The sequence below is a fragment of the Bidens hawaiensis genome, unplaced genomic scaffold (genome assembly GCF_021521415.1).
Source record: "Bidens hawaiensis isolate Kalapana, Puna unplaced genomic scaffold, B.hawaiensis_p1.1 tig00025586_1, whole genome shotgun sequence".
Classification (NCBI taxonomy): Eukaryota; Viridiplantae; Streptophyta; class Magnoliopsida; order Asterales; family Asteraceae; genus Bidens; species Bidens hawaiensis.
Genome location: NW_027494092.1, coordinates 178 through 71,701, shown reverse-complemented (window position 1 = coordinate 71,701; position 71,524 = coordinate 178). Strand labels below are relative to the sequence as shown.

At 33.3% G+C, this 71,524-nt stretch overlaps 6 protein-coding genes and 3 pseudogenes across 9 annotated transcripts in view; 5 read left to right on the top strand and 4 right to left on the bottom strand.

Annotated features, from left to right (window-relative positions):
• The window catches only part of LOC143571806 (uncharacterized), a 3,494-nt gene extending 903 nt beyond the window's left edge, over nt 1-2,591 (top strand). Inside the window, exons 3-8 of the mRNA XM_077057132.1 lie at nt 92-159; nt 245-346; nt 551-706; nt 1,261-1,353; nt 1,789-1,909; nt 2,475-2,591. Coding sequence (XP_076913247.1) covers nt 92-159; nt 245-346; nt 551-706; nt 1,261-1,353; nt 1,789-1,909; nt 2,475-2,557 — 623 coding nt within the window. The 3' untranslated portion in view covers nt 2,558-2,591. The remainder of the gene's footprint in view (nt 1-91; nt 160-244; nt 347-550; nt 707-1,260; nt 1,354-1,788; nt 1,910-2,474) is intronic.
• Nucleotides 2,592-6,759: 4,168 nt separating this feature from the next.
• LOC143571811 (villin-1-like) lies at nt 6,760-19,090 on the top strand. 2 transcript variants are annotated; one of them, XM_077057138.1, is made up of 22 exons: nt 6,760-6,876; nt 6,985-7,084; nt 7,157-7,225; nt 8,237-8,473; nt 8,570-8,747; nt 8,855-8,984; nt 9,771-9,936; nt 10,628-10,778; nt 11,495-11,580; nt 11,661-11,816; nt 12,406-12,474; nt 12,659-12,727; nt 12,947-13,081; nt 13,172-13,300; nt 14,143-14,290; nt 14,378-14,406; nt 15,283-15,423; nt 15,894-16,019; nt 16,114-16,176; nt 16,555-16,879; nt 17,947-18,098; nt 18,778-19,090. In XM_077057138.1, the coding sequence occupies exons 1-22, from the start codon at nt 6,824-6,826 to the stop codon at nt 18,889-18,891; spliced, it is 2,826 nt and encodes a 941-aa protein (XP_076913253.1). In that variant the 5' UTR covers nt 6,760-6,823; the 3' UTR covers nt 18,892-19,090. The 2 variants fall into 2 exon arrangements, with proteins under 2 accessions (XP_076913253.1, XP_076913252.1); XM_077057137.1 differs by having other exon boundaries at nt 17,932-18,098.
• A 5,224-nt stretch (nt 19,091-24,314) lies between these two features.
• On the top strand, nt 24,315-26,365 carry LOC143571805 (non-specific phospholipase C1-like). The gene is made up of 3 exons (XM_077057131.1): nt 24,315-25,440; nt 25,568-25,744; nt 26,051-26,365. Exons 1-3 carry the CDS (start codon nt 24,315-24,317, stop codon nt 26,359-26,361), a joined length of 1,614 nt encoding a protein of 537 aa, XP_076913246.1. The 3' UTR covers nt 26,362-26,365.
• Nucleotides 26,366-28,088: 1,723 nt separating this feature from the next.
• On the bottom strand, nt 28,089-30,640 carry LOC143571804 (E3 ubiquitin-protein ligase AIRP2-like). Its single transcript, XM_077057130.1, has 5 exons — nt 30,567-30,640; nt 30,056-30,206; nt 29,490-29,556; nt 29,163-29,397; nt 28,089-28,339 (listed from the first exon to the last, which is right to left on the bottom strand). The coding sequence occupies exons 1-5, from the start codon at nt 30,638-30,640 to the stop codon at nt 28,129-28,131; spliced, it is 738 nt and encodes a 245-aa protein (XP_076913245.1). The 3' UTR covers nt 28,089-28,128.
• A 6,319-nt stretch (nt 30,641-36,959) lies between these two features.
• On the bottom strand, nt 36,960-39,438 carry LOC143571802 (peptidyl-prolyl cis-trans isomerase CYP20-1-like; annotated as a pseudogene). The gene is made up of 7 exons (XR_013142161.1): nt 39,376-39,438; nt 38,577-38,655; nt 38,426-38,473; nt 38,307-38,330; nt 37,891-38,073; nt 37,188-37,263; nt 36,960-37,099 (listed from the first exon to the last, which is right to left on the bottom strand). The product of XR_013142161.1 is annotated as a peptidyl-prolyl cis-trans isomerase CYP20-1-like (transcript).
• Nucleotides 39,439-43,924: 4,486 nt separating this feature from the next.
• On the top strand, nt 43,925-45,374 carry LOC143571803 (uncharacterized). The gene is made up of 4 exons (XM_077057129.1): nt 43,925-44,274; nt 44,346-44,441; nt 45,110-45,169; nt 45,252-45,374. The coding sequence occupies exons 1-2, from the start codon at nt 44,071-44,073 to the stop codon at nt 44,415-44,417; spliced, it is 276 nt and encodes a 91-aa protein (XP_076913244.1). The 5' UTR covers nt 43,925-44,070; the 3' UTR covers nt 44,418-44,441; nt 45,110-45,169; nt 45,252-45,374.
• Nucleotides 45,375-56,746: 11,372 nt separating this feature from the next.
• Nucleotides 56,747-58,714, top strand: LOC143571812 (zinc finger CCCH domain-containing protein 66 pseudogene; annotated as a pseudogene).
• A 2,117-nt stretch (nt 58,715-60,831) lies between these two features.
• On the bottom strand, nt 60,832-61,866 carry LOC143571801 (PHD finger-like domain-containing protein 5A). The gene is made up of 2 exons (XM_077057128.1): nt 61,674-61,866; nt 60,832-60,977 (listed from the first exon to the last, which is right to left on the bottom strand). The coding sequence occupies exons 1-2, from the start codon at nt 61,864-61,866 to the stop codon at nt 60,832-60,834; spliced, it is 339 nt and encodes a 112-aa protein (XP_076913243.1).
• A 1,522-nt stretch (nt 61,867-63,388) lies between these two features.
• Nucleotides 63,389-66,867, bottom strand: LOC143571799 (asparagine synthetase [glutamine-hydrolyzing] 1-like; annotated as a pseudogene). The gene is made up of 9 exons (XR_013142160.1): nt 66,729-66,867; nt 66,422-66,561; nt 65,452-65,553; nt 65,235-65,375; nt 64,940-65,130; nt 64,575-64,816; nt 64,137-64,494; nt 63,958-64,038; nt 63,389-63,873 (listed from the first exon to the last, which is right to left on the bottom strand). The product of XR_013142160.1 is annotated as an asparagine synthetase [glutamine-hydrolyzing] 1-like (transcript).
• Nucleotides 66,868-71,524: the final 4,657 nt, after the last annotated feature.

Genomic DNA, 71,524 nt, shown 5'->3' with positions numbered 1-71,524 from the left:
GTTCATTTACAGGCTTAGTTTACTTTTTGAAAAGATATAATTTTCTTATCTACATAAATATAAAGAACTTATACAATGTTTTCTTGGCTAGATCAGATACATTCTCGAGTCAACCCGAAGTCTCTTGTGTTCGGAAAGAATGCTTATGGGAAACCTGAGGTTAGAACAAATTGGTCTTCAAGGTCAATTTCGACTTTTTCAAGATCAAACACTAGATTATTAATTATAGTTGGTTGTTTTATAGGTAATTTGGGAAGAGAGTGATGATTGGCATCCACCACCGTTGCATTTTAATCTCTCTCACACATCATCTTTGATAGCGTGTGGAGTGGCTGTTGGCTCGCCGGTTTGTTTTCTTATCTTTCTCGTTCTTTTTAAAAAATATTAGGGGTAATTTCGTATTATGCGGATGAAAACTTACGTATGATCATATTTACCCAACCAAAGAAAATTATGTCAAATATACCCACTAAAAATTTATTAATTACAATTTATAATATGGCCATTATACCCTTTGTGTTAAGTTGTTTTTTGTTTTTTAAATATATAGATTGGTATAGATGTAGAAGAAAAGCAAAGGAAAACAAAAAATAATATTTTATCGTTTGCCGAACGATACTTCTCGTGTGAAGAAGTAGTAGCATTAAGTGCAATTTCGGACCCCGAAGTTCAACGCCACAAGTTCATTAAGTTATGGACGCTAAAGGTTTATTTTCACCTTCTACTTTTAGTTTTACTTACCTTTTGAATCATTTTACCTGTCTAAGAAGGGGTGTTATAAACATAGAATGAATGGCAGGCTCTCTAGGGTAGTTACTTTATAGCTGTTATATAATTATATATTTAACAAAAATTATTTTATAACAGGCTCGCAAGCTCGAGCTCGATAAATGAAGCTTGGGCTCATAGGCTCGAGCTCGTTTAAGTCCAGCTCGATTCGAGCTTTCAGCTAGCTGCTCCAGAGTAGTCATGAGCAGCTTGGCTCGTTTACACTCCTACTTTGTTTTTCTTTTTCTTATAATTACTTTTTGCTATTTGTATTTTTATGTTGTAAAGAAAGGTTTCTTTTAGTTTGGAGTCTCATTGGTTATAAGTGGGATATTATTGGGTACGTTTATTTGTTTAGTTAGTTACATGTGTTTTTAATCTTTGTGTATTTTTGAATGTCTAATTTTGGAATATTATTGGTAAATATAAACATATACACTTTCTAAGTCTGTTTTTCTAGTTTATAAATTATAATCTATATTCTAATTTCAGGAAGCGTATGTTAAAGCATTGGGAATCGGTTTCTCAGCCGCTCCTTTCAACACCTTCACCCTTAGATTCCGAGCTGCTAATCCAAATCCCGAGGTACGAATGTATGAATTCTCATTTTTAGTTTTTTATTTTTAAGTAATTTATAAGATTTACTATAACCCAAGTCTCTTAGCCCAAATTTAATCAGTTAATCATTGATTAATAAAAAGATTTAGGCCCAAATTAATTATTCTTGGCCAGTTATTTTTCGACCCAGAAGTTTCAAGCTCAAATGGTAAAACACCAAAAACCGAAACCGAATAGACCAAAATAGATAAAACCAAAACCAAACAGTTTCAGAAACTAAAAAAATCATATTTTTGGTTTTTGGTTCGGTTTGAACTAAAAATTAGCCCAAATCGACTCGTTCAATAACTGAAATTAAGCATTTACTTTTTATGTTTATGAGTTATTTTCCTTTTCACGGTTCGTTAAAATCCCGGTCAAACATAAAGTCAAATGCTTTCATATCTGTTTATGTGTTCACAGGGTTCTACAATAGAAATTGTGCCTCTAGAGAAACCAACCAACTTAACAACCAATTGGCAGTTTGCACATGTGGAACTGGCTAGTTCTCACTATGCAGCCATTTGCAGGCAGAATGATGGAGGTTAGTATTTTAGGTTTTACATTTTATTTAAGTATAATATTATTTTACTATATTTATATTCTTTACTTGTTTTTTGTTATTTTTGTTGTTACATAATGGTTTTACTTCTTTTAACCTTTGAAAGCTAATTTTCATAGTTGCAATGTATTAATTTTGTGATTCGTTTAAAACAATTTTCTGATCTAGTATACACATGTTAAATTGAATTTGGGTCTAAAACAATTTTCTTCCATTTTTTGTGCTTGATGGACCTCGGTTGACCTGAAACTATATTCATACAAAAGTATGAAATTTTCTACAACTTAATTTGTGTCAAATATGAGAAAAGTTATATTATTTCATGAAAAAATCTGACTTTTTAGATAAACGATATTTTGAGGTTTCATTACTTAAACATACACTTAGGATGACTTTTAGGTAAAGTGTTAACTTTATTACAATAACAATCTGTTTTTCTCTGATAACTGATTTATGAGATTTCATGCATTAAAAATTGCAAATTTTATTGAACAAAGGACTTATATACACAATTTATTATTAAAGTTTAAGCTTGGTTTTCATGTAGGGGGTCTCATGAAAGTGATCACACGGAAGACAATTCCTCTGGTTAAAGAACACCTGGTTGAATCAGTTAATGATTTAACTTGATCTCGTTGCAAGCCTGTTGAAATTAATCTTACATTTGTTTTGTACTATTTTTTATTCTTGTTATAAATTGTTACCAGTCTAAAATTTTTTTTAGGGTAATTTATTAAATCTTAGATCTTGCATTATTATATATTAGTTACCTGCATATTAATTGTTTGTTGTCACACTTTTGATGCTTGCTTGATTCATAATTATCATGTGGATGTCCTAGCGCCTAAGTTTGAATTTGTCGACAAGTTCAGTGGTAACGGTGCAAGACGTATTGCATGAATAATCCAACTATCCAAGTTTTGGTAAGTTGTTATTTTAACAAATCCAGGATGGTACATTTTTTATCTGCATTTCTAATCTTTTTCATTTGCTTAAAAGTGAGAGCACAAATGCATGAATTTGTACGGACGTATAAAACCCGAGAACGTTAAGATGGGTCTGTTGTGAGTTTTATACCTTATTTTAATAATCACACGAAAAGAGTGTTGGCCCTAGAAGATAGTCTTTTGCAATTGATTTGACAAGAGCAATCAATAGATGTATAGAGATTGAAGAAGCTGACTTTTATTGAAACTTAATCTAATTGTGCTGTTGAAGATCTGATGTTGCCCCATTTTATACTCATCGAACAGTCATGATGATTAGGGTTGCAACGCTTCAAACATCGTACATTATTGACACGTAACTTTGTCAGTTACAAAATTACCGGTTGATCAATAATAAGTTGGAATCAATCATCAGCTCAAAATGATCATGAGATGGAACTAGTTAGTCATTCATCGATGGCGACTACATGATAAACATAACCGCATCAAGTGTTTGATATGTAGCAATTAGGTGATTAGCAGTAATTAAGTTATTGCTAACATAAGTTAATCATGAATTTATTGACAGGAACCAGTCATGAGCAATAAAGGATTCCTAATGATGGTAATTGAATTAACAGCCAACCATTTTAACCACAACTAGCACACTCTTTCACGAAACGCTATGTTGTTTTAACTAAATGTTGTAATGGTTCCCCACCTATAAAAGCAAAAGTCTTTTGTCCAATACACAACACAAATACATACTCTTTGGTTCTTTTGAACTATCAACATTTAAGAGTACAATTGAAATATTTCAATTTAAATATGATTAATTGCAAGAAATTACAAATTATGGAACCTGTGTATGAGGTACGGTGAAGAAAAGGAGAGGACGCAATAGTGCAACAATAGTGCCCGACATAGTACGAGCAGGGGTTATTAATATTGGTGGCTCCACATTGCTGATGCTTTCGCTAGTCGATAGTGCTTGTGATTTTTGAATTATGGGGTGATATAAAAACACAACATGCAATGGAAAAAAATAAAAAAAAAAGTTTAGAAAACAATCCGCTATTGTGATTGTTTTTACATATTTTTGTCAAAAGACTTCCATTAATTTATTATATTCAAGTTCCCTAAAAAATTTCCGTTACTTATTAAATACTAAATTTTCTAATACTTAAAAATAAAAAAATAAAATTTATTGTCAAATATATTCTATTGTCAACGACAAACCAACAATTTAAACTTGTATTAGGTCCCTCAATTCTAATATATTAATTAACTAATCACTTTTAATTTAGAACTAGGTAACAAAACCAGCAGCGCAATAATGCGAATTCGGTTGGTATCAGTTAAGTTTGTTACGACACCGACACTAAATTTTAAAAATAAACTTCTAAACGCCCGACACAAATTCAGACGGTATTATTTAGAATCGTTATCCGCACTAAACCCGAAAGGTAAATAACGACGACACTCGTATATATAATACTCAAATGAATCAAATAGAGAGATGAAATTGGTTTTACCAAACTCGTAAACTTGACTTGTGATGTTGCTTAGCTTAACAAACAACATAATTCCTGTTTTAATAATAATCTATAATATATATAAACGAAAACCCTAAATCCTATGTGTCGTGATGTGGTCGCTCCCCCTTTTTATGAAAGCCACCAGATTGCTTGATTTTTAAATGGAAACCTCTCATTGATTTAACCCAAATTCATAGGTAGGGGTCTTACCAAAACCAGATAGCTCTTAAACGGGTTATAGCATCTCATTAAATTAAAAATCAATCTTACCAATTATTTGATATGAAAATCCTATAAAATAGGGATATACTAAAATTTAATATCCAATTTAAAAAGAAAAAGATATTATTTATAATTAATAAACAATTTTATAGTAAAAAACATAAGCGGGTCATGAGTCACCTAATCCAGATAGCTTTTAAACGAGTTATAACATGTAATTTATTTATGAAACCTTTTCATCATCAAACCTTAAGTATATTATTAACTTTCTTACAATAAAGAAAATTAAAATCCAAAAAATTAAAATTAAAAAACAAAAAATGTAGAACAACCATTATCTCAAGCCATCAGATTGCTTTATTTGTAAATGAAAGCTTCTCACGTATTTGACCCAAATTCACGGGTAAAGGTCTTACCAAATCCAGATAGCTCTTAAACTGTTATAACATCTCTTTATATTAAAAAATAATCTGATCAAATATTTGATATGAAAATCTTATAAAATAGGAATATACTAAAAATCAGTATCTTATTTTATTTAGAAAAAAAAGATATTATTTATAATTAAAAAACAATTTTATAATAAATAAAATAAACGGGTAATGATATCACCAAACCCAGATAGCTTTTAAACCGAATTATTACATATTATTTATTTGTGAAACCATTTCATCATTAAAGTTCAAGATTAACTTTCTTACAATAAATAAAATTAAAATCCAAATATACATATATAAATATTCAAAACGAATAATGTAAAACAACCCCGGAGGGATAAAATCTAGTAATAACAATAATCTGAAACAACAATCATCCATCCATGTCATGTGTTGTTGTTGTTTACCGACAAAGCTCGAGTCTTGCGCAGGTCTCCATCAAAATCTCAATATTCTCGCCGACCACCGAACCAGTCAAACTCAATTAATATAAACCTTAACAACAACACACCCCTTCCTTAAATAGTCTTCATAATAATCACAAATCACAATTAGGCGCCTCCCCTGTATTTCAAAAAGCTTCAATCCAATCCAATCAATGAATGTGGGTCCCACAAATTAGCTGGTTGATAAAAGGTAAACTCTCGTTTTCTTTACTTATCATTATCATCACTTCCTTTTCTTTTCTTTTAATTTAATTAATAATAATTTGTTGTTGGGCTTTAATTAATTAATTTGGATTTATTAAGTAAGGGTGGTCAAAGTGGCTTGGCTTATTATTCATTCTTGTTTTCTTTCATTTGGGTGCTGATTCAAATTTCATAACTTCAGATCTTCAATTTGGGGGTTTTTCACTTCTTCATCTTCCCACAACAAACCCTATTCAAGGTTAGATTATTATTATTATTATTATTGTTGTTGTTGTTGTTGTTGTTGATGTTCTTGATCAACAATTGGTAGTTTAGAAACTCTGATTCTTGAGAGCTTATTATAATCAGATCAAGATTTGTAAACAAACATCATGATGATAACAAAGTTTACAAAATTTTAGAACCCACATTGATTTATTGCTTGAAATTGTCATAAATGTTTGTAATTTTCGGTTATACTTGAAATGCTCAAAATACAATATTGACCCATGCGATAAAGATCTTGACTTTTTACAGCTTTTGCTGGTCCTTGGGTCAAAATTTACTGTGATTCTAGAATACATTGCTGAGAGCTTATTATAACTAGATCAAATTTACATTGATTTAGTGATTGAATTTATCTTTCAAATGCTTATAATTTTCGGTTACATTTGAAATGGATTTTGACCCATGAAATGCAAGATCTTGCCTTTTCACATCAAGGATATAAATGCGCGCCTCGTGTACTTTTAGGTCAAAGTTAGGGGTTTATATGTAAAACAAGCTAAGGGATGAAGAAATTATGAAAAGTTTACTCGATAAAATAGGTTTATATGTAAAACAGATGAGAGATATGCAGCTTATGGTTGTAAATAAAGCTAACTTAGTTGTACATATGCGCACCTCAAGTATCATGCTTTTCAAAACCAAGCTTGTTACTTTTCAATCATAACGTTATATTTTCTTGGTTAATCAATTTGCCTACATTTTCAAAATTTTTATTCTATATAATAAGTTTCAATAATCCCTTTCAAAAAAATATTAACTTTATTTAATTTTTTCTTCTATTGATGAATATTGTACATGCTGGCATGCTGCAGATCATTATTAGCATGACAAGTTAATGATTTTTGCTGTATGAAATATGGGATCCAACAAAACTATTGATTCAGAATTTCAGGGTGCAGGATCTAAACTGTATCCGTTTATTCTAGTTTAGCTTTTAATTTTTTAAGTACTTTAAATACATATATTTTATACATGAAGTGTTGCAATATTGGATATCCTTAATGCTATAATATTTAGAGGCTTAGAAATATGGTGTGTGGAGAGCCTTCAGTTGGTTTCAGTGCTACAATCTTCACACAAGAAATTCTTCTCGGGGAGTGCATACATAATTTTGCATGTAAGCCACTTTGACCAAGTCAACCACACATCTTTCTTTAAGATAAACTTCTTTTAAACATTATTATTGCAGACGGCTTTGCTTAAAAGCGGTGCTCTTCAACATGACATACATTATTGGCTTGGGAAAGATGCCAATGAGGTTTTTCCTATATCTTTTACAACTTTTATTTGTGACAATACTTGAATGAAAATAGTGGGAAGAAATATATAGGAAATTCACTTGAATTTATATGACACGATGACAACATATTACTATATTAGGATTGACAAGTGGAATCTATATAGACCAAAAAGTTAAGTTTAAAAGGGGTGTTTGGGCTTGCATTTGATCTGATTATTGCGTCTTGTTATTGCAATAATCACCATAATCAGTTTTTAATGTTAAATAAAAGGTTTAGATGTAATTACCCAATTACCTCTTCTTTTAACCTAATTCAGAGACTTCTACCGTGTATCTACTTTTTTCACTAGAATATATTTTTGGTTCATTTTGTGCGTTAATTTCTTAAATAACCAGAATTTGTCCGACACTCAAAATAGCTTATTATTTGATTATTACAACTTCAAAGTTTAAACAACAAAAGTACATTCCACGGTTTTTGGAAAACCAGCCTGAACCAGCAAAACGATTTGGTTTTGGTGGTTTGCCGGTCAGGGACAGGGTTTTTTTTAGCATGGAATCGTAACATTCGATCTTTGAAAATTCCGGTAAAACGGTAGGTTTAAGAAAAGATGAAGGCTTTTACCTTTTTAGAATCAAAGGGTTTAGACTATTATTAAAGAAGTGAAAAAAGTTTAATAGGATGAAACCGGACAAATTGATAATATATCCATATTACAATTAAAAATACTTATACATATTATAATTGTTTGATTCCTTGAAAGAAAATATTTACTTTTTGTCAAAGTTATACAGATTAAAAAAATTACTTTTTTAATATTTTAGTTGGTTCTGTTTTGGTGGCCGGTTCCAAACTGTAAACCATAAACCGAAACGGTTCACTTCAAACCCGGCTGATTTAGCTCACTTCGGGCAGTTTTGGTGGTACCAACGGTTTATGAGCACCTCTAGAAAACAGATCATGCTTTATAAATTATGGTTGGAAGCTTTACTTAAAAGGGGTGTAAGAGTTGCGTGCTGATCTGGCAGGTTGACTCAGCACTTGCATCAGACAAAACACTTGAACTAGATGCAGCTTTAGGGTCTCAATCTGTACAATATAAAGAAGTTCAAGGTCAAGAAACCAGAAAATTTTTATCATACTTTAAACCGTGCATCATCCCAGTTGAAGGTGTATATTCTTCGGGTCAAGTCAAACTAAAAGGCCCAGATTACGAGACCCGACTGCTAACGTGCAAAGGGGATCGCGTGGTGCACGTTAAAGAAGTAAGTTTTCATATTCTTTTGAACAAAAAGATCAAATCTTTAATCTTGAAAGGCGAATTTAATAACTAATATATCATGAGTATGTTATGTGATCAGGTGCCTTTTTCGCGGTCATCTTTGAACCACCGAGATGTATTCATACTTGACACGTCGGCAAAAATATTCCAATTTAGCGGGTGTAATTCGAGCATACAAGAAAGGGCTAAAGCTTTGGAGGTGGTTCAGTATATTAAAGAATATAAGCATAAGGGGGAGTGTGAAGTGGTAACCATAGGTTTGTATTTTTTTTAATATTTAGTTTTGAGTTTTTTCTTTCTTTTCTTTTTTTTTTTCATGTTTTGGATAAGAAAAATGATGTTGACTTTTGACTTTGGGTTATAGAGGATGGTAAGTTTGTTGGTGACGCTGAAGTCGGAGAATTTTGGAACTTTTTTGGTGGATACGCACCCATTCCAAGGGAACCACCCTTGGGTCAACAAGAGCCCCAAACTTTAGCCGTTAAGTTATTTTGGTAAGTTATTTTCATATGTTTATTTGGGTATGCTAAAGAGAACTAAATCTTTAGTAGTTCTATGTAGGGGTGTAAATGAGCCGAGTCCGAGCTCGACTAGGCTCGCTCGGCTCGTGAGTAGTCTTTCAAGCTCGAGCTCAAGCTTGGCTTGTGAAGTAGTTTTCAAGCTTGACCTCAACTCGTTTAACTTACGATAGCTCAAACTCAAGCTCAACTCGTCAAGTAGTTTTTTAAGTTCGAGCCGGCGCCTTTAACTCGTCAAGTAGCGTGTCTCATTAAGTAGTTTTTCAATCTCGAGTTCAGCTCGGTTCGTTTATTTTTTTAATTAATTTATATACATTTATGATGATTTTTTATATGCTTAATTTATAATTTTCATATATGACATAATATATATTATTTAGTTATCTTTATCGCAGTTTTATATTGAATAATTATTAGTGTATAATTATATATTTATATATTAAGCTAAAATATATATAAGTAATAGGCTCATTTAGGTACTTTAAGCATGGTAACTGAAGCTCAACTGCTCAAGCCCGGGCTTGTTTACTAAAAAAGCTTATTTTTAGGCTTGAGCTTGTTTAAGCTCGACTTGATTGAGCTTTTAGCAAGCCCATCTCGAGTGGCTCACTAGCGACTTGGCTCGTTTACACCCCTGGACTTCCAGGTTTTGTCATTTCAAGATGTTTCATAATTGACGACATATATTTCTTAATCTCATGAGTTATTATGTTCATTCTTTTTCCCATTAAAATGGTTTTTAAATCTCATCTCTCCAAATAGGATAACAGTTCAAGGAAAGTTTACTCAAAGTGGAAGTGGTAGGTTGAAAAGGTCAATGCTTGAGTCAAATAAATGCTATATGTTGGATGCTGATATTCAGATATTTGTATGGATGGGAAGAATTACATCTTTAACGGAACGCAAAACGTCAATCTCAGCAGCCGAGGTAGCATAATGGCCTGGTTGGGCGGGTTGAGTTGACTCGCCAACACTTTTTCGTCTGCGTGCTCTAAATTTCATAAATTTCATAAATATGAATTATCAACACTATGACTAAAATTATCATCCAGCTTTATTTAGGGAGAATTACATATGCCCCTACATTTTTGTAAAAATATTATATATGCCCTTACAAATTAGTTAAAGTATCAAATTTATCCATTTAATTTAAAACAGTTCAAGAAATTTCAAAAACTTTAAAATTTTAGATTTACTCATGATAATCTTAAGATTTTATCTAATCTTAAGATTTTATATTCACCCATTAACAATATTTTGGAATTATCCATTTCATAAGACAAGGGTAAAATATGAAACTTTAAAGTTACAAATGGGTAAACTTAAAATTTTAAAGTTTTAGAAAAGTAAGGGTAAAATGTCATTTTTGAATTGCTTTAATAAAATGGGTAAATAAAATACTTTAACCAGTTTGTAAGGGCATATATGATATTTTAAGTTTGGTTTGGATGATATTTCACAAGTTTTGAAAGGCAAATAAATTTTTTGGTTGGTAACACCTCAAGTGTACTTTGGACGACTTCTAACCTGTTTGAGTCGTTTCTTTTTTCGTTATTTTTTTGGCCCATTAATTAGCCATATCTAGCCTGTATCTTGATCTATTATTCATGCATTTACAGGATTTTCTTCGGGCTCAAGAACGGCCCGTAAATACCCATTTAGCCTTTTTAACCGACGGATCAGAAACAACAGTATTCAAGTCATATTTTGACGATTGGCCTCAAATAGTGGAGTCAAAGTTGTATGCAGAAGGTCGAGAGAAAGTAGCAGGTTATTATTCTTACCCCAAATTTATTAAAACACTATATAACAGTTAGGGGTGTGCACAAAACTAACTTAACCGAACCCAAAAAACCAAAGGTTTGGTTTTATTTATCTTCAAAAACTGATTTTTCGGTTTGAACCGAAATAACCACCAGGCGATTTGGTTTTGTGTTTTTTCAGATATGGTCGATTCGGTTTCGGTTTTGCTATCAACCAGAAACTGAAAAGGATCGGACAAACCAGTTTTTCGGTTTGGTTTCAGTTTTGCTATCAACCAAAAACCAAAGTAAAATATCCAACCGAAGTTTTTTCCCAAAAAACTGATTTTTCACTTCGTTTTGCTATCAGCCAAAAACCAAAACTTAATCGAACTGGGAAGAACCAAAAAACAATTTTAAGTAATTTATAAGAAATTAATAAATGGGGTAACCTGAAAATTTTAGGTCCAAATGTGTAATAATCATCAAATAATTATTAATTAGCAAAAAAAGTTTAGGCCAAAGTTTCAGGCTCAAACTCATTGTTTTGGGCCTTAAATGTAACACCGAAGAAACCGGAACGGAACCATACTCTTTGTGGAAAACGAAAACCAAAAGAACTGAAACTAAACGGTTTTCAAAAACTTAAAAACTAAATTTTCCTGTTTTTGGTTCGGATTTAGTAAAAGTTTTTAATATGATGATTATTTATAATCAATATTTCTTTATATTTTACTACCTCAGCAATGTTCAAGCAAACGGGGTATGATGTGGCGGAGCTTCCCGATGAAGAGGAGAAGCAACATATTGATTGCAACGGTACACTAAAGGTTACTCTCTACCAATGCTTACATAATTTCTTGTAAATCAATATTTTTGCATTAAATTTTTGTGATTTTTTTAATTGCAGGTTTGGAGAGTGAATAATGGTAAGTTGTCCCCGGTTCCTGTCGTGGATCAAAGAAAGCTTTATAGCGGAGACTGTTATACAGTGCAGTATATATATTCAGCCAATGGGAGGGAAGAACGATTATTTTATATTTGGCTAGGAAGTAATAGTTCTGAAGTAAGCAATGAATACTTGTTTTTAGCATGAAACATTAATATTACTAGGCTTCTCTATGAATCGAACATGAACAATTAAACGGATGTGGTTTTCTTGTTTTTGTGTTCGTTTGTTAAGAAAATGAGCATGTTCGTGTTCGTTTATGTTCGTTAACAATATAAACAAACGCTTCATAAACGTAAACAAACGAACATAAATGAGCTAAAATTAGTTAAAAGTTGTAATGCTCCGACAAATTATAAATGAATATGTTAACAAACTAACTCAAAACAAACATAAATGAACGAAAATAAACAAATTTAAATGAACGACTGAACGTGACATGTGTTCATGTCCGCTCGCATAACTAAATGAACAAAATTTTTTGTTATGTTCGTTCGTTTGTTAAATAAACGAACTCTCCACTGAATGGTTCATGAACTGTTCACCAAATGCTCAGTTTATTTACAGGCCTGTTTCATTTTACACCTAGTTTTCTTAATTTATAAAAAGTTTCAACAAATTGTTCAATTTAAAGAACATTTTTTACTTGCTGTGTTTTTATTTATATTATAACTTATCCTCAAACTGGTTTTCTTTCACTATGCAGGAAGACAGGGCTGACGCAATTTCTCTTACAAGTGTTACTGTTGATTCGACTAAAGTGGAGCCTGTTTTAGTTAGTTATCTTTCCAATTTTTTCGTTCCCATTTTCTTGAATATTTTATGATTTGTTATTTATTATTATCAATGTATATCGACATAGTATTCATGACTTGATTTCGGGCTCAAATTTTTATCATTGTTGTCATTATTAATTTATTATTAATGTTTATTGACATTAATTCGTGTCTCAATTGCAGGCTCAAATTGTTGAGAGCAAGGAACCAAGTCAATTCTTCATGATATTTCAGACACTAATCATGTTTAAGGTTAGTGTTTCTTGTTAAATATCTAGATTATTATTAGTCATTATTATTTATTGCCTTTAGCCCACGGGCCGTTATAGGTTTGTTTTGGGTTTCTCTTCCATTGTAATAGCAGTTATCATATGCTATTATTCCAGTCTCTTTTACATGGTATCAGAACTAAGGCTCATACATGTTTCTAAATAGGTTTTAGTTATTTATTTATTTTCTATAATTCTTAAGGGTGGTATGGGTTCAAGATACAAATCAATGATTGCTGAAAAAGGCATTGATGAAACTTATGACGATAAAAAGACGGCCCTTTTCCGAATTCAAGGAACGAACCGCGATAATATGCAAGCTATCCAAGTTGATCAAGTACGTTTGTGTATCTATTAACATTATCTTCCAATAATATATCACTTTAACTTAGCGAATAATATATACATTATTATCATATTATTTCAGGTTACTCGGTCATTAAACTCTTCATACTGCTACATTTTAAAGGCTGACGGGTCTATCTTCACTTGGCTAGGAAATCTCTCCACGGCCCGTGATCATGATCTGTTATATGGAATGTTAGATTTGATAAATGTAGGTACAAATCTTGGCTTCTTGTTTATTTAAATGATTAAATCATTCCCTTCTTTCTAAACAAGATTTTGACTTAGACTTCTATATATCCAACTAAATTTTTACTTCTAAGTTAATGTGGGGGGTGAGAGGCAGGGCTGCTAAAATGGTCGTGTTCGCAGCTTGCCAGGTCAAGCATTATAGTTTTACACGAACCCAAACACAACACATCTATTCGTAGGTTGACATGAACACGACCCGTTCAATTTGGAACAAAATTATTTATTTATTTTTTCAAGTATTATTTTAAAATTCCAGTATTATGTATTGTTTTTATATTTTTGAAGCAGTCATGTTTAAACTACGGCAATTTATTTTTATAAAGTTACAATTTTTGGCATAAAGAGAATGGTTTACATTATTAAACTAAACACATTTTTTAGAAGTAAATAACTGGGTTAAATGGGTCAACTCGTGAACCCGTTGGTTTGACAAGACCATGACTCATTTAACAAATAGCGTTCACTGGTTCGACCATAACCCACTGAGACTGAATTCCTCCCACAAATTTTGTGCCGTGTACTCGTGTCCGAAATCGATGCCACTAGTGAGAGGGAGGGAGGTGTATTTGTTAATTTTTATCATTTTTAATAAAAAAAATTACAATCTCTACCCTTCGCTTCATCTACAAGAAACCGAAAAATATTGATGTTAACTAAGCAAAGAAATCTATTCAAAAGTTTAATTTAGTAAAGTCTACATTTGACCAAAAAGTCAAATTTAATCTCCATGTGATTAGAGGGAGTCAATTTATCAAGATTGTTTGTACCAAATAATAATATATTTTGTCTTGATGATTGTAGCCAACATGGCAACCAGTATTAGTTAGAGAAGGTAGTGAACCCGATGTTTTCTGGGATGCACTTGGTGGAAAAACCGAATATTCGAAGGAAAAAGAGATTAAAAGATTCATCGAAGACCCACATTTGTTTGTTTGTACATTTACGAAAGGTAATGACAGTATATCTTAATGCAATATTGCATATTTTGTGTACTCGTGTAACGTTTTTTGTGTATTTGTGGCTATTTTGATAATAGATGCGGGTTCTCAACCAAGTGATCTCAAGGTAACACTTTCTTTTTCATCTATCATAAGTTAATAATATGTATTAATATATGTTCAATTGATTGGTCTGAGGTTATCGACAAAAAATATTTGTCTATGCCACTTTCGTTAGAGGGCATTACAACCAAATTCGTTTAACTAATAAAAATAGGTCTTTGAACATTTTCTCTCATGAAGATAACTTATGGAGTTATGGAATGATTACATTAATCATTAAAATGGGCATTGCAACCGAATGATTTTTAGTAGGCATGTAAATGAACCAAATGCTTAGTTAACCGTGTGGCCGGAAGTTCGATTATGTCCGTTTATTTAGTAAACGAAAGAACATGAACAAATTTTTGTGTTCATTTAGTTAACGGACAAACATGATTACATGTCTGTTCGTTCATTTAAGTCGTTCCCTTATGTTTGTAAATTTACGTTTGTTGATATGTATTTAAGTTTTGTAGGCCCATTACAATTTAGTCTAGTTTTAATAACCTTTTAGGCCCAACACATTGTTATTTACATTTACTTTTAATTAGCTTTAGCTCGACTATGTTCGCTCATCTATGTCAGTTTTGTTTGTTCGTTTATACTGTTTATGAACGAACACGTCCATTTTCTTAGCAAACTGACATTGACAAGAAAACCTTTTTGTTCAATTGTTCGTGTGTCGATTGTTTGTTTGGTTAAAATTAAATGAACGAACACAAATATTCTCCGTTTGTTTGGGTCGTTTACAAGCCTAATTTTTTATTATAAAAAAAAACTTCATGACATTTTTTTCCCGTCAATCTTGAATTCAATTCCTCATCCTTTTTACTTCTTTTTATTTTCTTCCAATTTTAAAGATTTTGTCTAACAATGAGATTTCTTATGATATGATTTTTAGGTGAAAGAGATATTCAGTTACACTCAAGATGATTTAACTACCGAAGATGTGTTAATACTTGATTGCTATACGGAAATTTTCGTGTGGGTAGGCCACAATTCGGTTGTTAAGTCTATGCAACAAGCACTTTCTATTGGTCAGGTATAACATTTTTATTGCATACATGCAATGACCCAACATTTTTCAACCCAAATTAAATCATTTAAATGTACATTTTTGGTAAAATCCTTTATAAGTTTAGTAGAAAATATGCTCCTTCCATCCTTAATTAATTTGGATAATGTTAAATATCTAAATTATTATTAGTCTTTATTACTTATTGCCTTTAGCCCACGGGTCTATTATAGGTTTGTTTAGGGTATATGGTTTCCTATATGTTGAAAAGCTTCTCCTCCTTTGTAAATACACAATTCAGTCTCTTTTACGAATAATATCATTTTGAAATATATATCACTTTATACTAGATAACATGCCACAAAAGAATGTATAACAATCTTTATGAGATGGTAGCTATTTTCTTTGTTTATTTATGTGATTGATGTAATAGAAATTGAAAGTTTTTTCAATCAAATGGATTTTCTATTTGGATCTTGAAAATTCTCATTTGACAGGCGTTCCTCAAGAAAGATGTTTCGGGAGAATGTTTATCCATGGATACTCCTGTATATGTTGTTAAAGAAGGCCATGAACCTCCGTTTTTCACTTGTTTTTTTGAATGGGATGCTTCAAAGGCAAATGTAAGCAAAGTTTTGTAATGACCTCTTATTCGTTTTTTTTGTTTTATTATAAATGATCTTGAAGCTTGATACATGTTTGGACTTGTTATGGTAGATGCTTGGCAACTCGTTTGAGCGAAAACTTGCTATTCTCAAAGGCCAAGCACAAAAACTTGAAGTAAGCAACTATTCGACATTAATTTAGAGGTGGTGGTTTTAATCCATTTACTTTAAATGTGTCGGTTAGCTCGTTTTGGGTTGTGTTTTATTAAAATGGGCCAAATAAAACAAAAATAACTAGAAAGGGACTGGTTTGAAATTATGTTGGTTTTTATGATATTTTCCCTCAATAAATTTAATAATCTTTTTGAAATTGAACATTATAATGTTTGTAATATTACAAAATAGGTTCTAAATTGGGTAAAATATAAAACCTCTATCAGCCACCCAAACCTGTTTTGACCCGTTACCTGACCCGCCCATCTTCCCATCTCTAGACATTATTAATTATTTAGTATTTCATTATTCTATAAATGCTAAAAGTTCGAGTTTTCAGTCGCCTTTAAGAAGCTCACCAAGTGTTCACTCCAAAGAGACAACACCAAACGGGTTAAGAAGACCGTCTCCAATTCCAAACGGGCTTAGAAGATCATCTCCAACTCCAACTTCAAACGGGCTGAGAAGACCGTCCCCTCCTCCTAACGGGTCAAGAAGACCGTCTCCAGTTCCAAACAGGTTGACCCGGAGACAATCTCTTGATTCCTACGCGTCCCCTACTTTCTCAAATTCTGATTATAATAATGTGAATACTCGTCGGTTTTCAAGTCCTCCGGTTCCAAGAATTATTCCTTCCGCATCGTCCCCTAATTTTCATGCACCAGGTATTTAAGCTTCTTAATGAATAATCAAATTATTATATATATTTTTTAAATCTTTACGAAAAGAAATGGTACTATTTGACTTCTGATATTGAAGTGGAATAAACTCCAAGATCATAAAAGTTTATATGCAATTAGTGTATTTAATATGATTACAAGTTATATTAGTTCTTTTCTTTAAAGTCACTTAACACACTTTTATAAATGTTAAAACTTTTTAAATAAAGTGACTTAAATGAAATATACTTGAAACTTTGTTATTTCAAGTTGACTTAAATGAAACAATTATGAAACTTGGTTATTATTTAGTGAAACATTTTTCTTAACGGTTACCTCCTGCTAGAGGTTAAACTTGAAAAAAGTGATCACTAAACAGTACCCAAGTTTCATATGTGTTCCACTTATGTCTCTTTAATTTTATGTTTTTAGCATTTAAAAAATATTTCACTACGGAACAATTTTAAAACTTTGAATTGTTTTTGTTCGAAAAAGGTGTGAGCGATTTTAGTGTAACACTAAAGAAACTTGGTTATCCTTGGGGTGGAATATTTCCAAATAAGAAATAAAATCATGAAATAATAAAAAAAGTTTCAATATTGGTCCTATAAAGTCATTTGATATTTTTACAACAATGGAACAAACAAATGAAACTTGAGTGGTTTCTATAGTTAAAGTATGAGTGACTTTATTGTAACAGCATAAACTTGTTATTCACTGGATGCATTTATATCTATGCTGACGTGACAATGCCATGGCATGTTATTCTCATTGTCATAAACACTCAGTGGGCTGATGGCTGATGCCATGTGTATGTCCAGTCAGCTGCTGTGTCAAATTTTGGGCAGAAATTGACCATATTGGTATCATTTATTGAACTAATTCAAATGTGACTAAATTTTTCAAAGTCGTATCATATAGTTGGATCATGAACATTGCCAGATCTTAATAAATCCGGATGAATTTGGAACGGAAAAGTCAGAGGGTTGACCTCAAAAAGTCAAAAGGATAATCTTTATGTATTTGATGTGTGTGATTCTTTCAGTTATATAACTCAGATTTCTTGTTAACAGATAATACACCAGTTTCTGCAAGTTCAACAAAAGTGGAAATCAATCCATCTGAAGATTTGGGTCCTAAGCAGGAGTTGGTCAACTATCCATATGATCGGGCCAGAGTCAACTCAAATAATCCAGTTCCCGATATAGACATCACGAAGAGAGAGGTACTTTCATCTCTATATTTATTAAAACTAATGTTGTATTTTTTTTCTGTAGGACTTCATATTTCTTGAAAAGCACCACATTGACTTTTTATCTCGCCTGCTATTTTATGGATTATAACCTTAACTTTTGATGTTAAGTATTTATAAAAAGAACTAATAAACCAAAAAAATTTGGACCCAAATTTGTAATAATCAATTATCGACTAATTAACAAAAAATTTAGGCAGAAAGTTTTAGTTGGCAAAAAAATTAGGTACGGAGTTTTCAGGCTGAAGTTCATTATTTTCTGTCCATTATTTTGGCCCAAAAATTTCAAACCCAAATGGCTAACCAAAAGAACCGAAACCAAACCCATTGTAAAAGCGTTAACCGAAAAAACTGAAAACAAATGGTTTTCAAAAACCAAGTTTTACGCTTTGGTTAAGTTTGAGCTCAAAATGACCAATGCACAACCCTACACCGTATATTATTTAGTTACTTTTATCATAATATTATATATAATCATAATTATTATATATTAAACAAAAATTATGCAAATAATAAGCTCGTGAGACAGCACAAGCTTGATAAATTTAGTTTTGTTTTATCATAATGTTCTATTTCTTTAAAACAAGCAACATTGACTTTTTATCTCAGCGTTGACTTTTTGCAATGTTTTTGGGTGGTGTTTGCTGTATAGGCCTATTTATCTGAAGAGGAGTTTGAAGGGAAATTTGGCATGTCAAAACAGGCTTTTTACCAGCTTCCTAGGTGGAAACAAAATAAACTTAAGATGTTGCTTTATCTGTTCTAGAGCTTTATTGGAGGCTTTGCGATATGATGAGATGTGCAGTTAAGCGTGTTTGGATGAGAGTAATATTAGAGTTGACGAGTGTATTACATTCGCTTGTTGTTTGTATGTTTTTATGCATATGAGGGAAGACAAAATTGACCATACTGATTTTTGTCGAGTCGGGTCAAGTTGAAGTATGATAAACATATGTTTGTGTTGTATTATGTACGACCGGGTGTTGGTGCATGAAAATATTTATCTTTCTATCTTTGACTTAATTATCCATTACTAGAGTCTTATAACCTAACTGAATGTTTAATGAGCAATTCATGAACTGTTCAGGTGGAAACTTCGTTTATTTAATAAATGAATAAATAAAATTTAAGACCGCAAAGGCTTAAGTTCATTATTTTGGGCTAATTCTTTCCAGATCCAAATATTTCAAGCCCAAATGCTAAACCGAACGACATGTGTGAAATTCAAAGCTGATTGGATTTCCAAAGTTAAATATAAGAGTTTAAATAGAGTCTTTTATTTTCTTTGTCAAACATTGTTTCAATAAAAAGGGGATATATTTTGTTTTGGTTTTCTTATAGTCATCCCTAACTGGATTGGAGTGTTCACCAAAAACACAAAGGTTGATTTTGTAGATGAAAAATAAAATAAAAAAAATAAAAAAAAAAAGAAGAAGAAACCCTCATTTTAAAGAAGTTTTACCAAATCATATAAGTGAGAGTTACGTGTTAGGAAATGACAAATTGACCAATTAATTTTAGAAACATTTAACACACTTTGGTTATAGTTGATAAATGGAAAATTAAGGCAATTCTACACGGTTGAGTAATTAATGAAAGTAGATAATTTTAAGTGTGTTTGGGACTACTCCCATATCCGAACTTAACAAAACACTGATTAAAATTTAAAAGGCTTTTTTTCTTTTTACTGCATATGATAGAAAGTTTGTTTTTATATCATTTATAAATTAAATGAAAGTTATATAAAATAACTCTAGCTATTTTTAGAGGAAATGGCTTACAATCCAAACTTAAAATATTACTAAAACAAGTATTATGAAGACTTTGATCAAAATATATTTAAAAAACAAGTTAAATACTTTGTGATTTTTTATATAACTTTGTAAAAGATGATTATCAAATCATGTAAAGCGGTATCTTATTGATTGTGATAATTTTGGAGTTACAATAATGTCTTATACATAGAGGACAATATTACACTTGACTACCATCTACTCTATTACAATATCATGATTCGAATAAGCTCATTTTCACATTTATGTTGTACATTCTACATTTCTACACAAGTAAACTTGGTGGAACATTGAAAACACAACTTATTGCTTGAATACGATCAACTATTAATAACAATATGTTTTGGGTTTGTGACATATTTCTTATCAAGTTATAACGAAGCAACAATTAGCTTACTTTGTAATTAATGCACGTGTAGTGATTTGAAAGAAATTACAAAAACTTTGACAGACTAAAACGTGTTTGTGTTCCAAAAATGGTGCGTTGTTTAGTAATGCGTCCTAAGAGATGGACTTTTGGTAACACAATGATATATGTGATTTCTCATTAGATGTATGCAGTGTATATGACTATATGCAGGTGAACAAATATGGCATACATGTCATTGTATATATATAGGTGATTTGGTTACCATTCAAACAAGTCTATCCTTTCCTTATCTGTCACCAGCGTATGTCATTGTCGTCATGATAGATTGATAATATTATGGGAGAATTTTCAAAATAATCTATTTGATAGAGAAAATTTCTTAAAATGACCCCCCGATTTCATATTCATGTAGAATACCCTTATAAAATCCATCTTCAAAGTTAAGATTCAAAGACCAATAAGAAACTGACACATAGAGTCCAAACTCATGCCTACATGTTATTTTTTAATCTCAACGTTAAGATGGAATTGAGACGGATCATTTTAGAAAATTTTTCAAAAGGATGATTCATTTCTAGAATCCCACAGTTATTTTAGAGATTTTCCCTAACATTATCCACCATATATTTATTTATATTTTGTAGAACATTGTGTATTACTTTGTTTTACTACCTTCCTTAGTTATCTTATAGTTAGGGTATTTTGTTTCGTGGTTTAATGGATCTATGGATTGATTTTTTTGGAATGTAGATTTTGTTTTAAAAAAACAACCAGCAAGGTGCTATAAACAACACGACAAAAAGAAGATTTACAAAACAAAATTACACCAATCTTTCCAAACAATATTCTCACATGAGAACCCAATCTATTGAAACCCAATACAAACTAGTTTTATACCCGTCCGGTGGACGGGCATCATTATAATGACTTTGTATTCTAAACTTTCAATAAGACAACTAAAAAATGCATGTTCTAACGACCCGAACCATTTCAACATGTTGCCCTATTTGCCAATTTTGCCACCCATGTCCTAGTCAAGTCACCCTAACTATGTCAACATGCAAAAGTGTTATTCCTTAATCTATTGAATATGCCCATATAATATACATTAATAAGTGTCATAAAATGTTTTTTTACAGCTATTGCTACACAATAATAGAAATACTTTTGGTCAATGAAAGTTGGTCACATTACGCAAACTTGTTGAAGAAATCCATCAGCCCAAGTTAATGATAACATGTCTGAAATTCCGTAAAGATAAGTCAAACTGGAGTATCAATTTCAGCCGATTCCTTGTTCATATTAATATCTGCCATTATCTTGATTATTTCTAAGAGCAATCCATATCTATCTTCTACTTTTATGCAGTATGCAAAGCAAGCTAGAGTCAATCGAAACTCAAAAAGTCAACGTAACAGCAGCTGATGAATTTAAAATAATATTATAATTTAATATAAGTTGTTGGTAGCTAACCTCCTTTTAGGCCCGTCAATTTCATGAATAAGTTGTTATATTATAATTTACTATAATAGGTGGGTGTGGTGTTAATAAAGTTATACCTTCTTGATCCGGAGCTTGTATTCAACAGCTTCTTCCATTGCAAGTCGAGAGCTAGACTCCTTAATACCAAAATAATTTTTTTAATTAACTAATCACTAAATAAATAAACAATAACTATTTATTCATGAAATAGAGCAACAGTTGCATATACATACTGGGTACGTAGCATCAGTTTCATACATACCATATCCTCAACGTTACGCCCAGATGATCTATAAAATTTCAAATTTGTGTAGAAGATGTTTATAATATTAAAATTATAGGAAAATTAATGCCAATAACTATGAAGTATACTCACAATCGAGTAACAAAAAGTGACTGTGACAGATCCTTTTTCTGCATTCAAGCCTAGATCCTTCAATGCCTTCATCTGCATTAGTGATGTTAGTCAACTTAATGAATTCATAAAAGCTATAATAATTAATCATGTCAATATATTAAGGATTAATGAGTTGGATGCTAATTATTGTATAATGAGGCAGCCAAGACGAACACTCTGAAATAGCTTACACTTGCAGATTGCTTAGTTTTCAAGGCATGCATAAATTAGCAAGATTGAAAAACCAAATCACCCTGACTTTAACATGGCATTTTCACACCCAATCAACTTCCCCCTTTTGCCACTCTACCTACCACAAATAGCACACGAAATGACAACAATGATTCAATTAATAAACAAACCGTTATCAGCTCAACCCTTCAAACACCCTTGAGTGATGCAATATGTCATGTTCAAAAATGTATTTATATGCAAAAAGTTTACAAGGGTTGTACCTTTGATTCTACGGTTGGAGCATCAGCGCCAACCAATATATCACTCCAATTTGAGTTAATATATCCTCTTTTGCTGCTTCATGTATAACCCTGCAGAATCCCTTATTTGAGTTGATAGTGTTTTTTTTTGTTCTTTTATTGTTAATACAAGCTATTGCATATGCCCAATTAACTTTAATAGGCTGTCCAAACCTATAAAATATATGTTTTTAAAAGGAATTAGTATTGACTAATATTCTAGTAACAATAATGGAAAAGAGAGATTAAGATTGTTACTTACACATGCCTCCCGCTAAGAGTCACGATAGTTGATCAAAATAATCCATAAACCCTGAAATCCAGATATAAAAGAACCAAAAGCATGAGATTCTGTCTATTTGAGACTAAAACTCACTTAAAAATTAGAACTGTAACAAACTGTTTGTACGATTCCGTCAATGTTGAAAACACTTGTTCATCAATATCTTTGTGAGATACAAAATAAGATAATAGCAAAAGAAACTGTTGTGAAAGATTGAAACTTTAAGAAAACAAACCTTAACTAAACAGATTATCTTTTTTATTGGATTGTTTATTCATAATATATATAACATAAAAAGACAAAATGAATAGGCATGTAAATGCAAAATTATTGAGAATCAAGAAAATTTAGTAAACCTGCATTGTGTGTACTGACACCATAGATATTGCATCCATAGTTTGAATTCAAGGACTGCAAAAAGTAACAATTTAGATTAGATGATACAACAAATTATAAATTGGAAACATAACACTATGCAAAACTGACACTTTACCGGTAATTAGGGCTCAATCCTCTGCGCAACGATAAGCTAACCAATCAATCGAACTTGGATATGACATTTTCAATGAAGATCAAATGGACAACGGGAAGGTTCTCTAAAAAACCTTACGCAGCAGATACAATAAATTGAAAAAGAGTATTATTATACATAAAATCAGAATGTTGAGGTTTTAATGGTTTTATTATACATAAAATCAAACGGACACCGTTTTCTACCTAGCCTTGACAGCGTTTTCCGGAGAACCACGTGTTTCCGGCTTTAGCAGCAATGTACCGAAGACGTTAGGCACAAGATCAGTCAACATTTTCCGAAGCTAAGATCAACCTTCTTGACAGATTCATTGGCCTTTTTTTTTAAGAAACGAAACTTTGAACGAAATTGAGGAAGAAGGGGTTTCTCATCTTCACTTCTGTTAAATAGGGTATAAAAACACTAAAGTAGTTTCATTCACCGGGAACAATATATTATATAATAACTCATACATGGTTTAACTATACACGGTTGTTTTATACTAATTTAAGTATCTCTAACAGTGACTATCTTATAGATCATGATATTTAATTTATAAGCGTACTCTTTCTTTCATTAAAACATCTCCAACGCACTCACTTTCAAACGCGCCATGTCTACTTATTTTAAAAAAAAAACACTCCGTTTTCTCTCATTGCTAACTTTGTAAATTATTGGGGCCAATATTATATTCTTAAAACTATGAACAATTTTTATAAATATCTTGCATAATAACTAGTAACAATATAAAATTTAATGAAATTTAAATTCTCCCAAATAGATAGACTAACTTTCCGTTTCTTTCTCAATTCTCACTCTACCCTTTACTTCCCTCATTAAATAACCGCCACCACCCACCATTCTCCGGTCACCGGAAACCATGAACCGCCGGCGACCCATCTTCACCCTCTTCACACTCCTTCATCTCTTAGCCTTCACCCACCCAACAAATTCCACCACTTTCCATAAAAAAACCCACCAAATCAACGGACCCATCAAAACCCTAGTCATACTAGTCATGGAAAACCGCTCATTCGATCACATGCTCGGCTGGCTCAAGAAAACCCGACCCGACATCGACGGCCTCACCGGATCCGAGTTCAACCACGTCAACGCCTCCGACCCCTCCTCCGACAAGCTCCACGTCACCGACGACGCCGTTTTCGTTGACTCCGACCCGGGTCACTCCATCCAATCCATCACTGAACAGATTTTCGGATCCGGGTCGGGTCAAGAACCAGGTCCTCCTCGACCCGACCCGGCTCCGATGAATGGGTTTGTCCAGCAGGCGAATTCGATGGGTGTGGATGGAATGAACCAGACTGTTATGAGCGGGTTTGACCCGACCCGGTTACCGAGTTTCACCGAGTTGGTTAACGAGTTCGCCGTGTTCGACCGGTGGTTCGCGTCGGTTCCAGCATCGACTCAGCCGAACCGGTTTTATGTCCACTCGGCAACTTCACATGGAGCTTCGAGTAATGTACGGAAAGATTTAATCCACGGGTTCCCTCAAAAAACTATCTTTGACTCGTTGGACGAAAATGCCCTCACGTTTGGAATTTATTACCAAAACATCCCGGCAACTTTGTTTTTTAAAAGCTTGAGGAAACTCAAATTTATTAATAAGTTTCATGAGTATGATTTGACATTTAAAAATCATGCGAAAAAGGGTAAACTGCCGAACTATGTCGTCGTGGAACAAAGGTACTTTGATGTGAATGTTTTTCCTGCGAACGATGATCATCCGTCGCATGATGTGGCAGTGGGCCAGGCTTTTGTTAAAGAGGTTTATGAGATATTGAGGGCTAGTCCTCAATGGAATGAAATGGCTTTGTTGATTACTTATGATGAGCATGGTGGGTTTTATGACCATGCGGCTACACCACTTGATAGTGTGCCTAACCCGGATGGGATCATTGGTCCCGAGCCGTATTACTTTCGGTTCGATCGGTTAGGGGTTCGGGTCCCTACGTTGTTGATTTCGCCTTGGGTTGAAAAGGGCACTGGTGAGTTTTTTTTTGTTTAAATTATTTAAGTGATTCGACCAGTGAACCAGTAATGTGGTCCGGTTTGGTTTTAGGAAAATAGAGTCCATGTTGACCGAGTTTGACCATTATCGATGATTTATTGCAGTGATACATGAACCGGATGGACCAACGCCGTATTCACAATTTGAGCATTCTTCTATATCGGCAACGGTGAAGAAACTCTTCAATTTAGATTCCGACTTCTTGACTAAGCGAGACGAGTGGGCTGGCACCTTTGAGAGTTACTTCTACAAACGTAGTACTCCACGCGATGATTGTCCAGGTAACCGAGTCAACATTATCTTAGAAGTTAGATGATAAATTTGACTAGAACCCGACACAAACCTGAAATGCGGACACATAAACCCAAACACGACATGAGTTTTTATAGGTGTGTGTGGATAGGGACAAATATGATTTATTACATTTTTTTATAATATTGTGTCGTATATTTTATTTTGTTTTATAAAAAAAATAGTATATAGGAATATGCCTGTTTAGACTAAATTTAAACCTGTGAATTTCATATTAGTTTTGTGTCTAGTCATTTTTAAAATCAAGATTTGACGTTGTTGAAACATTTATGCAGAGAAACTTCCAGAAATTACGGAGTCGTTGAGGCCAAGAGGCCCAAAAGAAGATATGAAACTCACCGGGTTCCAAACTGAGTTGATTCAGCTCGCGTCTCAGCTTAACGGTGATCATATTCTGAATACATACCCCAATATAGGAAAATATTTGACAGTTGGTGAAGCCCACCAGTATGCACATGATGCGGTCACGAGGTTTTTGGAGGCTGGAAGAGCGGCCATAAGAGCTGGAGCTAATGAATCCAGTATCGTTACAATGAGACCGGCTCTTAGTAGTCGTTCTACACACAGACTAATTCAAAGATGCTAAAATTATGAAGAAGTTAAAAGTTGTATATACACAAAAGTTTACAACTTTTTATATATGAATAGATTGCCAGCATTACAATACTCGTATGTGTATATATAGCTTAACTACTTCCTTTCTAGTCTTCTACTTTGAGAATGAGCATCATATTGTTGATTCTGCCGATAATGTCACAACACGTCTAATCATATAAATCAAAACTGGAAACTTGCTCCTATGATTTATGCACATGAATATTTGATAAGAGATGTCTAGAACATAAGCTTAGGTAGGAAACTGTGTAAATTAAACTAATGAAGTAGATCATTTGGCACAGATTGCGGAAAATATTAGTGAGACTCATGTTCTCAAGAGATGTGAAGCATCGTTATTAGTGAAACAAGCCGACTTCACTCGGTTCGTAAGCAATCCGAGTTCAAGCTTGACCATAGCTCAACTGTTTTGGCTCATCTAAGCAAAACCCAAATTTTAGTACTCACCTTTCTTTGCCTTATATTTTACAACTCAGGTGCCAAATTTTACAAGCCAAGTGCACTACCCCAAATACTCTTTAGGCACGTTCGTTTCACAGAATTCGTGAGAATTCGAAGGAATTGGAATTAAAATATCATGACATGGCGTGTTCGTTTCGTTGGAATTGGAATCTTAATTCATGAGAATCTAAAATGGTGTGTTCGCTTGTCAAAGAATTGGAATTGGAATTCAATTCCTTCAAATTCCTTTAAATCAAAGGATTCTAAATTCTTCCAAAATGTGAAGGATTTCAAGTGAATTCGTTGGATTTTTTTCTCAAGTTTTTTTTTCTTTTTTTAACGAGAAAAACGAATAAAACATTTTAGTTTTTTTACTTGGTTTTTTTGTTTTCGATTTATATTTTGAGTCATGAATTTTTTATTATTATTTTTGAATATTTTTTTGAGGGGTTAAGACCCCTCAAAAAAATATTCAAAAATAATAATAAAAAATTCATGACTCAAAATATAAATCGAAAATTTTTTTGAGGGGTTAAGACTCCTCAAAAAAATATTCAAAAATAATAATAAAAAATTCATGACTCAAAATATAAATCGAAAACAAAAAAAAAGTAAAGAAAACTAAAATGTTTTATTCGTTTTTTCTCGTTAAAAAAAATTCCAATTCATTTGTCAAACGAACACATCAAGAATGGAATGGGATTTCAATTCCTTCAAATTCCAATTCCTATTGGAATGTTTAGATTCCAAATCTGATTCATTCAAATTCCAAATCCTATGCAAATTTCATTCCATGAAACGAAAGCCCCTTACATTAATAACTGATTTCATGTAATTTATTGAACCTTAATAGTGTATTATTTTGTATTATGTCAAAACTTTATGCTAATCTTAATTTATTATATTATATTATTATCATTCTGTAGTGGAATTTGTTATGATTTTGAAATGCTGATTATCCTTATTTTGTAAGATTTATATGTTAAAAAGGGTTTAGTTCCTTTTACTTTTACGCGGAAAAGAAAATGTTGTGTTCCGAGTTTTATTTAAGAAAAGGAGATCATGGGGGGAATATAAGCACATGAAATGCAAACAACATTCAAAGTATAAGCACATAAATATACCTTGTGAATTTACAAATGATCAAGGAGAACAATAGTAAGAATCCCATATATAGTTCAGAAAAAAGGGGAACCAAACCAGGATTTACACCTCCAAATTTGTAATGTAAAATTATCTACACCTTACTTACTTAACCACTAATCTTATTCTTAATTAGATCTAACCTCCTTTTATCTTATCTTAGATGAGAATCACCTTGCTCAGATAGGCCAGGTGGCAATATCAGTGGCAACTTCTCTATATACATAAACAGCCTCCTTTTATTCTCTTTAGATATCACACACATATCAACCATTTCTCCGGCCTCGACGCAAACCCAGAGGTCGCTTGCCGTCACTTCTTTTAGGCTGTCCCTACAAAACGGGCATGATCGCGATCTCTCGTGCCTGGAAACACAAATTTGAACAAGAATTCAGTTTTATGTCAGATTAAGCGTAGGATGCGTGTTTTGATTAGGGCTGTAAAGTGTTAACAAGCCTAATCCCCCCCCCCCCTCCCCTCTTCCAATGAAGATGTCTGGAGGTGCGCTTTGATTACACTGTAACGAGCCGATCCGACCCAGTGTGGGCTAGGGATTGGCTCTGTTCAGAAAACGAGCAGAAAGAGCTCTACAAAAGTTTGACCAGCTCATGGATTGTCGAGCCGACTTGTTTACTTTTTTAAAATTTAAGTTCTTTAAACTTTTTAACATATTGATAAGTGTATATATATATATATAGAGAGAGAGAGAGAGTATATGCATATGAATACAAAATTCATAATTTATATTGGGATGTAATTTCAATTTAACTTAACGAGTTGCAACGCTAAGCTCAAGCTCGGCTCATCAAAACAAAAGCTGGGAATTTTATATATTTTAAACATAATGTGTATGGATATAAAATCTAATAATAATTGAAGTTTTTCCATTAAAAAATATCATGCTTTTAAGTTACAAATATAAATAAATAAATACATAATTTGAGCTTTAATTTAAACGATCCAAAATGAGCCAATGAGACAGCCCGACTAGGGTTTGGGCTTGGCTCGTTTACAGACCGAGCTGGCTTGGGCTTGACTTCTTTACAGACCATGCTTACTCAGATCTGCTCGTTTACAAGCAAGCCAAATTCGAGCAAGCAATGAGCTTTTTGAACGGCACTAGTTTTGAAGCTTTCATTTTGTAAGGTAAAAAGAACGGATATAAGATTACAGCCAATGTACACTTACCAATCCTGAAAGCACGTCAAGCATAACGAATGCCCGCAGTTCGGTAAGGCCACTTTGCTATTCGTTTCTAAGCAAATCCCACATTCGGTTTCTCTTTCAACATCAAAATTTGAAAGCTTCCCCTTATCAAAGCAATCCTTACTTGAATATCTTTTCGAGCATATTTCTTTCTGTTTCCTTTCTTCCAAATCGGTTATCCCGTTCTGGAGTTGCAATACGGAAGGAAACAACACATCTGGTCATATAATACCCACAACTTCAGTACCATTAAAACCCACATTCCAAAATATTTAATCATTTTGTATAAACTTTGGGATTTCGACTTACCGTAAAACTGTTTGATGCTCGCTTTCCTTTCTTGAATGCACATAGTAGTTTTCCCATCAGCAAATGTCTGTTTTGCCCAACATTTTGAAGCTAATTAATACAATGCAGCAAGAGCATGACGAATTAAACACGAGGGTGAAAAGGTAATTTTGAAGTGTGCATAATAACAGGCTGACGATTTGGTTTTATGTTTTTTAAGAAATTGAAATTCCGATTCAGTTTCAGTTTTGTATGTTTCAAAAACCGAGATAACCGAACCAAACCCAACTGTCTTTTATAACCGACCGGACCCATAAGAACTGGAGAAAAAACAAGTTTTCTTATTAAATTTATGAATTTTAATTTTATTTTTTGAAAGTCAAATAATTTTGTAAAACTTGAATTATTAGAATTTATTATTGTCTACATTATTATGAAAATTAAAACGAATACCATATAAAATTTTTTAAAAGGTTAATAATAAATGGGACAGAAGCCCAAAAAAATCGAGCTCAAACTGAACCCATAGTGAAAACCGAAAAAACAAAAACCGAAGGACTGAACCCATACATACACACAACACATACCATATAAATGAAAACCCGAAGCAAGCCGAGGGCGCCTGCGATTTTACAATCGGTCCACGGAAAAAGAAAGGAAAACAAATCCACAGCTGGACTGAAAGACAGTCTCATTTGAAGGCATGCTCCATCCTTGTCCCGAGCCGAACTTAAAGCCCTGCATAACATTAATTCATTCAAATTCAAATTACAGGTCAAACTAAAGTCAACAATTTTAGTGCTTCAAGATTTAACATACATAGTAAAGTCAACAAAATCAAACAGTTTGTTTAACAATTAAGATACCCAGACCAATATTTGGAATCATTTCATCTGCATAACTAACTGTTAATAATCAAGAACTAGTTCAAATTGATTTTGGTAGAACCCCAAATTAGTCTCTAAATACAGTAAATATCCAAAAAAAAAATCACATTTTTCACAAATCAATTGGTGCAACAACTTAACAGAGAGTAATATCATACGTTTAATTTAAGAACAGGGGAAATGATTAATAATATTAGAAAAAGAGACTTACAGGGTATTAACGTGTTGAATATCAGCTTCAAGTGACTTAAGTGAATCCTTAAATACTTTCCCAATTACCATCATTAAATTCAAACACCCAGAAGAGAAGAGAAGAGAAGAGAAGAGAAGATTATTAATTTGGATGAAAAACAAACAGAGCTACTTTATTTTGGTGAGACTCCACTCCAAGTGCCGATTTCTTATAGATTAGATGAGGTGCTTTTTTAAATTGATTTGATTTTTTATCTATCTTGGTGCCAAGCCAACCCACCGATGATATTTTTAAATAGTCTTTTGTTTTTATGTATTTTAAATAAAAAAATATCTGTGTTTATCCATTACAGGACACTAACAAATATCTTATTGGTTCTTGGTTTTTCGGACCTAAAAGATATTGGCACTTCTAGAATGTTACAACTTTCACCCTTTTGGATTGGGGTTTCTGAGATATAATGCCCATAAATAAATCTAATTATGTATGTTTTATGTGAAATGGGCCTTCGTGTTCGACTACGAAGTTAAACGAGTCTATTTAGCTCGTTTATCTTAACGAGCTAAACACCGAAGATTGAGCATTTTCCAACTAATGACTCTATAGATCCACTTGTTTCTTTTTGAAAAATTATAATTTCTATAATTTTACACGTATTTATAAAAATATAAAAACAAAAAATAACAGTTTTAAAATGCTAAGTCTATACTTAAACGGTAGTCAATCCTTATGAGTTTTCAGATGTATTTATATATAATTATGTGCTAGTGTCATAAAATAATAGTGTATTTTGATTGGTCAACGTTGTGACAGTTATACCTAAATACCTCTAATGATGTTGGTGCCTAGGTTTTATATGATGTTGTGCCAAATAAATTTGATGGTTTGCAATTAAATCCACTTCTTCAATAGTATAGTTTTGTTATTTAATGATAAAAACATCAGCATTAATATTCTACATATGGAAGAAACTACAATATTATCAAATTACCTTAGTAACCTATTTTAAAAGAGTGTAATAACTAGGTCAAGACATTTTATTAGTATAATTATCAAAGTTGACAACTAACATGAGTATCTTACTATTTTACGACATTAACCTTATAAAATATAAAGTAGCAACCCTTATTAATGCATACGCCTACTTGTATAATGTCATAATCTTTGTCAATAAAAGAAGCAACACAAAAGAATATGTTTGAATTTGGTATAAACATTAAATGAGAATATAAATTATACTCTTTTTTCACTATTTCCAACAATTTATGAAAAGATAAAATAAAACCTAAAAAACATTAATATTTATAGTTCTGTAGAAACTAAAAATGAGGAGTGATCAAAAAATTCATATAGTAAAGAGGATAAACTCTGAAATGAAGGTAAACCATAAATGTAATGAAAGATAAAAAACACAACAAAACCTGTTAAAACAAAATAAATTCTAAATAAGATAAAACAAGATTGTTAAAAATACGAAAATACCTTACAATGATTATAAGGGGGAAGCCAAAGTCAATGGAGTTTTCTAGTTATTTAAATAATTCAATAAAACATAATATAAAATGCAAAAGGAATACATTCCTAATCATATAAAATAATTCTCAATCAAACAAGAGAATTAAAAACCGAATAAATTTAAATAAATTAGGAAAGAAGTCTCACATCTTAATAATATAAGGTAGAAAATTGGTTTGTGCCAACTTTATGAGGGTAAAACATGAAAATCTGTTACTACGTAATTACTTATTAGTATAGGCCTCCGGACCGAAGGCAGCCCGTGGTTTGAATAATGGTGTGGGGCCCACCATATTGAATCCTAGATTAAATGTTATCCAAATGTTACACGTCGCTATTGTTGTTATCATTAAATCAAAAGTACTATGAATTTTGCCTTTTGGAATCTTTAATCGATTGTAGTTAATTAAATAGTTTACAATAATAATAAACATGCAACTTGCACACAACAAATAAACCCCTAAATAAAGGATTTGTCTAAATACTATTTTTAGGAAATTCAATTAAAGAAAAAAGAAATGTATTCAAAATATAGCAATTGAATTAAATAAATTGTTGAATAAATTCAAACAACTGATAAATATTAATTGTATAAGACACGATAACCGGAGAGTACCTATCCCATGAAGTTGCTAGATACCTAAAAGATTATAAAATCGTAAGGTAACTTACTTGTTTGAAGACGTCTCAACAAAATGGTGTTTTGAAAAGGAAGAACTAACATTTAGCTGAGGTGATAGGACGTATGATCCACAGTAAATCGGCAGTGGGTCATTTTTGGGCATAAGTGATTAAATCTACAACATATGTCATCAATTGTATTCTAGCAAGTAGCAGCAAGGTTTAAGTTATGTATCGCCATTTGAAAAACTCAATAACATACAACAAAATATTAGTCATTTGAGAGAGTATTTAGTTGTGTGTATTATGTTTTGGTATCGAGTTAGAGAAGAAAGCTACTCGATGTTTTTTGTTTGGGTAAGATCAAGAGCGTAAAGAATGGTGATGTTGTGAGCCGGATTCATGTAAGGGTCATGATCGATCCAACTCTGTTCTAATTTGGCTAGTGAGCGGAAACAGCTAATCAAGCGTGTAATTAATCAACAAACAATGTAGTAATCAACTTGTACTGTATTAGGTGCATGTGTGTTACAAGATATGAGGGCATAGCATTACAATGAACACATTGCTTGCTATTTATAGCCCTGACCTAACACATTACATAATTATGTTTAAGCCCACACGGTCTTCATCCACGATAACTACTTCATCTGAGAGAACTAGAGAACTAACTAATCTCGTATCCGACTCAACTTAAAAAATGTTATGCTCACATTAACCTTAAATGCAACCCAACAATTATTTGTTAAACGTCTTGAAATGTCATATTTGACGAAGCCTTGTCAAGGTGGTTAACCAATAAGGAAGCCCTACTTTCACCAAATGCTCTAAAATAAAGTTTGATGGCATCCATCGTGGGCACTTGATATGACCAGTCTTGCAAACCAATCCAACAATTATGGAAACTACCGCATGTTAGAAGAACCAATACACCACGAAAACCAAGCCCTGTATATGAAAATGTGGAGGTTGTTAAGGATGATGTTAATGATCCTGAATCGTTCTATCAAGCATGGGTCAAACAAGCAATCTAGAAAAGAATTTTAAGGGTAACCAGAAAAAAATGGACCTAATGGTATTCTAATTTTGTAAACAAATTATAATTAATTCATAAATCTGGTTCATGAATGTTAGAAGTGGTGAAAATTATAGTAGAGGACTAATTTTGACAATAGTTTATAGCTAAGTACCAATTTTGAAAGTTGTACATTGAAAATAAAATTTGTGTGGTAAAATTCGAAGGTGTGCGGGTACAACCCACGTAACTTCTGGCATACCCAATAACCACTATGGGGCATTCATTAGATGGTTTTAAACTGCTAAATGTAACATACATATAGTTTCATAAAAATGCTAAAAACCTTAAATATTTACACTTCATCGACAAAGTTGATAGGTAATCCGAGCTATCTCTAAACACCACCTAAATTCACCCCTGCAAATAGAGCTATGGAAGAAGATATCATTGCTCTAAAAAGTAATCAAATATTAGAGGGATCACCAATAAAACGTCTTACTAAAAAAATGTAGTGATCACGTTATTCAACACATTATATCAAGTTAGTGTAGTCTTCAAACATTCACTATGTTAAGATAGTGAAGTCTCACAACACTATGCCAAGATAAAGTTTCCAGCCCAAATCAACAATACAACACTATACTAAGATAGTGTTTCCCTTTCAATTCTTGATGAACAAATCATTTAACAAATCACTAAAATAAACTCTAGTGATGTCCCCTCAATATTACATAAATATATGAAAGATCTTGTAGAACTTCTTTCATTTTTTGCTCTTCTTGGATCTGATATCTTCTTTAATTGGATGCTTGAATAATGTTATAATCAAGAGAGTGATATATTTGATAAGTGTGTATATTAGTTAGTTTAAAACGGGGTGAGGATAAAGATTGCACAAGTCATCTAAAATTATCCAAAGCACAAAACAAAGTTTGTGCAATTTAGTGACCGGGTCGATCCATGTGATCAATCCTATCGACTACTGATAACCATCTCACGCATTATTATATTTTGTGATTTGAACGTTGTGAGATGTCATTGTCTACTTTTATCACCTTCTTTGCAGTTTTTTTTCATGCCGCAACCTCTTATCACCTTCTTTGCAGATGTTTTTCATGCCACTACATGTCGCAATCCTTAGCCTCTGACCTTGCAACATCTATAGGTTTTCACCTAACATGTTTGTAGTGGTATTTTCTAGTCTGGTATATTTATTAGACTATTATTTGAAAATTGAACTTTTAAATATTAATTCAAGACTAATTCGTATTTTCCGGTTTGCATGTTAATTGTGTATCTAAACGATTAAATGTTATGAACAAAAAATAGGAAAAAAATTTAGGTTTATTTTGGATTATTCAGACATTATCCGAATCCGATCCGAATCGAATTCGGATAGATTCGGATCAGATAGGAATATTTCTAGTTGGGATCGGATCGAATTTCGGACAGGGTCCTAAATTTTCAAATCCGAATAACCCGAACCGAATAACCAAATAATCCGTTATCTGATCTGATGAATGCCCCTAATTGGAAGTTCGACTTGCCCCAGGGAAGCAAGTTGCTTGCATTTCATGCATACCATGTTTATTAGGTAATAAATTATCCGGTTGTTTTTGTTGCTTGAAATTACTAAAAGTAATCTACTAATTTGGAATTAAAGACCTTTTCATATTGATCTAAAGCTCATTCTAACATTCCCCCCTCCTCTTTTAGTCTATATTTTCAATTTCTTCCTCTATGCTATTCACCCGTCAAATAACAAGGTACTCTATCTCATGTTATTATACTTGAGCATCAGTTTGATTTTGATACTTTGAGTTGTTTATTGATGAACATGTAATCTTTTTGTTGTGTAAAAATTATTTCGATTCCACCTTCGGTCGATATTAACAACTTCCATGTTCAACCTCCATATATCAAGGTACTTATTATCATTTTATTCTTTTTATAACTATTTAGTTTGAATGTCACAACTAATGTTCACTTATTATTTTCCTAATATTTTTGCTTTAGAATTTATAATCTTGTATATGTGTTTCTATTTCGGTGTTTGTGAAAGAATAAGACTTTTTGGATGTTACGTAGTTTTTTTGGCTTCTAAGTTCTAACATATGACTTCATTACCTAAAGATTACCTAATAGACGAAGGTTTTTATTAATATGTTTTTTTTATGGTTTAAATACTAAAATGTTTGAATGTGTAATTTTACTTAGTTTGTCTTTATATGCTATTTTGCTTTAATAAAAACAGCAATGTTAGAAATCTAATTTTAATCTCAAACCATCTAACTACCCATTCATTACTATTCATTATGTAGTACCTTATAATTTATAAAATTATAATGTTCATTATAATTCATATATATATATTTGAAGTTTTCTATAATTTTCACCTATGTTAATCCAAATGTTAATACATAAACAAAAAAAATAATCCAAAAGCATTCAATTTGCATTTTTGAAGCTTTAATAGCATTTTACTCAATTGTGCTTTCTTTACTCGTAAGCTTCATTAGCAGGTTTTTCAATCGCCGTTACCAAGAACCCGGAATGGGAACCGTCTTCGGTTATAATAGTTATGGCAAATAATTTTTTTTAATATGAGCCGCAAACTGTAAAACATCTTTTTGACTAAACCATTATTTTTGGAAAAACCACCGGTTTGAAGGTTTAGTAGACCGCACTAAAATACCATGCTCAAAATACCAAACCCTCATACGAAATCCGGTTTATCGGTTACCAGTCAGTATGAACTGGTTTTTAAAACCATTAGAAAAGATGGGAGGTCTTAAATAGAGGGTTTCGGGTTGGGTTAGGAGGTTTTTCTCACCCATTGTGAGTTTCCTCCTAAGGGCGGAATAGAGATGATCGGGTAGGTTGGTAACCCCTCAACAAGGGGCTGCCATCAAAATTCTTGAACCATCACACATTCACACCCTTTGATTGAACAATCTTATGGATGCCACTTCTCGATGACATCGCTTTGAACCACATACCATTTTAAACCGAACCAAGGAGGAACCATGGATTGCACCAATGTGAACCGCTTGTCAGACACATGGATCATCCATTTGAACCAACCACACTTTTGTCTAACCTACGCAATCCTCTAAACAAACGAAATGTATTAAAAAACGATATTAAAACCAAAAGTTTTTAGTTAAACCAAGATGTATGCCTGATACATAAAATTAAACATCTTTGGAAACAAGAAAACAGGTATCACCAAGCCAAAAACTTAAAACAAAAGCATAATTATAGAGGCAGTTCACCACTATCCGCAATTATAACTTTGCTTTTCGGTGTTCCACTTTGCGTCCCTTCGGCTTCCATCTTGTAAACAATATCCATGCCGGACAACACTTTCCCAAACACGACATGCCTACCATCCAACCTAAAAGCATTTCATGACCCGTTAATAAAAGTTTGAATCCTCTAACCAACAATATAAATAAAACATGTTCCATGATCATGCAAATTACCAGCTGGTTGTGACAGTTGTGATGAAGAATTGTGACCCATTGGTGTTCTTTCCAGCATTTGCCATTGACAATAGTCCTGCGTAGTAAAAACCACGTTTGAAAATTGTATTGTCAACTTTAATGTATGATTGCATTTTTCTTTTTATTAATTTAGTTGAACCTATTAATAGGCCTGATTCTTTACAAACAGACAGAGAATATCCATGTTCTTTTGTTTTAGCTTTAATTGAGCAAACGATCGAGCACAAACTGTTAAACGAGCAGGTTTTCTTGTTCTCATTCGTGTTCTTAAGGTAAGAAACTGAACGTATCCGTGTACGTTTATGACTTTATGATCATTTGTTAACGTTATAAATGAGTGGTTCATCCACATAAAACATAACAGCTAAAACCAGTTAAACTTAAATGCAAATGTGAACAATAACGCTTTGGGCCCAAAAAGTTGTTAAAACTTGACTAAAATGTAATGGGCCTACTAATTTTTAATTATATTAACGAACTTAAACAAACGTAAAGTAACCGACATAAGTGAGCGTAATAATTTAAACGGGCGTTCACCAACATAAATGAACGAACAAGACATTTGTTCAGGTTCGTTCATTTAACTGAATGAACAAAGTTTTTTGTTCATGTTTGTGTAGAACGGATAACTGGACGCTCGGTTCGTTTACATGCCTACCGGTTAGCTTAATCAATGATTTACCTGGTCCAGTGTGCTTAATCTTGAAATTTTCATCATTAAACTTTTATCCATAAATAGATTCTCCTCCTCTCCCGTCTCCTAGTGTGAAATCACCACCTTGAATCATGAAGCTCGGGATAATCCTGTGAAAAGTGCTTCCTTTGTAGTGAAGAGGCTTCCCGCTCTTTCCGGTTCCTTTCTCTCCTGTGACCATTTAGGAAAAAAAATTAACATAAGTATAATATAATAAGAAATTCAAATTATCCGATGAGCAAATAGTATCAGTGTGACAATATTGTCTGTGCAGCTCACAAGGAGCTCTATGGGTCTCTTCTTGTTACTGTTAATGAAAGTTAAAATCAATGTGCCCAAAAAGGGATTGTTGGTATTTGAAGTCAAACATTCCTTATGACCCCAATATATTCCATGAATGTTACCTGTGCATAATGCTCTGAAATTTTCTGCAATGAAAAGGAGTTAATTAAATTAGTAAAGAATAAATAAATAAAATGTAGCATAAAGTGAGTGAATAAGTAGCCATCATCATAATTGATACCTGCTGTTTTGGGAACGGTTTTTCCAAAGAGACCGAAAACGATTCTTCCTGAGAAACCAAACAAGTGCATACAATGAATCTTTTTATATAAAAAAGGATACTAAAGATTGATAAATAATAACAACAACAACAATAATAATAATAATAATACCAGCGGGTTTTCCAGCAATCTCAACATCAAAATAAACCTTGTGAGTCACCTCTGTCAGATCCTTGTTTGATTTCTTAGCCTGCAAATAAATAAATAATATAAGATTCAAATATTAGAAAACAAACACCTCGATCGAAGCAAGCAGATCCGTACAATTTGACGGTGGGCACTGGGGGCATCGATGCCCCTCCACAGTGCCACGTCAAAGCCACGTGGGCACTGGGGCGGGGCATAATGCCCCTCTATGGTGAGAGGGCTTCGAAGCCCAACCTTTTTTCGTTTTTTTTCATAAAACAAAAAAACCAGCACAATAATAAAAAAAATACAATAATAATAAAATACAAAAGTTGCGTCCCGCGAAAAATAATCTTTCATCAACCGGTCATAAGCACCTTCGCGATCCCGTTGAAGATGAGGCCGTGATTGTGAGCTTTTGCAATGCTGGACTAAGAGTTGGGCAGCCTCTCGAATAGCACTAAATATCGCTTCATCCTAATCGGAAATAAAGTCGATATCGGGGTAGTAGTAGTCGGGTGTCGAAGATGATTCAGAAGACGTATTTGTGGAGAAAGTTTTAAAAAGTTTAAAGAGGAGAATGAGATTTGTTGAGATTGGGGGGGGGGGGGGCAACCTCCTCCACCGCGCCCAATCTCCCCTCCTTCGGCGCCCATAGCAAGCAGTCAAAGGTGATTTCAGAGAGATGAAATCTAATAGTGATAGATCGACTGAACGATCAAGTAAACCCTAACAATGAAATTGATGAGATTTAGGGATAATATGACGGGATGTTAATTGTTACCTGAGTGAGAGCAGCTAGGGTTCCGATGACAAGTAGACAGCAGATCACCACAGACTTCTTCATTCTCTTTCGCCACGACCACTGACTCACTTTGCCGACTTGACTCGAGGGAGGAGGTTTATATGACAAGTGACGTAACTTAACCCAATAGGATTCTCACACGTGGATGGTTGAGCTGGATTTGATTTGACTGGTTACTGTAAGTGGAAGGGTGTTTGGGTTTAAGGATGCTGCTGTTATTAATTTATTAATATTATGGTTAGTGTTTGGTAATGGTTGCTGCTAAAAGAACATTCAAATATTTTTACCTTCATAGCTATGTTTAGTTCACTTGGTATATGAAAAAGGCAACTTTTAAAAGTTTGTTACATCAAAATGAAGATTTTGATAACAATGAGGTAGTGTTTGTTATGGAGGAATGAAATGTAGAATTTAATAAGTCATTCCAAAGGAATAGAAAAAAACATGTTTGGTTACCATGCATGAATGGAATGAAACTCCTTTCATTTTTAGGATTTTCATTCATTTAGGTATGGGTGTTTTTTTTTCATTCCTTTAAGAAATGAAAAAGTCAAAAAGTCAACATCATTATTACTATTATAAAATTATTATTATTATCATTATTATTATTTTCTAATTATAGTTATTATATTATCATTATCGTTTTGTATATTATAATATAACTATTATTATATTAGAACTATTACTACATTATCAATATATTTTATTTTTAAATTAGATGAGTTAACATTTCACAACGCATATACAGTTTAACGATCTCGTTGCAGCACGAGGTCTTAAAAATACTTATTATGAATATTCCTTTATTATTAATATTATTTATTTATTTTATTATTATTATTACTAATAAAAATATTAATAATGATAAAGCGATTAATCATTTCATTCTTATATGGTAACCAAACATGACAATGGAATTGTAATGATCCATTTCATTCCTTTCTCCATTTCATTACCACGTCCATTCCATTCCCTCATCTATTCCATTACACCGTACCAAACATACCCTGAATGTATTAAGAATTCACTCCGTTTAAGAAAACCTATTAAACTCATTATCAACCACTTGTTAAATTAAATAAAATGAGTTTGTGTCCTGAAGTGTAGTGATGGATATTCCCACAATCAAATTTTAATCGATTTGAGAAGGAATGTATATTGAATTTCATTGATAGAAGGATTACTAATTGAAGTTGATGCAACAATATTCAGAACTAATCATTATACGGAATAGGAGAAACACTCAATTTTCTTAGCATTCATCATGTCCTTATTGTCCTCCATCATCTCGCTTATATTGATCCGGCGATCGTTCTCACCATGTTGCTCATTTCCTTGTGCCGCTGAACTGGGCTAGTGGTTGGGCGTTACTTGGGTCCAAGTATGTTTCATAACTTTGAGGTTAAAAGTGAATACAAAAAATTGGAAGTTATTTTTTTACTCTTCTCTCTGTACTAAAATGTTTTATTTAGCGCGTGTTAATTATTCGTTGCATAAGTTTCTTTTTATTTTATTATTTTTTTTATAATAAATATAATAAACATATTTTACATATGTTAAAAAATAAGATTTGTGCATCGGGTTTACATGAGTTTTCTTTTTATACATTCCCTTAATACGCTTTGATATATTTGAAACTAAGATCACTTTTTATCGTCAATCATGTTTAGTTTCTATTGAACGCATTATTCGAGTACTATTCTTATATTGAACTTACATAGAATGTTTTACCAAAAAATTCAAAGAACTTTACTGCTATTTCCGAAAAAACGCAATGAACTTGCAAATTTATCTCATAAACATGAAAGGTTATCAAATGACATAAACATATTGCCATGTAATGTAAAAAAAAGAGCATGTTGAGTAGATATCATATTAGGCATTGGCGGATCCAGCATACAAACGGGTGGTTCCCCGGAACCACCCGAGTTTCGAAATAATAGTGTACGGATATATAGAAGACGCGTAGGAACCACCTTATAAATTAAGAGGGAACCACCTAAAAAAAATTCCTGGATCTGCCACTGATATTAGGTATCGTTTGGTATGTATGAATGACAAGAAAAATGGAATGATTCATTACGTGGGAATGAAAAAAGTGGTGTTTTGTTGCTCAATGAAATAGAATCATTCATTACACATGGAATCGCATTCCATCAAATCCATTCATTCCCACCCCCTTCTTTTTTTTTCATTCAATTCCTCATTCACCCAACTTTCTCGACAACCACCACTACCATCGCCGCCGCCACCACCACTTGATCGCCGCTGTCGCCGTATCCACCACCACCTGACCCCGTCGTCGCCGTCTCCGTTGCCACCACCACCACTACTTTACCACCAGTGCTACCACCGCCACCGCCACCTTCGTTGCCGTAACAACCGCAACCATTATTACCGCCACCGCATGACCATCACCATCACCACCATTGTCGCTCCCTGACCACCAACACCTAACCGCCACCACTGTCGCCTCCACCCTACCATCATCATCACTACCAATACTGTCAACGCCATCGCCGCCACCCGCCCTTGCCCCTGACCGCCACCACCACTGTTGTTTTCGTCGTCGGAGCTACTACCAGCGTCGTCATTATAGTTTTTTTTTTATTTTGGTAAAGAACAATTATTTTGATATATGAGTGTTTTATTATTTCTATTTCATTCCTACAATTTTTTGGATACCAAACAACATAAAGTAAAATTCATTTCATTCTCATAGGTTAACCAAACAAGGCAAATAAATATTAATGATATATTTCATTTCTTTACCTATTCCATTCCATTCCATTCCTTCTCCATTCCATTCTTCCTTCATTTCATTACCTCCAACCAAACATACCCTTAGGGCACGTTCGTTTCACAGAATTCGTGGGAATTCAAAGGAATTGGAATTAAAATCCTATAACATGGTGTGTTCATTTCATTGGAATTGGAATCTTAATTCCATTTTGGTGTGTTTGGTTGTCAAAGAATTGAAATTGGAATTCAATTCCTTCAAATTCCTTTAAATAAAAGAATTCTAAATCCTTCCAAAATGTAAAGGATTTCAAGTGAATTCGTTAGAATCTTTTCTCGAGGTTTTTTTTTTTTTTTTTAACTAGAACAATGAATAAAACATTTTAGTTTTTTTTACCTTTTTTTGTCTTTGATTTATATTTTGAGTTATGAATTTTTTATTATTATTTGAATATTTGTTTGAGGGGTTTTTGATCTTAATAGAAAACCCCTAAAAAATTAAAAAATAAATCATAACGCAAAATATAAAAGAACAAGCTCTTAGAGTTAGAAAACTCAAAAGGGTAATTTTTTTTCTTTTTTTTTCTTTTAAGCATTGTAGTGAATATAGTCTTCTTATGTTATCTTCTCAAAACGAATTGACCACTTTACGTTTGTGACCTTGTAGTTTGTTAGGCTAGGGTCACACCTAAAAGAAGGTGAAGAAAAGAAACTTGAGAGTGTAAGTGGGCTGAGATTATATACACAATTTATATGAATTGGAAGCCCAAAAGCAAAAGTTGAAAAGGCCGCCCAGAGCCCACTTTGTGTTCCCTCCATCCGGCCGAACCGAACCGAACCGCATTTCATCGACACCGCTCCAAAGAACACAGCTTCGCTCCGCTCCGCTGAGTAGATTATCAGTTTTGATTGATTGATTTGCACAGTATATCAAGCTTTGAAAGCTGCTTTAGGCAAGGTGACCAAACATGAGAAGACGTGTCTTGACAACCAACACGTTTTTATTCCTTTTGCTTTTGATACTTTTGGTTTCCTCTCGCCTGAAGCTGTGGAGTTACTTACCCGTGTCCAACGGGTCATGCATAGTAATGTTATGACTCCAAGATCCGCAAATGTAGTTTTTAAAAGATTGGGTTTTACAATTCAAGAAGGGCTAGCGGCGCAACTTATTACCCGCTTGCCTTCTGTTTCGATGTAATCATAAACTAAAATCTTAAGAAAATTGATTATTATTATTATTATTATGAAATTAGGTTGCAGTAGATGTAGATCTTCATTTCTTATTCTTGTATTATATGCCTGATAACAACATGATTCATTGCACATTTTTTCTTAATTTAGTACATTTTATGTTTTCCATACACACTAACACTATATCTAATCTTATGAAATGGACTTCTTAGATAGATAAACCCCTAAATCAGCCTTATCCAGCTGAGCCTGAGCCTCAAATATATAAAGCTTGTTTTGTTATCGAGCCTTGTATCACAAGATTTAGTTGTCTCGCCAGGATACTTAACTAATAACCGATATGTTTGTATGGTATTTATTCATAGGAAATTAAGATGAAACTACTTGTACAAGGTCTTCTTCGGTCTGTTACAGCTGCCATTTCGCCTACTTACCGAACCTTTTCACTTGCTAGAAAATTGGCTACAACTAGTGCTTCAGGTACTTACCTGCAAAGCAAAAGAAAACACATTATTATGCTTCTTTTTATCGGGCCACATACTATATAAATTTCTGCAATTTCTCATAAAAGTCGGTTTAACAAATTTTTGCACAGCAATCGAAACTGATGCAAATGCCAACTCATCAGAACCCACGTAAGACTTTCAACGAAGCATATTCGGTGATCTTCCAAACCGCACTGTCGGTCCAGCTTCCTTTTATCAAAAGTTTGATCAACAGAAAACTGGTCAAGGAATATCTGAAATGATGTCTAGGTTGAATGGTTCTAGAAGATCGGGATATTTGGACGGTCTGGATGATGGTCTCACTACTTTGACCGACGGTTTGGATGGAAAGTTAAAGGATGCTGCTACTTATTTTGAGTATGATGTGAATGAAGTTGAGAAAGAGGATTATAAGTTTAGACCAGATGTCACATTTTGGCCTGGTAATACTTATGATGTTAAGGTATCAAGTGTAAGCAGTTTATTATGTTTTCTTTACTTCAACAAGTTTAATAAAATCGTGGGTTTGTGCAGGATCTTGATCTTACTAAACCGGGTGTTCGGAAACCGGTGAAAAGATTGGAGTTTGAAGTATCAACCGAGTAAGTTCTACAAAAAGCTGATTTTAGGGTGAGCAATTTTAATTTATAGTGCTGTAAATGAGCCTAGCCGAGCTGAGCCCGAGCTGGCTTGAGCTTGGCTCACTCAACTTAGGAGAGCTCGGCTTGTTTCAAGCTCTATTTCTAAAGCTCGAGATCGACTTGTTTATTATTTGTTAATTAATCTATATACATTTTAATTATATATATATATATATATATATTAGTATATAACATAATACATATTATATAGTTATCTTTTCATAATTTTATATATAATACTTAAATATGCATATAGACACACACATATATATATGTGTATTTAATATATTAAATTAACTTTTTAAATAGTAGGTTTGTTACTTCGTTTGTGCCTTCAGCTCAATAAGTGAAGCTTGGGTTGGGCTAATTTATTAAACGGGCTTATTTTTAGGATTAAGCCAGGCTCATTTTGAGATTTTAGCGAGCTGATCTCAAGTGGCTTGACTTATTTATTAAACAAGCTTACTTTTAGGACCGAGCTCCGCTCATTTCGAGCTTTTAGCGAGCCGATATCGAGTGGCTTGGTTCGCTTAATTAACAAGCTTATTTTTAGGATCAAGCTCCATTCATTTTAAGCTTTTAGCAAGCTGATCTCGAGCGGCTAGGTTCGTTTACGTTCCTAATTTATTTCAACTTAGATTTTGCGCATGCATGCAGAATGTGAAGTTTCTTGCTAACTTTATAACCGAGGCTGGAGTAATTATCAAGACGAGCAAGGTGAGAAATAATATAGCTACTTATATTATAATATATTCAAATCTTGATTACATTTTGAAGCTATTATTATTTTTTAATGTAGACCAAAATTAGTGCGAAAGCCCAGAGAAAGGTTGCTCGAGAGATAAAGACAGCTCGCGCGTTTGGATTAATGCCATTCACAAGTATGGGAACCAAACATTTTGCTTATGGTAGGAATATGCAGGATCTTAAAGCCTGTTTTATTTGAGCTTCGTGCACCTGTAAGGTTGCCGATTCATTTTCCAAATGAAATAAACCTAGGAAACATGGAATGTTTTGTATGATCTGGCCGACTGTTTGGTTTGGCCCGGGAAACAATATGAAGAGCGCACACGCACTTCTAATGGATGCACATAATCATTATAAACAAACATTTGATATTGAATAATTATATAGAGGGCGCGGCTGCTTGACAGGTTTTGATTATTTGTGATGTTAATGGATAGTTTCAAAGAATCCGTGTCTTGTTTGTATGTTTTATAAAATAAAGTTAAAAAAAATTGGATTATGAGTTTAAGTTTATTTTTTTTAGTGATGAAGGTGTTTAATGGTAAAAGATCATATATATTTGCTGAATAAAATTAGTATATAAAGGAAAAAAAACTCAAAAACAGGATGTCCTGTTTCTAAGCAAAACAAGATAATCATATTTCTACGTGCACGGTTGTTTTCAAATTTATTTTTGTTATAATTTAACTTATATGTTTGGATTGAGTTTGAAAAATGTTTATTGGCTTATTGGCGTTTCAAAGGCTAATAAATTTAAATGTGTTTGGCTATCACAAAAATCTTTCTTATTTTAGATTTTTAAGAAAGATTTTTGAAATGATTAAAAAACAGTTTTTCAAAAGCCCTAAATCCTGGCTTTTCAAAATAGCTTTTTGAAAAAGCCGATAAGTCGATAAGCATTTTTCAAACTCAATCCCAAACATGCTCATAAACAATTATTTTCATACTAGACCAGAATGGATTGGAACGGGTTACACAACTGGTAAATATTGATTATTGACTCATGACTGATTGAGCAGGTCTATTGGATTGGTTGTTTAACTAGTTTTTCTGAGTGATGAAATTATTTGAAAAATGTTAGCTCTATATTGCTACGTATTAGTTTAGTAAAAAAAATATATATGATGTAATAGATAGCAACTTATCATATTTTGGACATTGTTAGTAGCTTCTAAAAAAAACTTTGTTATCATTTAATATGATCTAAAGTTGTTATTTTTACTTTTGAGTTGAATGGATCACTAAATATTAAAATCTATATTTACCTTTTTTATTTATTAAAATCTCATCTATTGTTTTAGATTCATTTTTTACTTATTTAGGCTTTATATTCTTTTCAAGGGTCAAGTTATTCTATAAAGAGAGAAAAAAAAATAAGAAGGATGAAAAGGATTTATAGCCACACAAAAAAACCCTTCAAATAAAATTAAAAACAAATAAATAAAAAATCATTACTCAAAATTTAATAAAAAAACAAAAAAAAGTAAAAACACAAAAATATTTCCACCGTCTTCCTCGCTCTTAAAAAAAACTCGAAAAAGACACAATGTTAAGTGAAAAAGACCATTGTGTATTTTTGTTTATCATTGTGTTTATTTTCGTAATTGATTGTGTCTTTTTTCCTTGACATTGTGTCTTTTTTTCTTGATATTGTGTTATATTACTCAACATTGTGTTATATTTTGTTCGGCATTGTGTTATATTTTCCGATTTATTGTGTCTTTTTTCAGTTATAATTGTGTCTTTTGTTCATTTTCGTCATTGTGTCTTTTCGGAGGGTTTTTTTTTTGAACGAGAATGACGAGTGAAACATTTTTTGTTTTTTATTTATATTTTGAGTTATGATTTCTTTTATTATTTTTTTTGAATATTTTTTGAGGGTTTTTTTATGTGGCCACAAATCCTTCTCGCACTTCTCATTTTTTTCTCCCTGTGTATTTTAATTTTTCCCTTCTTTTCAATATTGCGTATATGCACATTAAAAAACAAAAGTAGTTTTATATTTTATCTTAAATATCATGTGATTTTAAAACTGGTCTTACTAATGGACCAGTAAACCACCAGTTTGATAACGGTTATGAAAATTTTGCGCTAAAGTGAAAGAGGAGTTAAAATGTTTAAAGGAATACAATTTTTAAAAAGAATAAGTTATCATGTTTTAACATTATATAAGAGATGATTTTACGAGATACTGAAGAAGGATCTTTTGTATGTTTTGATCGTATTCAAAATGTTAACGCAAGAGGCTTTAATGATGAAATTATTTTAGATATTAGTTGGGTAGAAAAAAGTAAGAACTAAGAACCCATATCTTCAAGATACATGGGCTGTTTCTTTGTCATTTATCAATATTCAAGATCTGGCTAATGAAAAAGTGAAAGAGGGTTGTATCTTAAATAATGGAATGAAATTATTTTTGGAGAGAGTTTTTACACTAAAAAATAAATAATAATAAAGTATTGGAAGATGATCAAATGAAGTGTGTGGTGGGTCACAATGGGTGTATCAAAATCAACGTCATTTATGGTTGGAAGAATAAAACATGTGAAATCAACTTTTATTTATTTCGATCCTTTTTTAAAACGTGGTTAGTTTTCTTCATGGTTACTATCTTTCTACAAATCAAACATTTTTCCTTTTAATCCTAGACAGTACTTTAATATTTTGCATATAAAGTGTTATAAATAGATGCGTGTGCCATGACTGTTTTTAGGAGTGCCCATACCTTGAAAGACAGCCCCCATACATGTGTGTGATGACCTTTAGGTGGTACAAAGATTTCAGACTATGACATGTGTATTTTAGGACGAGGGTATATACGTTCGTTAAACTACAAGTAGTTCTAAGTGCAGCGTTGTATTCACATAGATAGTACATGAGTTAGATCTTGATATTTGGACACACTTTATCCGTTATACACGTTATTATTGTAATTGGATTTAAATGTGTTGTAACTAGTTTAAACGCACCGGTTAAACTAATATTAATGAAATGTTATAATAAAAAACATATCAACGCTTAAAAACGCCTTTTTTACAATCAATAACGTATCAATGCTTAAAATCTTTATTTGAATAAAAAATTTGTTTGAACTAAGGTTAATGCAATAAGGTAGCATTTACGTCTTTTTTTTTTCTTTCACGCATTTAATCCTTTTATTTTATCGAAACCTTATATATAATAGGGAGAGATTAGAGAAGAACTAAATTTTGTTCCTAAGTATATTAAAGAATCATTTTTTTACACGGCAAATTTTTTTATCTTTGTCGTCTGCTGGACTTGAACCTAAAACCTTTCCCTCCCAACCCTAGATATTTATATGTTTTGTTTTTACCAGCGAATCACCATCCCATTTGTTTAATGTAATTTATATGAAGTTTTCTTGTAAAATGATGTACATTTGTCTTCACGATAATTCTTTAGATTCAAACATAAATAATGATAAAATCCAGGATTACACAAAACTTTATTAAGATAAAACCTTTGAAATCAAATTTAAATTTAATGCAATAAAAGCTTCTACCGTTCTAGTCCAAAGTAAGCATTAAAACTAGGCTGCATCTCGTGGAGTGTTTCTTAAAACAAATACTTTTCATCAATACAAGCAAATCATAAAACAATTTATTTAGAAAATAATCATAGAAAATATTAAACCTAGTTTTATACTTCATAACCATAATTTAGAAAACATTAAAGCTTCTTTATAAGGTTTTTCTTTATAACATTGTCACTCTTTTCCTAAAGGTTTTCGAATTTTCAAGCTCATTGCCTCCCAACAAATTCAATAGTTGTTGGGCACCATCACTTTTGGTTGTTGTCCGGTGTCATTAGTAGTCGTCGACGCCACTCACCACCATGGGATGCTTATTTCGTCTAGTTTAAGGTTAGCTAGCTTGTGCGTTTCGATATATTTTGTTTTGGGCAACCATCAACTCGCCCATGTCCCAAACTGAAAACAAGGTCACCTAATCCAACCTAACCATAAGGAGTTGGTGTTATTCAATGGGTTTACCTGAACAAGATGCAAAAAAATTGGATTTGGTTTATTAAGACAATAGATTGACCCAACTACTATTATAAACCACTTTAGTTCTTCACATCGGGTAAAATTTGGATAAACAAGTTTGTGTTTTGTAGTACTTTGATTAGGTCATACATATAGTTAAAGTTAGAATGGGCTAATCTGAATTGGGTAACTAAAAAAAAGTTGTTAGAAAACATGCTTATTTGTTTTTTGCTTTGGTCGGTCATGATTTAAAAGCTCAAAATTGTAAATTACTAAATTGATTCTTATGTATTTTCATCCAGATATTAAACCAAACTAATCCACTATTCAAGTAAAAACCTATTAAATTTCACATGCTGAACACAAGCTATAATTTGTGTAATCTTATTAGTTAGCATAATATCAAGAATGCATGTGAGTTTTCCGGTAACAACTAAATGTTAGAAATTTAGGACAATAATTAATATTTATTAGTATTTATTACTAATAAATAAATTAGTAACGTGTCCAAAGAGTAAAGATAAATGCGATATTGATACTCTACAGTATGTAATTGAGAACCTGAAAATTGGTAAAAAGGGAAATGAGTTTATCCCACATCGGTAGAATGCTTGAAATCCGCGTTAGTAATTTTGGTTGGACCGGGTACTACGACAAGTGTCGACGTGAGGAACGACCTTGTGACAAGTGTTGATTGATTTGATGAGTCAGCGTGCCATGTGTTGCGACCAAGGAGTCAGTGTGCCACAACATGCCATGTGTCGTGACTGAAGATGAGACAGCATGCTAGGTGTCATCTTCTGGTGGTCTGCGCACCACATGCTGCCATGTGTCCTGTGACTCATCACATGCGTTGCTATATATAGAAAGCTCGGGTGAGCAGATTTGGACACCGAAACCCGGATAAGTCACATCATGTATATACACTCGACCTAACCCAACAACGTCAAACCAGTTCATGGTGATGCTCGGGTCTCGGTGAATACAAGCTAGACGACTTGAGCGCCGTTACGGTGCGGTTTCAAGAATTTGTTATTGGAACACAAGTCAAGGTCCTCAGTATGAATCAAGATATGTATATATGTTATATTTCATATTATTCTCGTTTAAATTTGTATACGGTATATGTACTACAATTTCTCAAATTGTATAAAGAGATTATTTATTTGTTTTATTAATATTATTTAATAAATCGTGACCCATGTCCTACACTAAAGAGCATTCCCAGCCAATTCCCTACCATATATCTATATATATCATATAATTATACTAAAAATCACTGTTTTTTCTCTTTCCTGTTTAATTAAATAATATTTTTTATACCTTTATCATTATATTTTCTTTTTCCTTCACTCACAACCACTTTTAGAAAATATTAAAAAATTATACGGTATGAACAGTGAAACCCCAAATTGAATTTTCCCCTATATCATTTTCTCTTTCCTCTACTCACAAGCACTCATAACCATACCATATAATCTACAAATCCTCCTCACATATTTTTAGGAAAACGGGCTACGAATGCTCTAACGAGTTTACAACTTTACATAGTTATACAAAAACCAAGCTAACTAACTTAAATCTAGATAACAGAAATAATAAACACCTCAAATTCACAACTATTGTTCTCTACCTATCTTCATTGTGTTCGACCTTCAATTGACGTTGTCCACCTTCACTGGTTGATGCCTATCCCGCTCACCATCATTTTCTACCGGGTACAATCAACATCGTGACCACTCATCTCCAACGTTAGTTATCTTATACTCTTTTTAATATGCTTTTCAACTTTTCAATAAGGTAATGTATAAAGAAAATAGAAAAGTCTGAGAGATAAAAAGTGAGAATGTTTCCAACTAAATTATTTAATAAAACTAATATTCCAAAGTAGAAAAAGTCTTTTAACAATTTATTTTTTAGGTTTTCATTAAATAATGTAGGTGGAGTAGCTTTTATGGAATTTGGACTAAAAAAATGTCATGTTTTGGGGCAGGCGTGGTCGGTTTTTCAACGTTGTTTGCGAGTGTTTTTCCGCCCAACAACTCTTTAGGACGACCGAATCTGTTACATAACCCAAAAAACAATCCAGTCTCAGCCTTCCACGTGGCACGTACCTTTTATTTTGATCCGTCTGTGACCCAATTAAAGTTACAGCCATTTGGACCCAAAAGGTGCTGGCAAAAGCCAAAAACGTCATCCGATTACCAGTACGTCCACGTCAGCATATGTGGGTCCCAGTTGGAAGAAAATAAGTGGGGCATGATTAGGAAATATCAGTCCAGGTTCCAAAGGTCTTCTTCTCTCTAGTCACCACTAGAGGTGCATAAACCGGTTTAAAACTCAAAACCGGTTTGGTTTGGTTAACAAAAGTCAAAACCGGTTTATGATTGGTTTTGGTTCGGGTTGAAACCGGTTTCTTACCATTGTACGATCGGTTTCGGTTCGGGTTTTGATCGGTTTCGATTTGGTTTTTGCCCGGTTTTGGCCGGTTTCGGTTCGGTTAACCGGTTTGGTGGAGAAAATTACAAACCAGTCCCGACCTACGGTTTCAATCGGTTCCAAACTGGTTTCTATATAATCGGTTTCAAACCGGTTCAGTTTTCGGGTCGGTTTGGTTAACCGGTTTATTTGCCCACCTCTAGTCACCACCACACCCATACTATCAAAGTTTGCATTTTGTGTAGTCCTCTTTTTTTAATTTTAAATAATAACTTTTTAATTTAAAATTTTGTAAGTTTTTGCTGTTTTAAATTTTAATGATATGTTATATGTAAACCGCGACGATGAATTTCATAGTCTTGTAAGTTTTTCGACATCGGTTCTGATTGGTCGTAGAACTCGTTCGGGTTGTACGTGGAACCGATTGATAAGTTCGATTTGAAAACCGAATAATACCATAATTAATTAAATATTCAGGTAAGTGTTAAAATTCTGAAAATTGAAGCTTTTCAAAATTAAGCATCTAATCTAAATATATATAAGCAAATTTTAAGTTCAAATTTATTAAATTCTTTTTTCGTTTCCTGCCACTTTATTGTAATCGTTTTATAGTAAATTATATAAAACTTCGATTGTGATACCTAATATGGATATAATCGGTAATGCGCAAGTTGTTAAGGAAAAATAATGTGCTGCCTTAATTGACTGGAAATATCCTATTTTATAATTTAAATTATATTACATTGCACCATATCTTTAAGGTAATACATATTTTGTTTTTTAGACTGCTAAATCATGTACACTCTAAGCCTATACAGAGTGAGGAACCGACGAATTGATTCATGCTCGATAGTTACGGATGTAGTCTTATGATATAGTCAGGGTGGCCATGGCATGGGCTGAGTGGGCGACGACCATAAGCCTGGATTTTTTTTATAATTATATGTATTTTTATGAAAAACGATATGTATATATTTACTGTTTAAACTCAATTATATAACAACTAACTTGGTCTAGTGACAAATAGGTATGACTCCCAACCAAAAGATTCTGAGTTCTAGTCTCATTTGAGACAGTAAGCCTACTTGTATGCATTAGTTTTTTACACAACTAAATTATAACTAAAGAAGCCAATTTAAAAATTAAATTGTTTAAACCCAACAAAATACTTTTTACTTAATACCCAAAGTATTTTTCGCCTTATGCGCATTTTTTTTTCAATTCTCGGAGCCGGCCCTAGATATAGTTAACTGAACTTGATTAGGTTTAACTGTATGAAGGTGCGTTTATTATGGAGTCAATTTGACAGAGTAAAGAGACAAATCGTTTCAATAATCAAGCATAAGCTATCATTCATATCATAAGTTAACGTTTATATAGTCACTAGGTCCATTCGTTGACATCCCCAAGCGAATAGCACCTCATTCGCCTATATCCCTACTTATAAGCTGAACATACTCAGCCTATGGACTACAAAATAAACAAAAGAACTCATACGCCTATAACTCAGCCGTATAGCTACCAAAAATGTCCTATACACTTACAAACAAGCGTATAAACTCAAAAACTAAGTCCATTCGCTTACAAACCATGCGAATGGCCTATAGAAGATTACAATTATGCCCTCAACCAAACTAGACCAAAATAAACGATTGACAAAGAACAAGACAGATCATATAAGCATCAACACAAAGCATTCACATCCGGTTCTTCATTCACGTCTATAAAACACTTATATCTTTTAACAATCTCTCACGTCTCATTCCACCTTATATCCATATTTAATTAAATAATATTTATTTTTATTTTCATTTTACTAAATAACATGAGAAATATAACACATAACATGGTTATATATTAGATATACATATTATTTATTTGGTGCAATTTATCATATTATTTTAATACAAAGACTTAGGTAGTGTTTGATACAAGGTAATAAATGAGAAAATTGAACAATGGTAATGAAAAATAAGGCGATGTTTAGGCTATGTGTCGTGAAAGCGCCATCAATGCTACATAGATAGGATGACGCCGTGAACAACACCTCGCTCAAAATAAACCTAGGCACCATTTTGATTCCAAGGGAATTAATCGTTCACACCAATAAACAAAATCCATCACATCCATTTGTTAGTGTCTTTTCTTTTTGTATATAATTTAATTATTTTAATTGAATTGTGACTAGTTATCCCATAAAGCTTAAAATAATAAATGACTAGTTATTCTATATAGCAGTTCGTGACGTGATAACTAGTTTTTACTAATTATACCACAACACATAGTCTTAGTTGAAGAATCAAAAATATGGATAGTTGCATAATCATGTTACAAATAATATAATTAATACTTTTAAAATAGATTACTTTATATAATAATAACTAAGTTATATAATATCTATATATTTTTATAAATATAAATATTAACATATTATTTTACTATATATTTCAAAATACTTGGTGAATTCCAAAAATCAACAACAAATCATGTTTCTCAAATGAAAATTGTTTTGAGTTTTTTGTGGAAGTTAAATTTGATTTTATGGGTCAAAAGTTGGTAAATAGATTGTTTGGTACAAGTTAACTACATTTAGGTCTTTGTTACGGGTCAAAAATAAAAATTTTGATTAGTTTTAAAAGTTTGAGAATGCAAAATAGATTTATCATCAAATTTGTTATGGGTTCAAAGTGTTGACTTTAAAATATCAAAAGTATGAAAGTTAGAATTTTAAACATGAATCGGGTTTCAAGTTTATTTTTAAGGGCATTTTTTGAAATAATCAAAAGCTTTTGGATTTGGCAAATTAACTATTTTTTCCTCAACTATTAAAACTTAAGAAAAGATTGCAAACATTTTCGACATGCCACCCCCATGCCTATCAATGCTTCTAACTTTTATCAAATTTCAAATATTTATGTCAACATTAATTTTTTTAATGGTGATCAGAACGTTGTATTGGAAGCATGTCATGCAAAACTATGCTCAAATGAAACAAAATAAAAGATTGCAAACATTTTCGACATGCCATCCCCATGCCTATCAATGCTTCTAACTTTTATCAAATTTCAAATATTTATGTCAACATTAATTTTTTTAATGGTGATCAGAACGTTGTATCGGAAGCATGTCATGCAAAACTATGCTAAAATGAAACAAAATATTCACAAAACTGAATGGGTTAACATGTTATTTTTTATGTTGTCATTATGACAAAATCGAGAAGCCTTCTGAAACTTATCAAAATCTTTTTTTTTGGCGTAGCTCAGAATATAAAAATACAAATGAATTTTAGCAATCATTACATAATGTGCGTGGAAACAGAGTTGGCTCAACGTTTTTGATGCCTAAAGCTAACTAAAACGCCGGAGCCTTTTTCAAAAACTATTTGATATAAACTCTCCTCATATACCCAAGCTTGAGACCGACAATGATAAACTAAAAATTTTATAGGTGACGGAGTTAAAAAAAACATTTTAAGTTACCGTTATCTATTAAGTTTATCAAATTATATTTACAAACTTTTTTTTGTTCGCATGCTTATAAATCTTCTTTTCTTTTGACCTAATCATTTTTGAGGCTCCTAAAACACTTTCCCTGTAAATATTTTATGTAATACTTAAGCTTAAACACTTGCATAACTATTTGATGTTTGTTTTATAATTTTAAATAAAATGTTCTTTTTCAATTTTATATATGATTTTTGTACGATTTTGTGTTCATATGACATATGATAACTTATGTATACATTGTATAGATACAAGCATAGATGTAATACATTTTTTTCATATACGACATGTAATTATTTGTTTTACTTATAATTTTATAATTTGAAATATCCCGTGTGTAACAAGGGCTCTAAAACTAGTACATTATATACTATAAAAAACTGCTAACTTTGGATGATTTTTAAATTCTATTAGCTAAAAATATTTGATTTTTCATAATATATATTTATTATGATTTTTAATTGTATAATGCTGTGAAAATAAAAGAAAGTTATTTTTATTGTAGGAGACTTATGTAGTCCGTTTTAATGAAAATGCATACTATTCTATTATCTATTCTCGCTTACTAAAAAACACAAAGTAATAATACTTTCCATTCCCTAATCCATTGCATCTGGTCTGAAGTAACATGAGTTCAACCTGAGTCAAATTAAATGGATATTTTCACAGGGTATGGTAGATTAAGAATCCTAAATCCTGGTGTCGTTTGATGGAAGACTATTTATAGCTAGAAGCATGGAATGTTTATTGGACCACTTGTCATGAGAATATTATGTTTGTCCTTTTGTAATCGTCTTAGTGGAGATCGTGTGTGCTATTTTGCATGGGGCCCATTACACAATCACGCCGTATCCTTTGCGTGGCCGCCACATTGGTCTCATGCATACCTACTATACAGGTGGCACTACCCTATTGGTGTTTATTCTTGCACAACTCTAGTATTCATGGTAGTTGGTAGTGTATTAATGGTAGCGCTTGTGGGTTTGTTTTCCCTTTAATAGTTTTGACCCGGTTTGGTTTGTGCCTGAATCCGAGAACATATCTTCTTACCGTCTATGACTCTATTCTATTAGCGTATACCAATCGCACATGCACCATTTTTTTATTTTCACAATTTAATATAATAAACTTACCCAAAATATTAAATAAAATAACCCAGCCGGTGCAAGATAAGATCCATGAAATTCCAGCAAGAGTCGCCACAAGATAAATGCCGATTAAGGAATAAATATTGTTTCTAGAATTTTCCAAGTCATTTCCAAATTTAAAAGCCACAATCCTCGTCTCATTTGCATTTGCACTGCTTTTGAGTTTCGTTTAGGTGGAGGGAAACATTTGTAACAAAGACGCCTTTGCCTTTGTCTTCTCTTCGTCTTTTTTGACTCCACCAATTCCAATTCTTCTCTTCAACCAACTTCATCAAATCAAATCAAGGTACGTTAGCATCTCAATTACTGTTACCCATCTCTTAATTCCACTTCATATCAAAAACCCATCATTTTCCGAACAAATTAAACCTAATTTCATCGCTTATACTGATCAATTCATTCAATTAGGGTTTGATTACTGAAAATTTGTAACTGGGTATTGTAGGAACATGTGTACGAGTCAAAATCAAGACAAACCCATAAGCCCAATTTCAGTTTTGCTTGAGTTAGCAGCATCAGATAGCTTGCAAGAATTTAGGGTATTAGTTGAAAAACTAGTCGAAGAAGAGGCGTTCGATGTTAACGAGTCGCGTTTATGGTACGGTAGAGCGATCGGGTCCAAAAAGATGAAGCTTGAGGAAAGAACACCTCTTATGATTGCCTTCATGTTTGGTAGCAAAGAGGTTTTGAGGTTTATACTAGGGTTAGCTGGTGTTGATGTTAATAAGTGTTCGGGTTCGGACCGGGCCACTGCGATGCACCTTGCGGTTGCTGGAGGGTCTAGCGCGTCTGTTGAGGTAGTTAAGCTTTTGATCAAGTGTTCGGGTGATACGAATTGTTTGGATGTTCATCGGAACCGACCCGTGGATTTGATTCCGTTTGTGTTCGGTTCTGTGTTCAATGGTACAAGGAAATTGTTGGAAGTTATGTTAAATGGTTACTCTGATGAACAAGATATTATTATGTTAACTGATTTAGTTAATAACAGTGTTGAAGAACATAAGGTGAATAATACGGTTTCCCCGATTGTAGTTAAAAAGGAGTATCCGGTTGATCTATCGTTACCCGATATGAAAAATGGGATATACAACACGGATGAGTTTAGGATGTATGCGTTTAAGATCAAACCTTGCTCGAGAGCGTACTCACACGATTGGACCGAGTGCCCGTTTGTCCACCCGGGCGAGAACGCGCGAAGGAGGGATCCACGAAGTATCATTATAGTTGTGTTCCGTGTCCCGAGTTTAGAAAAGGGTCGTGTAAACAAGGCGATAACTGTGAATACGCACATGGGATTTTCGAGTGTTGGCTTCATCCGGCTCAGTATCGGACGCGCCTATGTAAAGATGAAATTGGGTGTAGTCGAAAAGTTTGTTTTTTCGCTCATAAACCCGAAGAGCTGCGCCCGTTACACCCGTCAACGGGCTCGGCGTATGATATTTCATCGGTTAGTCCTTTTAATATGGGCTCGTTGTCAACAATGATCCCTCAAAGTTCGACACCACCGATTACTCCCGTTGCTTCTTCTCCTCGAGGCGGTGTTTTTTGGTCAAACCAGTCAAACCGGTTGGATCTTGAAACTGAGTTGATGATGGTGGACCGTTATCGTCAACAGCAGCTGATTGATGAGTTTGCGCGCGTTAACTCGGGTTTTAACGAGTATTTTGATGAGTACAACACGGTTAATGGGTCAACACGCAAAAGTGTTGACCGTTTGGGTTCGGGGATTTCACTAGAATCGAGAATTAGCCCGTTACACCAAAACATGAGGATGTCGTCACCATCATCGTTTGGAGCCAACCAGATTATGAATTCGAGAGCGGCTGCATTTTCAAACCGCAGTCAAAGTTTTGTTGACTTTATTTTACTAATCTCGTGAAAATAACGTTAAAAGTGGCGGAAGGTTAATCAGGCATCATGTGGTGGCGTTGATAGCCGAAAGACAAGGGCACATGCACCAATCAGCCGATGTCTCGATGATTGAGTGCTATGTGCCTTATGTCCAAGGCTTGATGCAAAACCACTATCGAGCCGGGGGTCTCACCGGAAGCAGTCTCTCTATCCCTATGGGATAGAGGTAAGGCTGTCTACATCTTACCCTCCTCAGACCCTACCATAGCATTGCTATTGGTGGGATATACTGAGTACGATGATGATGAGTCAAAGTTTTGTTGACCGTGGGGCGGTCAACCGGCAGTCAATGGGGCCTTCTAAGCTCTCAGGTTGGGGGTCTCCAGATGGGAAGTTGGATTGGGGTATACAGAAAGACGAGCTTAATAAGTTGAGGAAATCGGCTTCATTTGGGGTGCGTAGATCACATGATTCATTGTCGGTAACTAATAATAATAATTTAGATCCTGAAGTTACATTTGATGAGCATACTTCAGCATTGTTGGAGCAGGAGCAGCTTGCTTAAGTATGAGTTATGGCATCATTAATCGCCTTTTAACATGAATTGTCGGTGAATTTTGACGATTCGTTTCGAGAAACTTCAGAAGGTTGAAAGCATCCATCTGATCATATTATTATAGTTTATAAGTTCATTTTTTTTTGGTTTTTATGTATTACATTGTTATTTATTTCATTTTGAATAAGCTAGACTGTGATCTATAGACTTGATCTTGGAGTCTTCTATTTAATGGTGTATATGCCAATGATTTTACCACTTATATCAATATATAAAGGTTTTACTGTTTTAAGTTTTTGATGCTTATATATATGTCAATTAAATGATACCTGGAACATGTTATATGCAGATGTGGTTTTAAGATTTGGAGGACGGTGACAGTAATCTTGTAGTTGATGAAGATAAGTGAATAATGATAGGGACAATTGCATATTTTCTCTTCCCCAACTCTAACAAATAAAAAAGAAAAAAAAGGGTAAGTGAAACGCAAAAAAAGGTATAATAAACATGGAAAACACATATCAAAATATATACAAAAAAACTAGTTAGAGACACGAGTAAAATAATAGGTCGTTTGGTTGGATAACCTCCAATGGACCGTGATTGTACCTTTTGTATTAATTCATCAAAACCAATGACGACTTACAAAGCTAAACACTTTCAACCATCCCAATCTAAATCCAAGCATTTTGATCTATTTTTAATCCACAAATAACTTAATATTTTAATATCTTCAAGGATGCTTTCAATCCTAATGGGGCTTCTTTTCAAAAATCAACTTGAACAAGCCATCATTATAATTGACTATATCATACTCCCTTTATGCTCCACATCCGGGACATGATTATGAATACCAAAAACGTTGTGCATCAAAAAAGCATAAATTGGGTGGATAATGTACCATGTACCAATGGTATTCCATGCCACTTAAGCTACGTAACAAGAAGTAAATACATGATCAATAGACTCTCATGAAGTCATGCAACAGACATACACCGTCGGGCCTACGAACACATTCCTTTTTAATAGATTATCACTCATAGGAAAGATTCTAAAGAGCCAGCCAAGCAACAACATTTATTTTCAAAGGAAACCATCAATTCCAATAAAAAATGCAATAAAGAAGTTTTTTCATCGAGACAACCTAAAATAAACTCGAAGCCACACCATTATCTACACTACCATTAAATTTAAAATAATAGAGTTTCTCAAGCAATGCCATAGGCTAACACACCGCTTCACCGTACAAGGCTGAATTATCCATCCGTTTCGGCACACCTGACTGCCACTAGACAGATTTTACTTGAGAGAAGGTTTGAAATTTGAATAAATGCTTTTAAAGGAACATCCTCTAGCCAATTGCCCAACCAAAATTTTATTTTTTTGTTAATTTCCTACCTCACCTTTAATGGACTTAGCCAGCAACACATGTTGATTAGCAATACTATTCTCGATATTCGCTATCTTACCGCAAGCCCCATTTAGCCTTCTGTTGTTATGCAAAGCCGTAACCCCTTTTCTCTAAATTCCAATTTAAACCTCCACCACCATTTAGACAAAAGAGCGATATTTGAATCTCAAGAGTTAAGAGACACAACCACAACCCTCCATCTTCTTTAGCAGATGCCGCTTTATCCCACGCGACGCAACAAACCTTAGATTTTTCTTCTTTTCCTCCCAAAAAATCTTCTTTTATAACAAAGAAATTAATAATATCATCAAGTTCTTCTTCAATTACTGAACTATAGTAAACAATGAAGTAGAAAGTATGCTTAAAAAGTCTTATCATTAGTATCTTTTCTTGTAGTCTTGTAGACAAACTATTTTGCAGACTAGGGCAGTATAGTCTTGAGCCATTTGATTGAATACAGTACACATTGATAAAAAAAAAGAAAAAAGCCATATTCTTAGAATCTTTGATGGAGATTTTGACTAACTAGTCGTTTTTGAGCCATTTAAATGCTTCAGTTCCCACACCACAATATAAAATACCAAAAAATGTAACAACACAAAGGGAAGTATTTCCAAAAGTTTTGTTATACAACCAAATATATTTGAATATATCCATGGCTAACAAGATTTATAGGTAAGTAACAGAGTCAATACCGATACCGCTCAAATACCGATCATCTTTTCTTAAATCCGTACTTTTTGCGCTCGTAAAACAAATCCGTTTTTGCACTCCCCAAATTCACAATTTTCGGGCACCCGTCTCGATCTTTCTCCTGTTGCGTGCACTCCTTGCAATAATACTCATCAGAAATACCAATCCCTAGTGGCGGACCCAAAATTTTTTGTCAATGGGGTCCCAATTTCTCCGGTTTACAAAATTTTTGGGTCGGTCGTTATTCGGGTCGGGTCGAGAGGAGGAACATAATAAAACACGAAAATATGGTGTCATCGGAAACGAGTAAGTAGAAAGAATATAGATTAGAAACTAGATAGAACATACACTTTTAATTCATTTTTATTCATACCCGAAAAACATAAGCGTAAGCTATATATATATAGTCTTACATGAATAACCAAGACATGAAAAACTAACTCTTACACAAATAAATGATTAATTATAATATACATACACAAGATAAATAATTTAAGTATATGTAAAACTCATGTAGTCATTATATATGTTGCATGGTGATAATGGTTATATGGGATAAACTAAAGTGATAATGGTTATATGGGATAAACTAAAGAAAAAACACAAATACCCTAACTAAATAACTAATATTGACTAGAATATTAAAAAAAACAACAAAAACTGGGTATGGTGAGGCTTGAACCTGCAACCTCTCAAAGAAAAAACAAGGGACTTTCCACTAGACTAGTTCAGCCTTAATAGTATGGATTCCAAGTATTAATTTTTATGGGGTCCTTACAAAATTTAATATATCGTCTCTAAGTAATTTTTAAAAAACATTGGTGTCCCGGGACCCCGATGGGAACTATGTGGGTCCGCCCCTGCCAATCCCTCCACATATCACACACCGACCCTCAAATGACCCATAGTTACATTCGTCGCACACACGCACGAGCGTACACGGACGCACATAAGAATCACAAACAACACATTCTCCATCATCTTTTTCACAAAGCCTTCCAATCGCAATCCCGGGCTGCTTTCTGCACATTATCAGATCAGGATGATGCTTTGCCATTTCCTGTCAAACTGCATTGATCAATATTTTATTAGAAATTGAAAATATACTGAAATTATAATATTTTCTTTTATCAAAACCATTGTTCTCGATAGAGGTGTGTATGAAACCAACAATACCGATGTGTAGCTAAAAGCTAAAGCCAAACGAAAACTGACGTTTTGGTTTTATGTTGCAGTGAAAACTCAACTATTGCTTCAGTTTCAGTTTTGCTTTTAACTAAATCCGCGAAATAATTGAAACCAAATTTAGGGATTTTCATATTTGATTTTGAATGTTGAAAACTTATTAAGAATTTAATAATATATAGTGTAACTCAAAATATTTTAGTCCAAAGCTAAGTTAATCAATTAAATATTAATCAACAAAAAGATTTGGCATCAAATATTTTTCCGGATCAAAAATTTCAAGCGCAAACGGTAAAACCCAAAAGACCGAAACAGAACTTTTCTAAAAACTCAAAAACTAAATATTTGTTTTTTTATAGGGGTGCAAACGAGCAGAGTGCTCAGAGCTACTTGAGCTAGGATTGATACAAATTTTGAAACGAGGCGAGCTTTTTCGAGCTCGTTTAGGCTTGTCGAGCCTTATGTATTTTTAAGTTTTACCTCTTTTGTACTTGTATATATTAAGTCACTTGTATTTGATCCATACACAATTAATTAATATATAATAAATGAGCCAAGCTCGCTTTGAAAAAAAAGCTGAAAACGACCTGAGCTCAAGTAGAGTTCCCGTAATTCAAATAAGTCGAGCTCGGGCTTAGGTCGTTTACACTTTACACCCCTGGTTTTTAGTCAATTTGAGACAAAAGGACCCATGTACACACGTAGGCTGCAAACAAAATGATGAACATAATCCAGAATACAAAAAAGCATTCAGAAAACACACATATAACATAGAGAGAGAGACGGAAAACAAGATGTAACTTTCGAGAAAACCTTCCTTTAAAGAAAACTTTCCAGGATACAAAAAAGCATTCAGAAAACACAGATATAACATAGAGAGAGACGGAAAACAAGATGTAACTTTACAGAAAACCTAACCTTTAAAGAAAGCTTAATTTGGGGATAACCGGGGATCTTGTTCCAATTTTCACTTCACTAATTAATAAAAACCAAACCATGTATACTTAAATACAAGATGAACCGACAAGACAACAATTAGAATCATGGAAGTCTTTTGACTTGTCAATTACTTAACTTACTTGGGACTACTCCAATAAAGTTTTATTCTTATTCCACGCAGACCGACTTCAGGCCCAGGCTATTATGTCGTAGGCCCAAACCTTAACATCTTTATGTTTATTTTGCACTTGTAAAAACATATCCTGATAGATATATCAACTTTAATTTCTAGGCGATTATTGGATTATTATGGTTATACATATGTGTATACGTATAACCGCCGACAAAGTACTAGTAATCATCCATCGTTATTTAAAAACCCAATCTTACACATAACAATACATTTGACTCGTTAATTATACATTCATATCACAACAAAATATAGTAAGAAATAACAACCAACACATCTTAAAAGCACAGATGACAACTTAAAACAATCATAACCCGTTAGCCCTGAATCACAAGCTCAGCAGCGGATCTATCCACCATCCGCGGCACGTTGTCAATAATGTTTGGTCCTAACTTGATACCCGCGTTTCTTCTTGTAAGCAGCATTATGGACTCCGAGTGCAGCCCGGCCCGAAGGGTCCAGATTGTTAGACAAGAAGCATCCCACTCGATGGCCTTTGCAGTGCTGCAAGCTATGCTGGCCCCACCCGGGTACGGTCAACTTAGCAGAGTTTTTGTGGGAAAAAGCCGCTTCGAATATCATTCGATAGTAGTAAGCTTCTTTTGTAACAGGTGTGTTGTGAGGGAATATGTTCCCTGCCCGAAGCATCATCTTGTCGGTTACGTGTTGCTCAGCGTGAGCTTTGAGCCCGTCGATCCAGCTATACCCGACTCCATCACTAAACTGTTCTTTTTGTCTATACAAAATATGCTGCACGACATACACCAAAACCGTCAGAGGCGGCAATTTTATGGTAAAAAAGTTAAAATGGGTTTAAATTGTTAAATTAGTTACCTTTGGTAAATATGGTTGTTCTTCGTCATCAAAAGCCCGTCGAAGAATCCATTTCTCGATCCGTTTTTGATCCATGTTGATCTGCATATAACCATGTAAAAGTATATTAGAAACATAAAGTGCTTCTCATTGAGTCTAAACAACAGAGCAAAAAATTATTAAAAATATTAGTTTCTTACCATTTTAGCTTCGGGGTCGATGCTCATGGCGACGTTGATGAATTCTTTATCCAAAAATGGGACTCGGGCTTCCAACCCCCACGCGGACGTGGATTTGTTGGCTCTCAGGCAATCGTATTGATGAAGCGCTTTGATCTTGCGACAGGTTTCTTGATGGAGCTCTTCCTTGTTGGGTGCCTTGTGAAAGTACAAGTACCCGCCAAATATCTCATCCGACCCTTCACCCGAGATGACCATCTTCACACCCAAAGACTTGATCTTGCGCGACATGAGAAACATGGGCGTACTTGCCCGGATTGTAGTCACATCGTATGTCTCGATATGGTAAATTCACATCTTCGATTGCATCAATACCATCCTACAAAATATTTATAACATAAGACACCTATCCAGTTAGTTGTTCCAAAAGTTAGCAGACTTAAATAATATTTAAGGTACCTGTACGGTGAAGTGGAACTCGTGGTGCACGGTCCCCAAATAATCGGCTACTTCTCTAGCCGCCTTCAGATCGGGTGAACCCTCAAGCCGACACAAAACGAATGAAGCTGAGCCCCCCACTGCTTAGCCGCTTTAGTACCAGCCAGATAACGAGCCGTTATAGCCGCCACCAGTGACGAGTCCAGCCCTCCCGACAACAAAACCCCGAACGGAACATCAGTCATCAACCTTTTAATCACCGCCTACATTAACCATGTCACATAACAATCAAACAACCCATCTTAACTGATCACTAATTATTACTACTACTACTATTATTGTTATTATTATTATTACTATTATTATTTACTACTAATACTACTCACGTTTTCAAAGGCACGACGGAGGACAAGCGGATCATATGGGGTAGACGGGATAGCCTCCGAGAACCAAGTTGGATTGTACCAACGTCGAAACCCGGCGGTCTTGCTGGAGTAGAGGTGTCCCGGTGGAAACACCTCAAAGTGTTCACAATCATCGTTTAGTCCTTTTAGTTCTGATGATATCCAAACAGAACCTATAAACACACAAAATAACGTTTTTTATCAATATTTCATTAAAAAGTAGTGTTTTACATCGATCCAGAATACATAAGCCAATCTCAATAATAAAGCTTGTTACCGTCAAGTCCCCAACCGATGTAGAGTGAGGTGATCCCAATGGCATCGCGAGCCGCGATGTAGGTGTTGTTGCGGGTATCCAGTAACACAAAGGAAAACATGCGTCCAACATGTCCACGAAATCTTCGCCATGTTCTTCATACTGTACAATGTTAATAATAACTTTAGTTACATAGGAAACTCCAATTTCTTTTTATAAAATGTTACTTATTGCTTACCAAGTGAGCAATAACATCGCAATCGCTGCCTGTGCGGAACTTGTGACCGGCTATGGTTAAACGTTTCCGGAGCTCCTCGTGGTTGTAAATTTCGCCGTTGACCTGTGTTTTCCGACAAAATTGACTTCAAAATCAAACGAGACGAATCATATAACATTTTTTTTAGTGACAAGCATTATACCACTAAACCACTGGATTAGTGAGTAATATTAGACTATCACACAAAATAAACACAAAAACGTTAAAATAAATGTCACTTTAAAGAAATTCACTCATTTTGTTTTAAAACATCAAAATCTCTCTTAGAAACTCAGAAAATAACCAAAAAAACCCGAAAAGCTAATATATTTATCCAAGAACGTGGCATCAAAACTAATTCGCTGATCAGACTGATTGAGCCAGATTTAAGAACTAATGAGATAAAAACATAATAAAATTTATATGGATATCTAATACAAAATAGAATTTGGAAGTAACGTTTTGATACGAATTTACAATTATAATAAAATAATAAGACTTAAATAATTAAAATATGAAGTCTTCAGCAATAAATTATTCACAAATGAGATTTTAAAAGAAAAAAACTTGTTCTCATCCTCAGTCTAGTTCACAACCGGTTCACTGGCTTAATTGGTCGGGAAAAAACAGTGATCAAACACAAGACAAACACGTGTCTAGTGGAGCAATAAAACAGAACGTCCCTCAGTTTTTGTTAAATAGCACAAAAACCCACCAAACAAGAATACTTAAAAACACCAAAAATAATTGTCAATTATTACCACTTTTTTATTTTAAATTACTTATTATTTTTCTCTTTATCATTCATTCAGTATAATTATAAATCAATCCGGTCCCACCACCCTTCCATGAATAGAAGCTCATGGGTATGATGGGGCTTAACAAAATTAAGAGTCTCCATTTTTTAATTTTTATTTCATCGTTATAAAATGATAATAATAATCACACCCACCGTAACAACCACGGTTTCATCCTCGTTTAAAAAGCGGTTGGTCACCGGAAGCAGGGTCAATAATAGCCAGACGTTGATGGGCCAGATAATTATCACCGTGCTGATAAAGCCCACTCCAATCTGGGCCACGGTGCTTCAACCTACAACCCACAAATAAAAAATATTAGCTCACTTCTCTTAATATTCCAAATTAAACTAACAACGATAACAATACTAATAAATTCAACCGTAACAGTAGTACTAGTAATAATAATAATTTGTGTAAAACAATTTTTATATTAAAATAGAAGTCAAACGGGAAACATGCCTGCGAGAAAGCTCGAGGACACGGACTCTTTTGGCCTGGGAGTCATCGGAGCAACCCAGCACAGCTAGTATTCCACACATGGCTGCCGGAAAATGGGAGATAGTTATTATTAATATTATGAATGAATGGATATGGATATGATGATGATGATCACTGCTTCATTCGCCGCGTATTTATAGATGATTTTGGTGAAGGCCACCTTTGTCTTTTTTTGATTATTTTATTGTTGTTGAATGTTTAATTGGATAAGCGGCGACGATTCTCGGTGGGTTGTCATATCTTATTTTCTTTTTTTGGATAAACATGATTTGATTGAATTATGTGACATGTAACATGTTTAATGTGTCATAGGTGATTGTTACGTGAGGTAAATATGCAAATTTAAATCAATCGCGATATTTTGTTCTATTTTCTATTTTCCAAGGTGATATGAGCTATGGTGTCTAGATTAATAACACGTGTCTTTGAAACTATAGTAGCGTATCCATTTTTACTCGTATTTCTCTTTATTTTTATGGATGCGTAATAAAATTCATCTTCGGACTACCTTTTGTTCGCTATAATTCAAATCCAACAATGCGTTTTGAAATTTGAGGGTGCATTTATAACACGACATGGATCTAATACGGAATTTTTTTTTTGTAGTTAAAAATACGTTTTTCTATCAAACCAATCCACAAACACCTTTTGGTCATGTGTGCTATCAATTAATATTAATGTTTATTTGTTGAGAATAAGATTGTCTAAAAAACTCGTCGCTTGAAAAAATCTCAAAAAAAACTCATGTCTTGAAGTTCGCTTGGAAAATCTTAAAGAAAAAAAAAGATCGCTTAGGCCTTGTATAAAACCGAGCCTGAGCCACAGTGGCTAGTTAGTTTGCCCGGCTTAAATTATTTTAAATGATCAATCATTCTTTCGGCCCAAATCTCCCCGATAATACTCTTTACCCTTCTATTGAACTCAATTATATATTCGGGCATTCGGTTGAACCTATTGTGTATTATGTTGAAATTGTTTTTGCATATATTTTTTTAACCACTAAATGGCTATTTGAATTTTGAACTATTGAACTTGGAATATATATTGAATTTCTCCTATTTAGTTAACTCGTGCCGAGCCAAGCCGAGCTTATGCTCAAACTTTTAGCAACGTTTCAAATCCGAGCTACGTCAAGCCTGGTCGATTTAAATTTGAGATAAGTATGAACTTAACCTAGCTCGGCTCTGCTTAGCACGTGAACAACCCTTGTTGAAAAAAATGCTAAGTTGTAAAAACTTACCTTTTAAACCTATAGATTTAATTGACATTTGCATACCTGTGATTTATTCAATTACACAACCTTAGTACCGTTTTTAAATTCATTGTAATCAGATGATTCACGTTTCAAAAATATGTTATTTTAATTACTTTTTGTAACCCTCGTCTATTTTGCCTATAAAGTCAGGGGTAAGACGATCATTTTGTGTTTATTTCTAATTTCTCATTTTTTAAATACTGGAGTTAACTGTTATTTTCATACCTAAAATTTGACCAACTACGCAAATTTAGTACGTTTTTAAAATTTTTGCAACTGAACACTTGACGTTCCAAAAATCTTGCAATTTACGTACTTTTCGCTAACCCGTCTAATTTGATCACTAAGTTAGGGTAAAACGATCATTTTGTAATTATTTTTTTTTATTTCTCATTTCATTTAACCCTTTATATCAGTTTATCAAGTTAACTAAACCCTAACACAAATTCATTCCTCAAACTCAATCGACAACTTAATCAAACTCAATCAAACTCAATCAAACTCTGAACTTGGGTTCTTCGATTCTTCACGCATATGCCAAGACCATTGCTCGAAAAAAATAACATTCAAGGGGGTCTTACATGTGACGAATTGAAGAACCCAAATTATGAGTTAGTTTGAGTTTGAGCATCGATTGAGTTTGAGGAATGAAATTGTATTAGGGTTTAGTTAACATGAAAAAACTGGTATCAAGGGGTTAAAAATGAGAAACTATAAAAATAAATAAAAAAAATAATCATATCAACCCTTAATTAACAGCCAAAGAAGACAGGGTTAGCAAAAAGTATGGACTTTGTAAAATACTTAAAAAATCTACTGAAGTTTCGTAACTAGCCATATGATAATGTCACTTAACTCCAGGTAAAAAAAAACGGAATGAAGAAAATAAAAAATAACCATTTTACCCCTGACTTGACAGACAAAGTAGATGAAGGTTTGAAAAAAGTACAAAAATTGCGTGTTTTTCAAACGTGAAGTATCCAGTCGTAATAAATTCAAAAACATACTAAAGTTACGTAATTGAACAAACCACATGCATGAAAATGACACTTAACTCAAACCGATATTAATGTAAAAATTATATCAAGAGATAGATGGGAGGTTTGGTGAAACGCTCTCTTAGAGCATTCATTCTTTCCCCTATCTACAAATATTAAATTACACTAAAAATCATCATATTTTTTCTCTCTATTTTAATTAAATAATACTTTTAATAACTTTATTTCTCATTCACTCACAACCATTTTTAAAATATATTAAAAAAATTTAAAAGATGTTACAAGAACTTTTCAAATATACAGAAAAAACGCTGTTTTTCTATCTCCTCCACTAACAACACCATAAACCACTCCCTATATTATAAAAATATCACTCACAAAATATAGTGGATGGATTATTGGATTATGAATGCTCTTTATCCTGCATGGAACGAGGTATATAACAAAAAGATATATGGAATCGATAGATCAAGTTGGTTAGGGTTGATTCGTAATGTTTGGATCGACTGCTCAATTAAGTGTCAGTATGTTTGATATGGTCAGCGTTAGGGATTATTTACGTGATATAAGTAGAACTTCTGTTTTTACATACTAGATATAGTTTAGAAACATGTTCGTATCTTAGACATCTCAAAATCTATGAATCATGTTAGCTCATTGATCAAGATAAATGCATGTGCATTTTAGGCTCACGTTACTTGTTAGATATCCGTAGTGGGAGTGTTTTTGGCCCTTGTTTGGCCCAAAACTCCCTCAAAACGTTATGTACCCCCCCCCCCCCCCCTCCTAAGTTTTGGGAGGCATTTTGCTTGTTAAAGTTGTGTACATAACTTTGAATGTGAAATGTTTTGTGTGTGTGAGAGAGAGAGAGGGAGGGAGGGAGGAGTGATGATTGCTTGAGAGTTATGAGCTTTTTACCACACAACACTTTTTACAAAAATTTCCAATGCTAACTGGACGGTCACGTGTCACAAAACGCCTAAGTGCAGAAAGTTTTGACAACGAATGGTCTTAGAGTGATGACAATGGTCCGGATACTATCACACTTTCCAAACAACTTTCACCATTTTTTTCACACTCTATCTCATCCATGTTAGCATCATCACATCATTTCATCTCACAATCATCCCATTCCATCCCTAAACCCTTGCAATCGTCCCTAAACCATCTCAATCTATATTTCTACCACTTAATTAGTTTTCCTTTAATTAAATTAACAAAACTATTTTTAAATTGAAAAGCATAAATAAAATATAATTGAAAAATAACCTTAAAATAACATTTATTAAAAAATTACCACTAAAACATTAAAACATAACATTAGATACTAAATTAAAGAAAACATAAAATTAATCTTCCACTTCGGGTTCGACGGATTCAGAGTCGTCTTTAGCCGGAGGCGGGTGCCGGATCCTCCCCGATAACCAAAGCCATAAATCGGGATGATTTCCTAAAACATCCCACACTTCGATGCTTAAAAACCCTTTGTTATTGACAAAGCTTCGGTAGTCACGATTCGTTTGTATATACCATCTTGTCCGGACATCTCGGCAAGTGTTCGCACGTAGAAACGATGGAAATTGACCAACTTTTTTAGTAATATCCCTTCACTTTGAGTTGATTTGCTGGCCATACGATCGAAGGTACCTCCAAATTGAACATACATTGTTTTAAACGCCGGCCAAAATTGGCCTAACTGATGTGTCGTTGTCCGTCACGTACATCCAAGCATTTGACATCGCGAACTCGTTGTCATAGCTCCACCTTAATGATCCTATTCTCAAAGGCAACTTTTTGTGGTTGTGATTTGAAAGAAGAAATTTTTTGAAAGAGTTCGGGATAAAAAGATGAATGAATGTTTTAGAAAATGGCTGAAATAGCTGATATTTATAGGGTTTGTATCTGTGCACGCACGGGTGCGTGCGTGTATGTGTATATATATTTATATATATTAAAGAAAGTTACCTACGGCAGGTTGCTTACGAGCATGATGCATTCAAGCACTAAATTGATTGTGTACCCCGCCCTTTTTTATCAGGTGTCATGACCAATCGTGATCTCTGTCTTTTGTTAATTATGTTTATAACATCATGTAACACCACTTTGCTTAACATATGCCATATGCGTTACTCTATAAATCACCGACATAAATAGAAAACAGCATACATATAACATTGATTTATCTTTATGTATTTTGTGATTAAAGGGGTGTTTGGGATTCCTTATTTAACCCCCTTATGATTTATATAAGTCATAAGTTATAAGTTACAAAATTGTGACTTATAACTTATTCACTCACAAAATTTAACTTTTTCAAACACCTTATAATTTATAAGTCATAAGGAGATAAAATAAGCAATCCCAACCCCCCCCCCCCCCAAATCAATCAATCATACCCAGTATTTCCCACAAATAACCTAAGCTATTATAAGTAGGGTCTAGGGATGTTGGGATGTCGGAAAACCTTACCTATTTCCCTAAGGATAGAGAGGTTGCTTCTTGCG

Excerpts from the sequence above, each read along its gene's own strand:
- LOC143571811 (XM_077057137.1), top strand. The coding sequence starts at position 6,824 with ATGGGATCCAACAAAACTATTGATTCAGAATTTCAGGGTGCAGGATCT. Across the intron at positions 8,474-8,569 it reads GCGTGGTGCACGTTAAAGAA|GTGCCTTTTTCGCGGTCATC; the intron begins GTAAGTTTTCAT and ends TTATGTGATCAG. Across the intron at positions 9,937-10,627 it reads CGTCAATCTCAGCAGCCGAG|GATTTTCTTCGGGCTCAAGA; the intron begins GTAGCATAATGG and ends ATGCATTTACAG.
- LOC143571805 (XM_077057131.1), top strand. The coding sequence starts at position 24,315 with ATGAACCGCCGGCGACCCATCTTCACCCTCTTCACACTCCTTCATCTC. Across the intron at positions 25,441-25,567 it reads TTGGGTTGAAAAGGGCACTG|TGATACATGAACCGGATGGA; the intron begins GTGAGTTTTTTT and ends GATTTATTGCAG. Across the intron at positions 25,745-26,050 it reads TCCACGCGATGATTGTCCAG|AGAAACTTCCAGAAATTACG; the intron begins GTAACCGAGTCA and ends ACATTTATGCAG.
- LOC143571804 (XM_077057130.1), bottom strand. The coding sequence starts at position 30,640 with ATGATGGTAATTGGGAAAGTATTTAAGGATTCACTTAAGTCACTTGAA. Across the intron at positions 29,398-29,489 it reads GAGCATCAAACAGTTTTACG|ATGTGTTGTTTCCTTCCGTA; the intron begins GTAAGTCGAAAT and ends TTATATGACCAG. Across the intron at positions 28,340-29,162 it reads TTGACGTGCTTTCAGGATTG|GCACGAGAGATCGCGATCAT; the intron begins GTAAGTGTACAT and ends TTGTGTTTCCAG.
- LOC143571803 (XM_077057129.1), top strand. The coding sequence starts at position 44,071 with ATGATGTCTAGGTTGAATGGTTCTAGAAGATCGGGATATTTGGACGGT. Across the intron at positions 44,275-44,345 it reads GTAATACTTATGATGTTAAG|GATCTTGATCTTACTAAACC; the intron begins GTATCAAGTGTA and ends GGGTTTGTGCAG.
- LOC143571801 (XM_077057128.1), bottom strand. The coding sequence starts at position 61,866 with ATGGCAAAGCATCATCCTGATCTGATAATGTGCAGAAAGCAGCCCGGG. Across the intron at positions 60,978-61,673 it reads TGTGATATGTGGAGGGATTG|GGATTGGTATTTCTGATGAG; the intron begins GCAGGGGCGGAC and ends GTCCGCCACTAG.